This window comes from Arachis stenosperma, chromosome 7 (assembly GCF_014773155.1).
Source record: "Arachis stenosperma cultivar V10309 chromosome 7, arast.V10309.gnm1.PFL2, whole genome shotgun sequence".
Taxonomy (NCBI): domain Eukaryota; kingdom Viridiplantae; phylum Streptophyta; class Magnoliopsida; order Fabales; family Fabaceae; genus Arachis; species Arachis stenosperma.
The window spans coordinates 27,311,121-27,383,209 of NC_080383.1; the positions used below are offsets into that span (position 1 = coordinate 27,311,121).

Consider the following 72,089-nt stretch of genomic DNA (forward strand, 5'->3'; position numbering starts at 1 on the left):
GGGTTAGCATATGACCCCAGAGTCCTTTTGGACTGATCACTCCCACTTAGGTCCATAATGGACAAAAGGGAGATGATAATGATTGCAAACAGATAAATTTTGTTTTCTTTTTTTTTTGAATTAAACGAAAAAAAATAAAATAAAACAAAAGAAAATTAGAATAAAAATTCGAAAATCAAAAAGAAAATAAGATCAAAGCAAATTGAGAACTGAATCAATTAAGTAATTAAAAAGATTTTGAAAATAGCAATTAAAAAGATATGATTGAAAAAATTTTTATGAAAAAGATTTGATTTTTGAAAAGAGGAAAGAGAAAAACACAAAAAGACACCAAACTTAAAATTTTTAGAAAATCAAACACTAATTTTTCGAAAATTTTAAGGGAAAAACACAAAGAGGACACCAAACTTAGAACTTTTACGGATCAAAAAGGGACTAAGGACATGCAAAATCGAAAATTAAAAGAAAAGCAAAAGCATGCAATTGACACCAAACTTAGAATATGAAACTAGACTCAACTAAAAGACTCTAAACCAATTAAAAAAAACAAAACAGTCCTAATCTAAGCAACAAGATAAGCCGTCAGTTGTCCAAACTCGAACAATCCCCGGCAACGGCGCCAAAAACTTGGTGCACGAAATTGCAATCACACTTTTGCAATTCCGCACAACTAACCAGCAAGTGCACTGGGTCGTCCAAGTAATACCTTGCGTGAGCAAGGGTCGATCCCACGGGGATTGTCGGCTTGAAGCAAGCTATGGTTATCTTGTAAATCTTAGTCAGGATATCAGAAATGATCAGGATTGATTGTAAAAAGCAAAAGAACATGAAATAAGTACTTGTTATGCAATAATGGAGAATATGTTGAGGTTTTGGAGATGCTCCATCTTCTGAATTTCTGCTTTCCTACTGTCTTCTTCATCAAACACGCAAGACTCCTTCCATGGCAAGCTGTATGTAGGGTTTCACCGTTGTCAGTGGCTACCTCCCATCCTCTCAGTGAAAACGTTCCTATGCTCTGTCACAGCATGGCTAATCATCTGTCGGTTCTCGGTCAGGCCGAAATAGAATCCATTGATTCTTTTGCATCTGTCACTAACGCCCCGCCTGCTAGGAGTTTGAAGCACGTCACAGTCATTCAATCATTGAATCCTACTCAGAATACCACAGACAAGGTTTAGACCTTCCGGATTCTCTTGAATGCCGCCATCAATTCTAGCTTATACCACGAAGATTCTGATTAAGGAATCCAAGAGATATCTACTCAATCTAAGGTAGAACGGAGGTGGTTGTCAGGCACACGTTCATAGTTGAGAATATGATGAGTGTCACGGATCATCACATTCATCCGGGTTAAGAACAAGTGATATCTTAGAATGGAAGCAAGCATGATTGAATAAGAAACAGTAGTAATTGCATTAATCCATCAAGACACAGCAGAGCTCCTCACCCCAACCATGGGGTTTAGAGACTCATACTGTGGAAAGTATACAAAGAAACGTGTAAAGTGTCATGAGGTCCAGATACAATGTCAAAAGATCCTATTAATAGTAAACTAGTAACCTAAGGTTTACAGAAATGAGTAAATGACAGAAAAATCTACTTCCGGGCCCACTTGGTGTGTGCTTGGGCTGAGCATTGAAGCTTTCAAGTGTAGAGACCTTTTCTGGAGTTAAACGCCAGCTTTCATGCCAGTTTGGGCGTTTAACTCCAAGTTTTATGCCAGTTCCAGCGTTAAACGCTGGAATTTCTGAGGCTGATTTGCCACGCCGGTTTGGGCCATCAAATCTTGAGCAAAGTATGGACTATCATATATTGCTGGAAAGCCCAGGATGTCTACTTTCCAACGCCGTTGAGAGCGCGCCAATTGGGCTTCTGTAGCTCCAGAAAATCCACTTCGAGTGCAGGGAGGTCAGAATCCAACAGCATCTGCAGTCCTTTTCAGTCTCTGAATCAGATTTTTGCTCAGGACCCTCAATTTCAGCCAGAAAATACCTGAAATCACAGAAAAACACACAAACTCATAGTAAAGTCCAGAAAAGTGAATTTTAGCTAAAAACTAACAAAAATATACTAAAAACTTAACTAAAACTACTAAAAACATACTAAAAACAATGCCAAAAAGGGTACAAATTATCCGCTCATCAGCCTTCCAAGTGTTTGATGAAATACTTGGATGGATTTTAGTGTAGGTTTTGTTCCTCTTAGCTTAGGTAGAATAATTAGTGACCCTTGAGTTATCTAGTTCCTTTGTTGATTAATAATTAAAAGTTGCTAATTGATTTGAATACCTCTAAAGCTAGTCTTTCCTTTAGGAGTTGATTAGGATTTGAGGAATCAAATTGATTCATCCACTTGACTTTCCTCCATGGTTAGAGGTTAACTAAGTGGGAGTAATGGACAATTTGTTATCACAATTGAGGAGGATAACTAGGATAGGACTTCTAGTACTCATATCTTGCCAAGAACTTTATTAGTTGTTAGTTTATTTTCTTTGCCATTTATATATCTTGCCCAAAATCTTAAAAACCCCAAATATAACTCATAACCAATAACAAGAACACTACCCTGTAAGTCCTTTGAGAGACGACCCGAGGTTTAAATACTTCGGTTATTAATTTTAGGGGTTCGCACTTAGTGACAACCAAATTTTTGTATGAAAGGATTTGTGTTGGTTTAGAAATTATACTTGCAACGAGATTTCATTTGTGAAATTCTAAATCGTCAAAAATTCAATCATCAAAATGGCGCCGTTGCCGGGGATTTTCAATGGTGTTATTTTATTGGTTATTGTACATATGTGAATATTGTGAATAGGTTTATCTTTTGTTTGTTTCTTAATTTTTGTTAGTTCTATTTTGTTCTCTCACTATGAATTCTCACTTTGGCTTTGAGTTTGGTTCTAATTGTGTTGTAGGAAATGTGCACTTCAATGATAACATGTACCAAGGATGGAACCAACAAAGATGGGAGGAGTCTCAAGAAATTGATCACTCCTATTGGCAACAACCTCCGGATACTTATAGGTATAATTCCCATCCTAATGCATGTCAATTTAACGGCTATGATGACTCTTTTTGTGACACTCAACAACCACCATCATATGCCTATGAATCTCATCCTCAACATGAACCTCAACCATTCTCACAAGCCTTTTATTACCAAACACCGTCCTATGATCCATATCCACCATATCACCAATCATCCATGCCATACTCTTATGACCATTATGAGCAAGAACCCTTAGAACCACCACAACCCTATCAAGATTACTACCAAGAACCACCTCAATACTCACCATCTACATACCCTTACCAAGAAGAACCACCTTCCTACTATGAACCCTCTCTCCAAAATAATGAACGTTCCTACTCACCCCAAGCCCCAATAGACAATCCTCTCACTTTGTTACTCCAAAGACAAGAAGCCATGAAGCGGGATACACTTGAGTTTGTGACAAATTTGACCAAGGTGGTGCATACTTTAGCCCACCAATGTTTGAAAACTCAAGGTACTTCCGTGACCACATGTGAAAGGTCAAAAGAAGAGCAAAGCATGAAGGAGAAATTGGAAAATCCGGTGGAGAAGGAGGAGTCGAATTTTATGTTGGAACAATTGGAGGAGCCTATGATCAGTGAAGAAAAGGAAGAAGTGGTTGAAGATTTAGGAGATGTTGAAAGTCCAAGGGAATGTAGCACCATGGAGCACTCTTCCAAAAAGCTAGATATTGATGTTGAAGAGGGTGCGCAACCTTTAAGGCATATCGTCGTTGGAGACTTGGAAGATGTTTATCAAAAGATGGATTCAATCATGGATGAATTTCTATTTACAATCAAATCCTCTCCCATTGGATATGGAGTTGAAATTATAGAAGAGTGTGCACAACCTCCCATACCCTTGGTGAATAATAAAGAAGAGAATGAACCGAAAGAGAGATACCAAGGAGAAAAAGTTAGCATGGTGTATATTGAAATTGAAGAATATGAAGGGGTTGATCAAGAGATGGATTTATTCATCAATAAATTCCTATCCAAAATTGAATCACCTCCCATTGGGCAAGAAACCCAAGCTCGTGAAGACAACACCAAGCCAAGTAAAAGGGAAAAGGTTGAAATTGAAGAAATTTGTCAAAAGGTGGAAATACACAAAGGAGAGCACAAGGTAGTAGACCTTGCATTGTCTAAGTGTGGGGAAGTCTCCCTTCCCAAGTCACCATCCAACACAACATTTGAGTGGGTAAAATCTATATCCCTAAGCCTTAATTTCTCACTTGAATATGGTTTGATTGAAACAGATGGTCAACTTAGAGCTCTTTGTGGAATTAAGAGTAAGAATGAGTTGTGTAGCGGTTGGAATTTCGATGTTAAGCTCATCAAGGTCAAGGCTTTAAGGTATAGGGATGATGTTGGGACAAGAATCACTTTGTATGGGTCTAGAAGGAAGCATTGGTGGAGTAAAGAGAATTCTATGTGTCAACCACACTTAAATCGACCACCCGTACGAAAAAATCATGAAACTCAACTCACGGATGGGTGTGAAGATAAGATATGGGATCCCGGTTTGCCATATGACGACCAACTATGGGGACATATATCTTGGGTGGAACTCTACCCAAGCTTGATGAAGATGGTTGGAAATTCTGTCAACCAATTGAGAAGCAAGGACCCTTGGAGATTCAAGAATGAGTACAAGCACAAGCCACCATGACAATGAGCTCCTCAAAATGTCCATCTTAAGGACTTAAAATAAACGTGCTAGGTGGGAGACACCCCACCATGGTAAACTCTTTCCACTCTCTTTTAATTTTTCTTAATAAGTGATTTGAGTTGCCATTGTAGGTAGATGTTTCATATCGATTTGTTTGTACAACTTAATTGTTAGCATAGTCACATGTATGTTGTGTTTAGTAGTAGATGAATAAAACCAAATTGCATTTTTTGTGAATTGTATGTTAGTTGATTGAATAAAGAGTTGTGAGCATTTTAGGGGCAAATTTTTCTGCTTAAAAAAAAAAGGGTGGACGCGCGCGCACGACGTACGCGTACGCGTCCATGAGTGGATGCACCACCATACATTCTCCAGAGAATTGGGCCTCTCTTGGGCAAACCCTATGCCCTGAGCCCAACACAACACATGCGGACGCGCACAACGTGCGTGCGCGCTATTCACAACAGTAAGGGAGTACACGCGGACGCGCACCTGCCGCATCCGCGTCGATCTGCTGCTGCAACTTCTAAGCCAAAATCCAGAGAGTTGCGCTGGTCATGGGCCAACTTTAAGCCCCCAGCCCAACTCCTCTCACGCGGACGCGCATATGCTGCGTACGCGTCCCTAGGCTGGTGGCAGCAGCCCATACATTCTTCAGAGAGCCATGCTAGCGTTGGGCCAACCTTGAGCCCCAGGCCCAACCTTCATCGCGCGAACGCGCACTGCGCGCATACGCGCACATGCATTTATAAGAGACTGCGCGCGCTCACGTATATGCCGCGTGCGCGTCGGTCTGGTAGTGCAACTTCCAGGCCATTTTCCAGAGAGTTAGGCCTATTCTGGGCCAACCTTAAGCTTCCAGCCCAACTCTTCGCATGCGTTTGCGCACCATACGCGCACGCGTCCTTACCTATTTTCATCACCCACGCCTGAGTGCTTAAGGCGCGCACGCGTCAGCTCCTAGATTCGTCAATCCACGCGGACGCGCCCTGTGCGCGCCCGCGTCGATATGAAGATGTGAAAACCTTAGACGTGAGGGATGCTGCTCAGTCGCGCACCCTCTTCTCACTCTCATCTTCTCACTCCCTCAACTCCACCAACCACCATCATCACCGCCGTCGCCACCCAATCCTTCTGCCTTTCTCTCCCTCTCCCACCCACTCACTCTCCCCTCTGCTCTCCTCCACCACCGGCGCTCCTCTGCTGCTCTGCCGCCGTGAGGCTTTCCTCACTCCCTATCATTCTTTCTGCCATCACCACCTTCTAAGGCGGCGACTCTGCTACTGATTCAACCCTCGCTCATCCCAGTTCCATTTCCATTTTGTGCTCTGCCCCCAGGTTCCATGCCTCAGACTCTGTTTTCTTTAATTTTCTTTACTGATTAATCTTAGTTAGTTAGAATGTAGTTGTTGCATGCTAGGTTCGATAGATATAACTGATGTTAGGTTGCTAGGTCTGGATAGAGGATTCTAGGCCTGGTAATTGCTCCGTTTGTGTTCATTCTCCGCTTGGTTACTTGTCTGTGACTGCTGATTTCGAGCTGCCCTATGTTCATACTAGTGTTACATTGCTGCTATGTCACTGCTGCTGTGTCTAGTTAATGTTGCCGAAGTCATGTAATTTCCCTGTTTGTCTGATTTATGATTTCTTGTACTTATTTGTGCTATGTTTGCCATCCGGAAACGTCCAATTTTAAGCCGGAATGCTGCCCAATTTTCGAGAAAACTATTTTTCACTTCTAATCTCTATTGACAAATTGAACTTGGCATATAAATTTTTTAAGATTTACCTGATGCACACCAAGTTCAAATTGGGCCAATTTCCATTTCTATTTGACTCCCGAGATTGGCATTGACATAATGGGATCGAGAATTGTCTAAAACTCTGTGAATTACTCATTACAATTCTTCAATCTCATTCCTTCACAAACATTGGTGTACTCTTATGTGCAACTTCCTATCTTGTTCCAAATTCGATTTCCACTTGTTCATAGTTGCACATTCACTTCCCATTGTTTATAACACCGATTATTGTGAAAGCTAATTTTATTATGTCTATACTCTCATGAGTGTGAACATGATTCATATGCTTAGTCACAACCCTTCCTTCATTAAGTTCTTCTATTATCATACCACTAATTTCTAACTCCACTTTCCTAACTCACTAATTTCTTTAACTGCCGATTCAACTCACACTTACACTTAACTTTCTTTAATCATTCTTTCAAGGTATGATGGGAGATGCTTAATTTGTGAGAGTTGTTTATCTTGTTGAACATTAAATTCTCAGTTTATGTTTCCACTTATGCTTATTTGCATACTAAGTTTTCAATTCACATCATGATTGCTTGTCATTCATCTTACATCTTGAAGTTGCTATTAATTGCTATGTGCTACATGCTTAATTGCTATCATATTTGTCTTTTTCAGGATGTCAGACAAAAAAAAGGGAAAGCATCATCTTCCAAAAAGAGGAAGAAAACACCGGACCCCACTTTTGCCTCACTTCTAGCCTATGCTCAAAACCCTCTGAACGAAATAGAGAAAGCAAACCAAATGTTGCCAGCTTTGGACGGGGTCAAATTCCCCAATTTGTACTGTGAACTCAGATTCCCCAGTTACAATTCAAAGAATCTGAATATTGAGAAGAAGCTGGTTATTCCCTCAGACTTGACGGACACTATCCACCAGCGTATTGACCGGATGGGTTTAGCTTTTCTGGATAGGGAGTTGAGCTGGGTGAACCGGTCTTGGGTGCAGGAGTTCTATTGCAATTTCTTCCGTCCCACCCTTGATTCGGTACGTGTCAGAGGGATTGAGGTGCCTATCACAGAGCAGGCCATTGAGGATGCCCTTACTTGCCGGCCTAAGACTAGTGATATTGATGCATTCTTACAGGTCGAGATAGATCTTCATTGCATGACCTTTGATTTTGAGGCATTGAGAGCAGTGGTAGCCACTCCGGATGCTCCTTGGGTTATGGATGCTGATAACAAGGCACCCAAGGGGATGCACTCTAGTTTTCTGAGCCAAGAGGCCAAGACTTGGCAGCAGATCTTTGCTCATTACGTCATGCCTACGACTCACTTCATAGAGATCCCAGTTGCTATGTTGATCTTGATCAGCTGTGTGATGGAGGGGAAAGAGGTTTATTACCCCCAGCTGATCAGGCGGTTCATGTGGAGAGCCCACATCCGAGGTATCTTTCCTTTCCCAGTCATGGTTACTCAGATGATTCAGCGAGCCGGAGTTCCGTGGCACCAGGATAATGTATCACCACCTCCACCGCTCCTTCAGAAGGAGCCGGTTACCATTTCGTGGGGATCCAGGGTGCACGAGAAGCTTGCATCCCGCCGCCGATCTCGAGCCAGAGCAGCAGTTGAGGGAGCTGGACCCTCTTCATCATCAGCCCCTGCAGGAGCATCTACCGCAACCACAACACTTCCTGTGCCACCATCGCCAGCACCCGAGCCGACATACCTACTGGTTCAGCGTCTTTTCCGATATATGGAGCGCAGCAAGCGCCAGATCATGCGTCGCCTTGACCGGCTTGACCAGCTGTTTGTGGCCCAGGGCCTTGAGCTACCCCCTCTACCAGAGTCTTTCGGTTCCGATGAGGAGACCCATGAGGAGGAGCACGCAAATTTACATGCTGAGGAAATTCATGAGAACGTGCCAGTACATGTGGCGATACCACCTCAGACACAAGAGACTCAGCCTCAGCCGTTACCACAGCCAGAGCCAGAGCCTACCGGTGTACCTATCCCTGATCCTCAGGATTAGCATCGAGGACGATGCTTGATCTTAAGTGTAGAGAGGTTGCCGGTGGCACCATTAGAGGACCGGTGAACATTTTAGCTATTTCCAGTTATGCTGCCTAGTTATCTTATTTTGCACTTTTGTATATACTTGTCATTTTGGTTTATTTTGGATACTCTTACTGCGTATTTTAGATTGTAGATGTTTTGGATGTTAGATTTCATACTTTTAGTTGGATTTTTCTTTATACACTTTTGCATATCTTCTTTTTTTTTAGTTTGCCTATCTTTCTTTTTAGTTTGTGGTTGTGATTAGAAACCATGTTTGGAATTGTTAAAACTTAGTCACCCTTTTCGCATAAGAAATTGGTTTTAAGTGAAAAAGGAAAGGGTAAACTAAGGAATTTTTGAATCTTTTCAATCACAACAATGCTTAGTCAAATATTGAGATTTTCCAAGAAACTTAATTATAGGGCACCAACCCAATTGATTGAAAAAATATTTTTGTGTAACTTGCTTGAATTCATACTTTGTGAAGCATGTATTGAGCTAAGAACACAAGCTTGTGAGACTTGAGCCTATTGATGTGGTTACATTTTATAACCACTTATTTTCCATTCTTGTGTGCTATTATTCTCTTTCTAAGATTGTGATCCTTGATTTGCTTGATTCTATATGTCCATTTATTTCTTGTATCCATGCATTTGAATGATTGAGGCCATTACTTCATTAGCCCACTTACCCCAAATAGCCTACCTTTTACTCTCCATTGTTAGCTAATTTTGAGCCTACGCTTAACCAACTTATTCTCATTTTAGCTCATTACAAGCCCAAGGCGGAAAACCAATGAAAGTCCCTTGCTTGGATCTTTGATTAACGTAGCCTAGTGAGAGTGTTTATTATTCAAAGTTGGTAAGGCTTGGGAACATTGGATGGGATAAAAAGGGTAGTACACTTTCATATTTAGGAATTGGGAATATATTCATGTATTGATTAAATGTATAAGACCTTATGCAATTGATGTCCTTGTACAAAGTATAAAAAAGAAAAGAAAAAAAGAGAAAAATAAAATGAAAGAAAAGAAGAAATATAGAAAAAAAAGAGAAGAGAAGAAAAAGAAAGAAGAAAATGAAAAAAAAGCAACCAAAGGGAACAAAATGCCCCAAAGTGAAGTTCAATAAAAGGGAATCAATGCATAAGTGTTACGAATCAAGAAATAAGATGCATGAATATGTAAGAAAAAGTGAAGAATGGGTAGTTAGAGTAGTTTGAATTTGTATAGATTATTATATAGTTAGGTGGAAAAGTCTATGCTAATCCAAGATCTAAACTTTAGTCCACTTAACCATAAATGATCCTACCTTGACCCTAGCCCCATTACAACCTAAATGAAAGACCTCATGATGAATGTATGCATGCATTGAATAGGTGTTGATTGTTAGGAGAAAATCAAATTTTGGAAAGCATGATTAGAAGAGAATTGAGTGAATTAACCCTTAAACACTCGAGTGAATAGAGCGGATACACATCCGGTGAGGGTTCAAAAGTTCAATTACATGTGTTCACCCATATTATCTATATTCTTGCAAGCTTGAATTTCTTTTGATAGTTTCAATACAATTGTGGTTTGGACTTAATTCCTATTGCTCTACTTCTTGTGCTTACACATGTTTCCTTGGGAATTGATTTGTTTGAACCAAGCATTTTCATTCACTTTAGGTAGTTGCATTTAGATAGGACTCATGTAGCTTAGTTGCATTTAATAAATGTCATACCCCTTAGTTCCTTCTTATTTTAGCATGAGGACATGCTAAGATTTAAGTGTGGGGAGGTTGATAAACCCCAATTTGACGGTTTATCTTGTATTGGATTTAGAGTATTTTGATGACCTTTTCTCACATTTAACCTATGAATTAGCATGGTTTTGCAATCTCTCCCGTATTTGTGCTTAAAGTGCAAAAACATGCTTTTTAAGCCTTATTTTGATGAATTCTAATTCCTCCTTGGTTCCATAAGATGCCTTGATGTGTTTGCTCGTAATTCCAGGATTGAAATAGGCTAGGCATGGATCAAAGGGAACAAGGAAGGAAGCATACAAGTGGAGAGAAGCATAAAAAGTCAAAGAAGTGAAATCAGCCAAGCACGCGCACGCGCACAAGGCGCTCGCGCGCACTTTGCAGAATCGGCCAGGGACGTGCACGCGTACCGTGCGCACACGCGTTGCAGTCCGCACATGACTTCATTAAAGCAGCATGTGCCTCGCGATCTTGGGGAGTTTCTGAACCAACTTTGGCGCCAAAATGCATTAAAAGGACCAAGGATAGAGGGGGAAGGCATCAATCTATCATTTAGCATCATTAGTTTTAGTTTAGAGTTAGTTTTAGAGAGAGAAGCTCTCACTTCTCTCTAGAATTAGGATTAGGTTTAGGTTAATCTCTCTTCTTAGATCTAGGTTTAATTCATGCTTTAACTCACTTCTCTTCTATCAATTCTTACTCTTCTCATCTTCCCTTTCTAGTTATGTGCTTTAATAATTGCAATTCTTCACTTTGTTTTGGATAGATTGTTATTCCTTTGTTTTCTTTCAATAATGCAATTTGAGGTAATTCATGATAATTGTGATTTCCTTGATTGTTGTTGTTAATTCTTTGTATTCAATTGTTGTTAGAATTCATACTTGTTATGATTTAGTATACTTTTCTTTTGTGCCTTCCAAGTGTTTGATGAAATGCTTGGTTGAATTTTAGTGTAGGTTTTGTTCCTCTTGGCCTAGGTAGAGTAATTAGTAACCCTTGAGTTATCTAATTCCTTTGTTGATTGATAATTAAAAGTTGCTAATTGATTTGAATACCTCTAAAGCTAGTCTTTCCTTTAGGAGTTGATTAGGATTTTAGGAATCAAATTGATTCATCTACTTGACTTTTCTCCATGGTTAGAGGTTAACTAAGTGGGAGTAATGGACAATTTGTTATCACAATTGAGGAGGATAACTAGGATAGGACTTCTAGTACTCATATCTTGCCAAGAGCTTTATTAGTTGTTAGTTTATTTTCTTTGCCATTTATATATCTTGTCCAAAATCTTAAAAACCCCAAATATAACTCACAACCAATAACAAGAACACTACCCTGCAAGTCCTTTGAGAGACGACCCGAGGTTTAAATACTTCGGTTATTAATTTTAGGGGTTTGTACTTAGTGACAACCAAATTTTTGTATGAAAGGATTTGTGTTGGATTAGAAACTATACTTGCAACGAGATTTCATTTGTGAAATTCTAAACCGTCAAAAATCCAATCATCACACCTCCTCCCTCAAGTTGACAACTTTCTTAGGATCGACAGGGCTGGTAGCGAAGGCAGAGGCAGATGATGCTGTCAACGCAGAGGTGTGGAGGTCGTTGGCAAAGAACGATCCCAACCCAAAGATGTAATTCTTTTAGGGCTCAAAGACGGTCTCGTGCCAAACCCTATCAGGATCTACTACTGAGGCATCAAAGTCGGGGTCATCCCTACTAAGTGGCTGAGATTGCTGGGTTGTGGCCTCTAATCTCTGCATGTAGTCCTCTTGTGTAACACACATTGTGATTATGATGATAGTTAATTGACTTTAAACCGACTAAATTTCAAAGTTAAAATTAATTGAAACTCACATAATGAGCCGCACACCACTCATCAGCAAATCTGTCCTTGTTGGTCTTCAACGTATGGGTATACTTGAAGGAGGCTAGTGTCGCCTCGCAATCCAACGACTTAGATTACACATATTGAAACCAACTAATAAAATAAATCAAGTAACAATTAATTCAAGTAATAATTAACAAAAATTGGCAAATAAACTACATACCAGCCTGCTCTTTGTCTTCATGAAAGTCACCGATCCATCGATATACTTCGACGACCTTAGCGAAGTCCTGTTAGTTCTGTTCGTCAGACGGCGACGCTTGAACCTTTCATTAGTACTAAAATGGATGTCCAGTTCCTTCATAAGATATGAATGGAGTTAAATTGTGAGGTGGTCGCACCCTTGGCGAGCGTCCTGTATCATTTGTTGAAGTCGCTTAGCTATTTGGTGGTCGTAGATCTTCCTGATTTCTTATCCCATATAAATTTCTCCTGTACAAAGTAATTCAACAACATTAGTTAGTCGAAATAAAATACAACTAATTCAACAACATTGGGTTCTTACTGCCCACTTCTAAAACCATCACCCTCTAGTCTCAACAGAGATCTTCGTGTAGCTCGACCATGGGTTATCATACATGGACTTTATCACATTGAAGATCTCCTGTGTAGATGCATTGTTGTTTGGTGAAACCTATCAATGAAAAACTTAAGATTAGCAAATACATAAAAACACATAAAACCTAAAAAATTCAAAATAAATTGCGAATAAAACATTAAAATAGTATGTACTCACGCCTGCATGCCGTCAGGCCAAACCCTCATCCATATAACGGGCGGTGGTGGTGAGCATTTGGATGAGACACATTAGAGGAATCACACACCGCGAGCTCTGTCGCTAGAGCTGTAGGAGGTGGAAGGGGCATAGCAAAAGGAGCCACGTAGTTTAGGTTTGGGACTATGATAAACTCCTGGTCTGCAGGACCTGCCTGTGACGTCACAGGGGTCGACGGGGTAGCCGGGGTAGAGGGCAATGATCGAGCAGTCCCTAGGGATCTGGTGGAAACCTTCCCTCTACCACGATCACGAGACCCACTCGTTCTACCTCTGCTACCTGTCGTCACGTCTGCAAAAAAAATATATTATTAACACTAATCAGCATATATACAACACAAATCCTTCAATATTTATATTATTTCAAAAAACATTTGTCATAACCTCTCCTAAAATTGGATATATATCCACATTTATGGTTCTCACAAATCCAACCATCCTTAATCCGCAACATCAGTTAAAACTCAATTAAATTTACAACATTTTCAGTTGTATATTAACTTGTTTATATATTAAAAAGGCAACATTTTTGTTTGAGTTATCTTCAGAAATTTCAGCAAATAATTGTTATACATGTTCATCCAATCATCATGAGGTTTACTTTGCAATAATAACTTCATAATATATTACTTCATATTTATTTATAATAGTTTCATCATTCCTATGCATTCATATAGATTAACATAATAAATACTCAATTAGAACTAATCTTTTACGTTCTCATTAATTCATAGAAGTTATTACATTGCATAAATTGTAAGACATAAGTACTAACACAGACAACATATGATTTAGATACAATGTAAAATTAATACAATTTATATAATATTAATTTTATATCTTCAAATATCATAAGCAAGTAAATTAAACTTAATAACTGAAATAATATTTCATATAATCACCTAGAAAATGTTAATTATTAATTATTTAAGCTTTAATAAAGGGTCTATCTTCAATGGCCTAAACCCATCCAATGCTAAACATGAAGTCTCCATCCTAATTAATATTCTATTCTTCTAAGGCATGAAATTAGCATATGATAACCAATGATAACCAATTTCACTTACTAATTACAAATTAACATATAACTAAATCTTAAATTAACTTAAACAAAGAAAAAGAGTAACTATAAAACCTGAACTTTGAACAGAGGAAGAAGAACGCAGGAGAGAGAGACGCAATGGCAGTGACAGCCACTACTGGTGGAATGCCGCAGCGGTGCTGGGCGGCGATGGCGAGACACGAACAGAGAGGGAGAGAAAGAGTCATGGCTGATGGAGGGGAGAAAAGTCGGCGACAAGAGGCACTGGCGGCGATGGGGCTGACGGGGCGGCGGGAGAGGAGAGTGTTAGAGTGAGTGGGAAAAGAGAGGTTAGAGAGAGAGAGAGAGAGAGATTTCAAAATAAAGGGAGAGAGCGAGGGTTCGCGCTTCGAATTTTATGGCTCATTACCGTGGGATTTATCAGCGGATAAATCTGACGGTAATGCATTGCGGGTCACCAAAACACAGCATTCCACTAATTGGGTTTACTGGCGGAAAAACTTGCCGGTAAAACCTACGCTATATTCGTGCCTATTTTTTTCATTTTTCCTCTAATTATTACTGACGAATTTACCATCGGAAACAAAAATTCGCCGGTAATTATTTGACCCGACGAATTCCACACCAAAATTGTCAATAAATTTGTTGATAAAATCAATAGTATTCAGTGTTTTTTCAGTAGTGTAGTGAGAGGCTTAATATGATTCGTTTTCATAAAAAAAAAGTCATGATTATTTTAAGTAACAATATACCTTTTAAAATAATGTAAAATTCTGATAATCCGCGTGTATATACATTACTTATATTTGTTTCTTTCATTTTTATTTATATAAACATTTTTTTCTTACTATTAATTGAAGCTAAATAATCCTTTTGTAATAATTATTTTTAAAGATGGGTTTATGAAAAGCTAGAAGTGATGTGTATGGGAATATAACCAAATCCAGCAGATAGGTCCTCCCTTGATATAGACAAATATTCTTCTCCAAGCATCATTGTCTTTTGAAAAACCAGAGGGGCCAGCAATCTTTTTAATTGTTCTTAATTATATATACATCAATCAAAGGCATGCATTTTTGTGTATAAAAAAATGCACTTTTTTATAAATTGCATATATTTTGATGACATACTTTAGCTACATATGATATATATTAATCATATTTTTAGCCAGTTAATATGTATATATTTTGCAAACATATTTATATATATACATATAAAATTATTTTATATTTACCGTGTCTTAAAATTAAATTCTTATCATTATAAAAAATATTTTATGGGTTATAAACGGCAGTCTTGAGCATTTCTCATTGTCATTGTGTATATCTAAAAGTCCAGACAATTTACGGGCCAATCAAGGATAATCATATTCGTACATCTCTCGCTCCACATGTGATGGCTTCAAATCACGGGGTAAACAATGAGGTTGGGTAACATGGTTTGAACTTTGAGCCAGTGGCGGAACTTACAAAATTTTAAAGGGGCAAAAATTTAACATAACAATTTAATAATAATATTTATATTAAAATAAAATTATAAATTTAATTATTTTTTAAATTTATTACTAATAAAATAATAAATAAATAATTTTACAGATAAAAAATATAATATAATTTATAATAATATTTTTTGAGTCTTTATTAATTTAAAATTTTTAATAATTGAATTAGAATTAAATTTTTTAATAATTTATAATATTTATTAAATTTTTTTATCAATTTATACAAATACAATAATATCAATACTTGTTGAATATTTTAATATATTTTATCATATAAAAAATTAAATAAAATAAAAATAAAATATAAAATAATATTAAATTAAATAAATAAAAAATATCTAATTTTTTATATTTAAACTCAATGGTAGAAAAAGTGTTGATTGTTGAATAAAGAGTTGTGAAATACAAATAGAGAAACTATTTTTTTGATTTGATTTGATTGTTAGATAATTTTTTTTATTATTAATTTGTGAAAGCCAACAAAGGCTCGCTCCAGTTCAGGTTAAATTTAACATATTTTTAATGTTTAAAACTAAAAACTATTATGCAATAAATATAAGAGATGAGAATTGAAGTTAAGAGTTTTAAGTCATAGTAAAATATTTGAGCCAATAAACTATTTTTTATTTTTTAAAAAAGTACTACTAATTTTTTTTATAAAAAGTTTGAGAGGACCATGACCTTCATTTTCTCAACTAAGCTCCGTCCCTACCTAATAAATAAATAAAATAAAACTTAATTATTTTATTCTTGTAACTTTACTAAAATTTTAATTATATTTTACTATTTTAAAATTTATAACTAAATATTTATATTACGTAAAAAAATTTAATTAAGTTCTTATTAAGCTATATATCTTACAAATAAATTTTGTAATAATTTTAAAATATTTGTTTTCTAAAATGTTTCATAATTTATCCAATATCAAATACAAACAAAAAATGACTACTTTAAGAATAGATATTTTATATTTTTAACAAAAAATAAGGGTAAAAAACCATATTAAGCCAAATGAGTGAAAAAATAACGTAAATACGCCAAAGTGAAAATCGTTTCAGCAATAAGCCAAATTATATTTTTATATAATTCGAACCAGGCTGGTTCGAATTTCATTTCTACATAATTCGAACCAGCTTGGTTCGAATTATACACAAACACATGCACACACGTATTGGTTCGAATTACACACAAACACACGCACACACATAATTCGAACCAGCTTGGTTCGAATTACACATTAATAATTTATTTAAAAAAATTTATTAAAAAAATTAATAATTTAAAAATTAAAAAATATATATTTTTATTTCATACGTTAAAAAAAGCTAACAAAATATTTAATTACGAGACTTCTTTAAAATATTAATGAGCTATCAATTCGAATTCCATACAATACTTTTCTGTCCATTTTTAATAGTTCATGAATATTTTTTAATAAATTTTTTTAAATTATAGTACAAAAATATTTTATCCTATGCAAAAAAAATAAAAAAGATTGCTTAAAAATGTTAGGAGTACTATAAAATTTGTAATGTTATAATACTTAGGTAAATACATGCATGTACTCAAATTTTAAATAAAATACTCTACATAGTCAGTAATAATTTAGAAATGAAAGAAAATATTTATTCCATACAAAATAATTAAAAAATATATTTTATTCTATACAAAATAATTTTAAAAAAATGGCTTAAAAGATGTTATGAGTACTATAAAAGTTTGTAATATTCTAGTGATTTAGGTAAATACATGATAAAAATATTTTTTTTTAATTTCTAAATTATTAGTGACTATGTGGAGTATTTCTTTAATGTCTTAAGTCACTAGGACATTACAAATTTTTATAGTACTTCTAACATCTTTTAAGCCATTTTTTAAATTATTTTGCATAGAATAAAATATTTTTTTATGATATAATTTAAATAAATTTATTAAAAAATATTCATGATAATTTTTTAATAAAATTATTTAAATTATATGCTGAGATATTACATTATTCGAATACGCATAGGGAAGTTCGAATTACTCTGATTCAAATGATATGGTGAGCAATTCGAATTCTATACAATACTCTTCTGCCCATTCTTGATAGCTCATGAATATTTTTAATAAATTTATTTAAATTATATCATAAAAAATATTTTATTCTATGCAAAATAATTTAAAAAATGGCTTAAAAGATGTTAGAAGTACTATAAAAATTTGTAATGTCCTAGTGACTTAAGACATTAAAGAAATACTCCACATAGTCACTAATAATTTAGAAATTAAAGAAAAAATATTTTATCATGTATTTACCTAAATCACTAGAATATTACAAACTTTTATAGTACTCATAACATCTTTTAAGCCATTTTTTAAAATTATTTTGTATAGAATAAAATATATTTTTTAATTATTTTGTATGGAATAAATATTTTCTTTCATTTCTAAATTATTACTGACTATGTAGAGTATTTTATTTAAAATTTGAGTACATGCATGTATTTACCTAAGTTATTATAACATTACAAATTTTTATAGTACTCCTAACATTTTTTAAGCAATCTTTTTTTATTTTTTTGCATAGGATAAAATATTTTTTGTACTATAATTTAAAAAAATTTATTAAAAAATATTCATGAACTATTAAAAATGGACAGAAAAGTATTGTATGGAATTCGAATTGATAGCTCATTAATATTTTAAAGAAGTCTCGTAATTAAATATTTTGTTAGCTTTTTTTAACGTATGAAATAAAAATATATATTTTTTAATTTTTAAATTATTAATTTTTTTAATAAATTTTTTAAATAAATTATTAATGTGTAATTCGAACCAAGCTGGTTCGAATTATGTGTGTGCGTGTGTTTGTGTGTAATTCGAACCAAGCTGGTTCGAATTACGTGTGTGCATGTGTTTGTGTATAATTCGAACCAAGCTGGTTCGAATTATGTAGAAATGAAATTCGAACTAGCCTGGTTCGAATTATATAAAAATATGATTTGGCTTATTGCTGAAACGATTTTCACTTTGGCGTATTTACGTTATTTTTTCACTCATTTGGCAATATGGTTTTTTACCCAAAAAATAATTAATTGAAAACTGTTATCTACTACTACAACAACAACAACAACAACAAAAAAGCCTTGTCCCACTAAATGGGGTCGGCTACATAAATCAAACGACGTCATTATGCTCTGTCATGTATCATGTCTACAGAGATACCGTTTACATGTAGATCTCGTTTGACCACCTCATGGATGGTCTTCTTAGGTCTTCCTCTGCCTTTCGCCCTTTGTCCATCTTCCATCTCATCCACCCTCCTGACTGGATGTTCTATCGGTCTTCTTCTCACATGTCCAAACCACCTAAGACGTGATTCAACCATCTTTTCCACAATGAGTGCTACTCCAACTCTCTCCCTTATATCTTCATTCCTTATTTTATCCAAACGCGTATGGCCACTCATCCATCTCAACATCTTCATCTCTGCCACACTCAGCTTATGTTCGTGCTCCCCTTTAGCCGCCCAACACTCCGTACCATACAGCATAGTCGGTCTTATAGCGGTGCGATAGAATTTACCTTTAAGTTTTAAAGGCACTTTTTTGTCGCATATAAAACCAGATGCACTCCGCCATTTTGACCAACCTGCTTAGATCCTATGATTTACATCCTGTTCAATCTCTCCATTATCCTGTATGATGCACCCAAGATACTTAAAACTTTTAACTTTTCCTAGGATGTTTTCTCCAATATTCACCTCTATATTGGGGTTTTTCCTTCTCAGACTGAACTTACATTCCATATATTCCGTCTTGCTACGGCTTATGCGCAGACCATACACTTTTAAAGCTTCTCTCCATAACTCCAACTTCTTATTTAGGTCTTCCCTTAACTCTTCCATAAGGACGATATCATCGGCAAAAAGCATGCACCATAGCACAGGCTCTTGGATGTGCTCTGTGAGTACTTCCAAGACTAATGTGAAAAGGTATAGACTTAAGGATGATCCCTGGTGTAATCCTATACCAATAGGGAATTCCTCCGTCACACCACCTTGAGTCTTCACACTAATTGTGGCTCCATCATACATGTCTTTAATTGCCCGAATATATGCGATCTTTACTCTCCTCTTTTCTAAAACTTTCCATAAGACCTCCCTTGGTACCCTATCATACGCTTTTTCCAAATCAATAAACACCATATGTAGATCCCTTTTATTACTACGATACCTCTCCATCATCCTTCTTAATAGGTATATCACTTCAGTGGTAGATCTTCCTGACATAAATCCAAATTGGTTCTCTGTTACTTGTGTCTCTTTTCTCAACCTCCATTCTATCACCCTTTTCCATAACTTCATAGCATGACTCATAAGCTTAATCCCTCTATAGTTTTCGCAACTTTGTATATCCCCCTTATTCTTGTAGATAAGTACCAAGGTGCTCTTTCTCCGCTCATTAGGCATCTTCTTTGACCTTAAAATCTCATTAAAAAGCTTGGTTAACCAGTTGATGCCTTTTTCTCCAAGACCCTTCCAAACCCCAATTGGGATATTATCAGGTCCTACTGCCCTGCCATTTTTCATCTGCTTTAGAGCCTCTTTTACCTCGAAGTCTCGAATCCTTCGATAGTAGTCAAAGTTTTGATCTTCTTCCCTTGTGCATAATCGACCAAGGCTCGGAAGAGTCTTCTGTCCCTCATTAAATAACTCGTAGAAGTAGCTTTTCCACCTTTCATTAATCTTCTCCTCTTGAGCCAACACCTCTCCATCCTTATCCTTTATGCACTTAACCTGATCCAAATCTCTCGTTCTTCTTTCCCGGCTCTTTGCGATTCTATATATACCTTTTTCTCCTTTTTTCGTGCCCAAAGACTGGTAGAGACCCTCATATGCTCTTGTTTTTACTTCACTTACAACCACTTTTGTCCCTTTCTTAGCCACCTTATATTTTTCCCAGTTATCTGCGTTGCGGCATAAAGACCACTCTTTAAAGCATTCTCTTTTTATCTTTATCTTTTCTTGTATACTCGCATTCCACCACCAGAACTCCTTTTCTTGGTCTTATTCCTTTAGATTCACCAAAACTTTCTTTTACTGTTCTTCTAATAACTTCTGCCATCTTCTTTCACATTTCTTCCACGCTTCCATTCCCAATTATAAAGATTGGCTAATATAAAAATTAATTATAAATATTAAATTATAAAGATTATAAAGATTATAAAGATTAAATAACAATTTTTTAATTATAAAGATTAAATTAAAATTTTGATAAAATTATAAAGATCGATTTGTGTTCAATGGTTTCTTTCCCAAGTGATGAAAGATTATATTGCTAGAAAGTTGTAGCCAATTTCATGAAGAAATTTCAATAAATTAAAGTGGACTATGGTCTATATTATATTGTCTGGATATGGATGAAACCTACACATTCATTGACATCAACCAGATTTTTGCCGGGAGAGAAAAAGAATCTCACAGGGAAACAAGTTCTTCCGTGAAAATTTTAGATGAGGGAGGGGTACGGTATACATAGATTTTATTATTGATTAGGAAGATATATATTTGTTGTTATTTAAACGTTCACTATTAAATTAAGAGCGTTACATCCTTTATTATATGGACAATTTTTTTTTCAAAGTGAAATAGACTTTTATTCATTGAATTGGAATGTTTGGGCTACGATGATCTCATAGTAGGATAAAAAAGGTAATACCATTACAAAATTATATAGAAATACAGTGTAATAAAAAAAACAACTTTAAACTTCAATAGAAAGAGAAAGTAAGTTTTAATGCTTTTTCTCTCTTTAAAGTTCACAGGCTCTTCGAAAGTCAGAAGCACCAAGTGCAGCGGCCGTAATGATTGGCTGCGATGTTGCGAGTTCTCCTTTGAAAGTTAATCTATTACGTGCTTTTCATATCTCCTATAAAAGATATGCAATTGTTATTGTTGCTTATCTTCTATTTTTGGCGTTCTTCGTCTTCTCAATGAGTTCTAACTACCTTGCCAAAAATTCAAATTTGATTGTAGTTCAGGAATTCCAATACCTAAGTTTAGCCATATTATCTATGACTTTTCACACCGAACCAAACAGTGGTTGACAGATTCATTTTCCTCTTCGCAGCGGCGACAAGTTAGTGATACTCTCTGGATTCGTTCATGAATTCTTACATTTAATGGAAGTCTATTGTGCATAGATTTTCAAAGGAGTAACCTAACTTTCGGTTGATATTGTAGGTCTCAAATGATATTCCAGAGTCTTTTCATTGCGAATTAAGTTGGAAGCTGCTCTAGAGGGTGTGGTAGAACTAAAATGCTATTGAGTATCTTGATGCTACTGCATGTATAATTATCGTTCTTCTCTCTTGGCCAGGTTAATAAGTCTCTGTCTCCTTTAATTTTTGTCTGTATTGTGGTCTGAGCAATTTTTGGATTGAATTGTTGAAAAACTAGTTGTTGATTCCATTTTTTCTCTGTGATCATAAGTTGTTCAACCCATAATAGTTGTGAGTCTAAATTAGGTGTACCTATAGTTAACAGGGAAGAGAGATTTTTAATCCATGAGTCCTCCATAATCTTAAATGGAATGCTTCTTCCTATCTTCCATTTGACACCCTTTTCCCAAATTTTGTGACCTTCTAGTAAACTCTGCCAACCCCAAGAGGGGTTGGTTCCAACCTCTGCTCTAAGTAAGGAGGAATATTTGAAGTATTTGCTTCTGTACACTTGATAAATTAACGAATTAGTTGTTGTTAGTAATCTTCATCCTTGTTTCCCAGGTATAGCTAGATTAAAGGCTCGCAAGTCTTTAAACGCAAGGCCCCTTGATTCTTAGGTCTGCAAACAGTGCTCCACTTAATCCAGTGCATTCTTCTCTCTGAATCTCTTTGTCCCCACCAGAATTGCATGATCATATTGTGTAACTCTTCCGCCAATGAATCTAACAACTTAAAGCAACTTAGAGTATATATAAGCACTGTAGTTGCAACTGCTTTAACAAGCACTTCTCTACTACTCACTGACAAAAAAGATCATTTCCAATGTTGAAGCTTACTTGAAACTTTGTCTTTAATGTAGTTGAATGTAGCTTTCTTTGATCTGTGTATCATCGAAGGTAAACCAAGGTACTTGTCTTGCTTTCCTACATTTGGGACTTGAAGTATGGCTGCCAAGTTCTCTCTAGTGTCAGTAGGAGTGTTGCAACTGAAGAAAATCGAAGATTTGTCTTGATTGGTTGCTTGTCCATTGAGTAGAGAGTAAGTATTAAGAATAGACATTAGGTTTTGACAATCCTCCACGGAAGCTCTGCGAAATAGTATATAGTCATCAGCAAAGAATAAGTGAGTAAGCGTTGGGCATCTGCGGTTGAGTCTCGAACCCACAGTATCGTGTCTTTGTTCTCCTCTGTGAAGCAGATGAAAGAGTCCCTTTGCATAAAAAAACAATAGGTAGGGGAAACAGTATCATATTCCCGCAATTATAACACCCTAACTTTTAGCACGTCATGATCGTACAAAAAGTAAGACGTTACTAACCTATTTTTCTTATTTACTATTTAATATTGAGTCTTTAGTTCGATATCGCGTTTTAATTTTTAAGAAAATTCTAGAAAATTTTGTTTTTATTAATTAAAATCATTCATCAAAGAACACAAGTAATAATAATCACATAATTATTAATAATGATAATATTATACAAAAGGATTCAAATGAGACTCGGATACAATTCCTATTCCTCTGTATAAAATAAAATCTTAAATGACAAAGGCGAGGGAATTCTATGAAAGCAACTCAACTCATAAACATAACTCAAATAAAACTAATAATCGCCCGCAACTTCAAACTGAGTCTTCAGACCAATGTCACTGAAAGGGTGGACGATATTGGGGTGAGACAAACCACACGTTCTCAGTAGGAAATGGGAATGCCATAAAAGTAATGATTAAGATGCAAATAATTAACTTTACTTAATAAAACTATTTTTATCAAACCTTTGAAAATACTTTTTAATTTTACTTTAGATAATTAATTACTTTCTTTAAATTTTTGAAGTTAAAGCAAATCTCAATCACAACCTCAGTTTCCAATCACAGAGAAACAATAGCACAAGAAACAGATTAACACACAAACAAATTGCAATAAGACAAATATCACAATCACAGAGAAACAAGATAAGCAAACACAATCAAATGTGTAAGACCCAAGATTTTCAAATAAATCTTATTATGAGTTAATTTGAATTTATTTATTCATTAGAAATTTTATTTTTAGAAATTATTTTATTAAAGCTAATTAAATCAGGTTTTGATAATTAATTAGAATTTTACCTAATTTTATAATTATTGAATTATTTTCTATATTTAAATTACAAAATTAGTAGTTATGGAATGATAAGAATTTTTATGTGATTTAATTCAAATAATTGATATTTCTATGATTTAATACTTCAAGTTTTAGGAATAAAGAAAATAAATCTTATTATCTTATAAATTCAATTAAAGAATTTGATTTCAAATCAATTAGTATTTTAATACAACAAATAATATTTTAGAATAAATTAGATTTCAAATTAACACTCTAAACCCTAATTTGATTAAAATTAACCAAATCCAAATTAATCCCCAAATTTCCAATTTCATACACAAACCCTAACCTTAATTTTACCCTAATCCTTACCCACACTCACCGCCACTCACCGCCACTCACCGCCACTCACCCTATTCCCCCTTTCCCCAAACACATACGCAACAAACAGAGAGAAAGAAAGAAACGGCAAAAAGGAAAGGGAGAAAATGGGAAAGGAAAAGGGAAGAGATGGGAAAACAGAGGAAGAAGAAGAGGAGAGTGGGGGAGGAGCCGTCACCGCCTTGCTGCTGCTTCGCCGCCAATACGCTCTGCCGCGTCACCGCCGAACTCGCCAAACCGCGTCGCCATTAGAGGCCAGAATCGAGAGAAAGTGAGATCCGAGAGAGAGAGGAAGAGAAGGAAGACACGCCGGAGCTGGTGGGCTGTTTGCTGCTCCTCGTTGCGGCTGAAGCCGTCACCGCCGTAGCTGCATCTGCACCGTCGTGCTTCTTGGTTGATGTTGAGCAGAGCCATGAGAAAGAGAAGGTTCGCGGATGAGAGATGCGCGAGGAAGGAGGGACCTTCGCCGTCACTGTCCTATCTCAACCTAGTGCCACCTCGTCACATGCAACGCCGTCAAACTCTGTTCACCGCCATCGACGTTGATATGAGGAGAGGGAGAACGATGAAGAGGAGCTGACGGGAGAGACAGCGTGCACGAAGAAGAGGGAGAGAGATCTGAGACCGAGCTGGTTCCGTCACCGTCGTCTGCCACCGTCACGGCTGAACTGGTGTGCCTTGTGCTTTCTCCTGTGTTTATGCCAGAGCTTCTGCCATCGATGTCAGAGTTCTATGGCTGCTGGAACCACCGCCGAGGCTACTGCTGCTTGGCTCATCCGGTTCTTCTTAGCTACGGTAAGTAGTTTCATTTTGAAAAGCTCTTTAGTCACTACTCTGTTATCTTACGCTAAGGTTTTGCGGTGTTATTTGTTATAAGTTTGAGTTTCGGTTATTATATGTTGTGAATAGAGGAGTTGTGGCTACCACGAAAATGGTTAGGGACTGAGGTTACGGTTGCTGCTGATCACAGGTCGAGAGGAAAGGTTTTCTTTGATGCGTTTGGTTTGTGGGTTTCGACTTTCCGAGGTACGGCCGTTTTCATTAAACTCATTTTTATTCTTAAGAATTGTTATAAATTGATATTAAAGCGAATGAATATTTTTTGTGATTATGGAGTCTTACAAATTGAACTGAGTTGCCTTGAATGAATATGATTGCTTACTTGACTGTGACTATTTCTGAATATTGAGTTGGTATTAAGATAGTGAATGAAAGATTAATTTGAAAATCTGATTCGAATGTGTATCAAGTATAATTTGAGAATTGCAAAATGATTTGAAGTTAGAATTAGTTTGATTTTGGAAAATGATTTGAGATTTGTGAATGACTTGGGTTTGAGAATGAATTGGAAAGAGTTTGAGAAAATGTTAGTTGACTTTGTTGGAAACGAATTGAAAGCTGGAAAAGATTATAATATTGGAAGTGCGCTTGATTGGTTGAAAAACGAATTTAAATTGAAAATGGTTTGATATATTGAAGTTGATCTGATTTTGAAATTGAGTTGAAAGTAATTTGAGAAATGGTTTTGTTGGGACCTAGAAAGGGTGGCAGAGTCCGAGTTTTAGAGGAGATGCTGCCGAAATTTTATAAAATTGGAAGTTTCGTTCGAAGTAATTATTTAAAAAGATTTGGATTTTAAAAATTATATGTTTTAAGATTGATCTATTTAGTAAAGAAAGGATTATGTTTTGAGTTGAGATTGTTGATGAACGGAATGGAAAGAAGGATGATAAGGATTGATTTTGAAATATGATTTTTGAATGAATTTGGAAATGAGATTTGGATTGACATATGATGATGTTATTGAGAATGACTTAGATATTGATGAATGTCGAATGAATTATTCAAAGGGCTTATGAAATTGAATTCTCTGAGATACGAGTTTTCCTGGGCAGACGCAGTGACTTGCCACCACTTGCTCCAGGTTGAGACTCGATACTCTGTTGACCTTACGACGTAAGGATGACCGAGCACTTATAAATTCCCAGGAATGGTACTCCTATTGAGAAATTTGATATATATATATATATATATATATATATATATATATATATGTATGTATGAGAAAAAGCTATGCATAGACTCATGGGGATGCGCATCGGGGGACAGTCCAATGGTTTAGCAAACCGAACTTGTCGGGTTAGCTGTATAACCGACAGATGAGCTCATTAGCCATAGGACAGGTATGCATCATATGCATTTGTATCTTTGCTTGGGTTTGAATTTGTTTTGGTTTGCCTAATTGTTAAACTGTTCTTAACTGCTACCTGAACTATTTGCTGTAACTGCTACCTAAACCTATGCTTTCCTTGTCTGTTTTGCCTGTGTTTCACCTGGTGTGCAACTTTTTTAGAATGAGCTTTGGTGCTGAATTGATGTTTGTGTTGATTAATTGCATGGTTAGTTTCTGATTAAGATTTTCTTATAAGAAAAGAAAGGTTTTGGTTTTCTGAAAGATTAAATATTGTTTCTTTGAAAGGGTTTTGAATAATTAGCTGTTGGGTTTTAAAAAGAGTCATAAGGCTATGATAATCAATAAGCTTGAAAACAGTTTTCTTATTAAATATCTTCTTATGACAATTCTGAAATTCCGTGGTGAAATCGTGTAGTTAGGTTCTCACCCCCTACAGCTTTACCTTTTCAGGAATCGGATGAAGGAGCATAATGAAGAGTTATACCACATTATTGTATTAATTAGAAAATTTTTCTTCCCTCATCTTTGTTATTACAATTTTGTAAGAGGGATAGGAGTTGTATGTTTAATTTGTATATAACATTATAAGCTATTATGTAAGAAGTATTATATATGAATCTATGCTTGTTTGTTTTTTTTAGATAAAGTATCTTATTTCCGGTTTTCAAAGAAATCAGCGATGCAGTTTCGAACCAAAGGCTCCTATTTTATTACTAAGTATATCAAATTGTCGTAATACTTCTTGCTATCAGATTAGCGCAGCCGGAAGCATGACATTCTGATAGTGAGGGTGTTTGATGAGCGGATAATTTATATGCTTTTTGGCATTGTTTTTAGGTAGTTTTTAGTATGTTTTAGTTACTTTTTAGTATATTTTTGTTAGTTTTTATGCAAAATTCACATTTCTGGACTTTACTATGAGTTTGTGTGTTTTTCTGTGATTTTAGGTATTTTCTGGCTGAAATTAAGGGATCTGAGCAAAAATCTGATTCAGAGGTTGAGAAAGGACTGTAGATGCTGTTGGATTCTGACCTCCCTGCACTCGAAGTGAATTTTATGGAGCTAAAAAACCCAATTGGCGCGCTCTCAATTGCGTTAGAAATTAGACATCTTGGGCTTTCCAGCAATGTATAATAGTTCACACTTTTCTTGAGACTTGATGGCCCAAACTAGCGTCCAAACGCCCACCAGAGACACTTTTCTGGCATAAAACACCAGAACTGGCACTAAAGCTGGTGTTAAACGCCCAAACTGGCACCCAAGCTGGCGTTTAACTCCAAAGATGACCTATGCACGTAAAAGCTTCAGAGTTCAGCCCAAACACACACCAAGTGGGCCCTGGAAGTGGATTTCTGCACTATCTACTCATTTTCTGTAAACCCTAGTAACTAGTTTAGTATAAATAGCACTTTTTATTATTCTACTGGGGTCTTCTCCCCCTGTTTTTGAATTCTTATGCCATTTGGGAGGCTGACCATTCAGCCAAGCCTAGACCTTTTGTTCTTATGTATTTTCAACGGTGGAGTTTCTACACCTCATAGATTAAGGTGAGGAGCTCTGCTGTTCCTCATGAATTAATGCAAGTACTATTATTTTCCTTCAAATCATGCCTACTTCTTCTCCAAGATATACTCTTGTACTTAATTCAGTTAAGTTAGATTGAAGGGGTAACCCGTGACAATCACCCACTATATTCAGTACCTGCTTAGCCAAGATCCGCGTGTTTGACAACCACAAGCGGTCTATATGATGTTCAACGTAGTCATTAGATGCCAGCTGGAGTATATTCTCTTGGGTCTCTGATTCATGCGTTTGACTAGCATCTCCTGACAATAGAGCATTCAAATCAGTGAGATTAGAACCTTCGTGGTATAGGCTAGAAACAATTGGCAGCATTCCTGAGATCCGGAAAGTCTAAACCTTGTCTGTGGTATTCTGAGTAGGATCTGGGAGGGGATAACTGTGACGAGCTTTAAACTCACGACTGTTGGGTGCAGTGACAGTGCGCAAAAGGATCAATGGATCTTATTCCGACACAAGTGAGAACCGACAGATGATTAGCCCTGCGGTGAGAACCGTAGCCGGACCATTTTCACTGAGAGGACGGATGGTAGCTATTGACAATGGTGATCCACCAACTTACAGCTTGCCATGGAAGGGAGTACGCATGATTGGATGGAAGCAATAGGGAAGCAGAGGTTCAGATGCAACAAAGTATCTCCAAACACTTATCTGAAATTCCCAGCAATGAATTATATAAGTATCTCTATTTTTTTATGTTTTATTTATCTGTTAATTATCAAAACCTCATAACCATTTGAATCCGCCTGACTGAGATTTATAAGATGATAATAGCTTGCATCAAGCCATCAGTCTCCGTGGGATCGACCCTTACTCACGTAAGGTATTACTTGGACGACCCAGTGCACTTGCTGGTTAGTTGTCTGGAGTTTTGAAAAGTGAGATCACAATTTTGTGCACCAAGTTTTGGCGCCATTTATGGGGATTGTTCGAGTTTGGGCAATTGACGGTTCATATTGTTGCTTAGATTGGGTAATTTTATTTTATATTTAAGCTTTTTATTTTTATTTTTGAAAAATACAAAAAAATTAATAAAATCATAAAAAACCAAAAATATTTTGTGTTTCTTATTTGAGTCTAGGGTCAAATCTTAAGTTTGGTATCAATTGCATTTTTTTATTTTCTTAAGTTTTCGAAAAAAAATTATGCATTGTGTTCTTCTGTGATCTTCAAGTTGTTCTTGATGATTTCCATTGTTCAATCTCATGATTTTCTTGTTTTGTGTTTTATGTTATTTTTCATATGCATTTTTGAATTCATAGTGTCTAAACATTCAAAATTTCTAAGTTTGGTGTCTTGCATGTCTTTCTTTTCTTAAAATTTTTTCAAAAATATGTTCTTGATATTCATCATGATCTTCAAAGTGTTCTTGATGTTCATCTTGACATTCAAAGTGTTCTTGCATGCATTATTGGTTTGATCTTAAATTCTTATGTTTTTAGTCATTTTATGTTTTTCTCTCTCCTCATTAAAAAGTTCAAAAAAATAAAAAATATATATCTTTTCAAGTAAATAATAGAGAGAAATGAAGATTCATAAGATAAAGCAGAAGAATCACAGAGAAAAAGAGCTCACTGGCGTTAAAATGCCAGTAAAGAGGCACTTTGGGCGTTAAACGCCAGAATGGCTACCATTCTGGGCATTTAACGCCAGTAAAGCTATCATTCTAGGTGTTAAACGCCAGAATGGGCAGCATTCTAGGCGTTTAACGCCAGAAATGGGAGCATTCTGGGCGTTGAGAAAAATTTCCAGTAAAGAAGGATTCCTGGCGTTTAACACCAGCCAGGGTACCTGGCTGGGCATTAAACGCCCAAAGAGGCAGCTAAGTGGGCGTTAAACGCCAGAATGGATAGCATTCTGGGCGTTTAACGCCAGGATGACACAAGGGAGGTAATTTTGTTTCCAATTCAATTTTTTTTTAAAATTTTTCATGTTTGAATTCATAATTTTAAAATCTTATCTTTTTCATATCACATTTTCAAAAACCCTTGCTAACAATTAATGTTTTGATTCGAAAAAATTGTAAGTTTGTTACTTTCTTGTTAAGAAAGGATCAATCTTTAAATTCTAGAATCATATCTTTTAGTTTCTTGTTAGTCAAGTCATCAATTTCAAAAATCAAATCTTTTTAACTTCTTGTTCAATCATATCTTTCAAATCATATCTTTTTCAATCAAATCTTTTTTGTCAATCATATCTTTTTAAATTTTAATTTCAAAATCTTTTTCTAACTTCTTATCTTTTCAAAATTATTTTCAAATCTTTTTCAACTAATTACTATTTCTTATCTTTTTCAAAACTACCTAATCACTTCCCCACTTCCAATTTTCGAAAATCACTAACCACTTTTTCAAAAATCTTTTTAATTAACTATTTGTTTTAGTTTTAATTTTCGAATACTCTCTCTCTCTCATCTCTTTCTATTTTATTTGCTAACACTTCTCTTCTACTTATAATTTGAACTCTCTCTCCCTCTGTGTTCAAAATCTTCTCATTCTCTCTACCTCATTCCTCTATTCTTCTTTTCCTCTAATACATCAAGGAATCTCTATACTGTCACATAGAGGATTCCACTACTCCCTTTGTTCTCTTCTTTTTCATATGAGCGAAAACAGGGATAAAAATATTCTTGTTGAAGCTGATGCTGAACCTGAAAGGACTCTGAAGAAGAAGTTAAGAGAAGCTAAAGCACAACACTCCGGAGAGGATCTTACAGAGAATTTTGAAAAAGAAGCAGATATGGCAGCTGAACCCAACAACAATGCTAGAAATGCAAGGAAGATGCTTGGTGACTATGCTGCACTAACTTCCAACTTCTATGGAAGAAGCATCTCAATTCCTGCCATTGGAGCAAACAACTTTGAGCTTAAGCCTCAATTAGTTTCTCTAATGCAGCAGAATTGTAAGTTTCATGGACTTCCATCGGAAGATCCTCATCAATTTTTAGCTGAATTCTTACAGATCTGTGATATTGTTAAGACCAATGGGGTTGATCCCGAGGTCTACAGACTTATAGTTTTCTCCTTTGCTGTAAGAGACAGAGCCAGAACATGGTTAAACTCATAACCTAGAGAAAGCCTGAACTCTTGGGACAAGTTGGTAAATGCTTTCTTGACCAAATTCTTTCCACCTCAAAAGATGAGCAAGCTTAGAGTGAAAGTCCAAACCTTCAAACAGAAGGAAGGTGAATCCCTCTATGAAGCTTGGAAAAGATACAAGCAATTAACCAAAAGGTGTCCTTCTGACATGCTTCCAGAATGGAGCATCATATGTATATTCTATGATGGTCTGTCTAAATTGTCCAAGATGTCATTGGACCATTCTGCTGGTGGATCTCTTCATCTGAAAATCCCTGCAGAAGCCCAGGAACTTATTGAGATGGTTGCAAATAACCAGTTCATGTACACTTTTGAAAGAAATCTTGTGAATAATGGGATGACTCAAAAGAAAGGAGTTCTTGAGATTGATACTCTGAATGCCATATTGGCTCAGAACAAAATATTGACTCAGCAAGTCAATATGATTTCTCAGAATCTGACTGGATTGCAAGCTACATCCGGTAGTGCTAAAGAAGCCTCCTCTGAAGGAGAAGCTTATGACCCTGAGAATCCTGCAATGGAAGAGGTGAATTACATGGGAGAATCCTATGGAAACACCTATAATCCTTCATGGAGGAATTATCCAAATTTCTCATGAAAGGATCAACAGAAGCCTCAACAAGGCTTCAACAACAATAATGGTGGGAGAAATAGGTTTTGCAATAGCAAACCTTTTCCACCATCTTCTCAGCAGCAGACAGAGAATTCTGAGCAGAGCCTCTCTGGCTTAGCAAACATAGTCTCTGATCTATCTAAGACCACTCTCAGTTTCATGAATAAAACAAGGTCCTCCATCAAAAATTTAGAGACACAAGTGGGTCAGCTGAGTAAAAGAGTTATTGAAACTCCTCCTAGTACTCTCCCAAGCAATACATAAGAGAATCCCAAAAGAGAGTGCAAGGCCATAACTATAACCAAAATGGCCGAACCTGGAGAGAGTGAAAAGGTAGTGATTCCTAGTGAGGAAGACCTCAAGGGACGTCCATTGGCCAATAAGGAGTTCTCTATTGAGGAATCAAAGGAATCTGAGACTCATACAGAGACCATAGAGATTCCACTGACCTTACTATTGCCATTCATGAGCTCTGATGAATATTCTTCCTCTGAAGAGGGTGAAGACATTGTTGAAGAGCAAGTTACTCATTATCTGGGAGTAATCATGAAGCTGAATGCCAAGTTATTTGGTAATGAGACTTGAGAGGATGAACCTCCATTGCTCATCAACGAACTGAATACATAGATTCAGCAGACATTGCCTCAAAAGAAATCGGATCCCGAAAAGTTCTTAATACCTTACACCATAGGCACCATGACCTTTGAAAAGGCTCTGTGTGACCTGGGGTCAGGTATCAACCTCATGCCACTCTCTGTAATAGAAAAACTAGGGATCTTTGAGGTACAAGCTGCAAGAATCTCACTAGAGATGGCAGACAAATCAATGAAACAGGCTTATGGACTTGTAGAGGATGTCTTAGTGAAGGTTAAAGGCCTTTACGTCCCCGCTGACTTCATAATCCTAGACACTGGGAGGGATGAGGATGAATCCATCATCCTTGGAAGACCCTTCAAGCCACATCAAGGGCTGTGATTTATGTAGACAGAGGAGAGTTAATCCTTCAATTGAATGAGGACTACCTTGTGTTCAAGACTTAAAGATCTTCTTCTGTAGACATGGAGAAGAAGCATGAAAAGCTTCTCTCAATACAGAGTCAGATAGAGCCCCCACACTCAACTTTTAAGTTTGGTGTTGGGAGGCCACAATCATGCTCTGAGCATCTGTGAAGCTCTGTAAGAGCTTCCTGTCAAGTTATTGACATTAAAGAAGCGCTTATTGGGAGACAACCCAATTTTATTTATCTATATTAATTACTTTCTGATTTTTATTTTCTAGTGTTCGTCTATGTCTTCTTTAGGTTGATGATCATGTGAAGTTACAAAAACAGTTACAGAATTAAAGCAGCAATAAAAAACAGCATAAAAAAATAGCACACCTTGGAGGACGAGTTTACTGGCGTTTAAACGCCAGTAAGGCTAGCAAATTTGGCGTTTAACGCCCAGTCTGGCACCATTATAGGCATTAAATGCCAAAAATGGCACATAGACTGGCGTTTAACGCCAGAAAAGGGTGTCTGGTGTCTGGCTGGCATTAAATGCCAGTAAGGGTAGCAGAATGGGCATTTAACACCAGAACTGGCAGCTAGACTGGCGTTTAACACCAGAAATGGGCAACAGCCTAGAGTTTAACGCCAAAAATGCCACACAGAGGGCGTTTAAATGCCAGAAAGCTACAGGGATAAGAAATCCTTGACACCTCAGGATCTATAGACCCCACAGAATTCCTACCTACCCCAACTCATTCTCACTTCTCTTCACACCTTTCCATAAAACCCTTCCCCAAACACCATTCACCTATCAAATCCTACCCTCTTCCCCATAACCTCTTCACTACTCACATCCATCCACTATTTCCCATCATACAAACCACCTACCCCCACCCACTCAAATTCAAAGCATTTTCCTCCCAAACCCAACCCCTATCACACGAATTCCCTCTCCCCCTTACCCTATATATACCCCTCCTTAGTCATTCATTTTTACACATCACAAACACTCCAAACTCCCCTTGGCCGAACCACTCCTCCACCTCCATCTCCTCCATCTCTTCTTCTTCTACTCCTTTGTTTCTTCTTTTGTTCGAGGACGAGCAAACCTTTTAAGTTTGGTGTGGAAAAAGTATTGCTTTTTGTTTTTTTTTTCATAACCATTAATGACACCTAAGGCCAGAGAAACCTCTAGAAAGAGGAAAAGGAAGGCAATTACTTCCACCTCTGAGTCATGGGAGATAGAGAGATTCATCTCAAAGGTCCATCAAGACTACTTCTATGAAGTTGTGGCCAAGAAGAAGGTGATCCCCGAGGTCTCCTTCAAGCTCAAAAAGAGCGAATATTTGGAGATTTGACAAGAGATTCGGAGAAGAGGTTGGGAAGCTCTCACCAACCCTATCCAATAAGTTGGAATCTTAATGGTTCAAGAGTTCTATGCTAATGCATGGATCACTAAGAACCATGATCAAAGTATGAATCCGAACCCAAAGAATTGGCTCCCAATGGTTCGGGGGAAATACTTAGATTTCAGTCCAGAAAATGTGAGGTTGGCATTCAACTTGCCAATGATGCAAGGAGATCTTCATCCTTTCACAAGAAGGGTCAACTTTGATCAAAGGTTGGACCAAGTCCTCACAGACATCTGTGTAGAAGGAGCCCAATGGAAGAGAGACCCCAAAGGCAAGTCGGTTCAACTGAGAATGCTTGACCTTAAACCCATGGCTAGAGGATGGTTACAGTTCATCCAACACTCTATCATTCCTACTAGCAACCGATCCGAAGTAACTGTGGATCGGGCTATCATGATCCATAGCATCATGATTGGAGAGGAAGTGGAAGTTCATGAGATCATACCTCTAGAACTATACAAGGTGGCTGACAAGCCCTCCACTTTGGCAAGGTTAGCCTTTCCTCATCTCATATGTCACCTATGCAATTTAACCGGAATTGTCATAGAGGAAGACATCCTCATTGAAGAGGATAAGCCCATCACTAAAAAGAGGATGGAGCAAACAAAAGAGCCCACTCATAGAGCTCAACAAGAGCACGAGGAAGTCCCTCATCAAGAAATCCCTGAGATGCTTCAAGGGATGCACTTTCCTCCTCACAACTATTGGGAGCAACTCAACACCTCTTTAGGAGATCTGAGTTCCAACATGGAGCAACTAAGTATGGAGCACTAAGAGCACTCCATTATCCTCCATGAAATTAGAGAGGACCAGAGAGCCATGAGGGAGGAGCAACAAAGGCAAGGAAGAGATATTGAGGAGCTAAAGCACTCTATAGGATCTTCAAGAGAAAGAACTAACCGCCATCACTAAGGTGGACCCGTTCTTTAATTTCCTTGTTATTTATTTTTCTGTTTTTCATTTCTTATGCCTTATGTTTTGTCTATGTTTGTGTCTTTATTACATCATCATTAGTGTCTAGTGTCTATGCCTTGAAGCTATGAATGTCCGATGAATCCTTCACCTTTCTTAAATAAAAAATGTTTCTAATTGCAAAAGAACAAGAAGTACATGAATTTCGAATTCTATCTTGAAATTAGTTTAATTATTTTGATGTGGTGGCAATACTTTTTGTTTTCTGAATGAATGCTTGAACAGTGCATATTTTTTTATAGTGAACTTTATGAATGTTAAAATTATTGGCTCTTGAAAGAATAATGAAAAAAGAGAAATGTTATTGATAATCTAAAAAATCATAAAATTGATTCTTGAAGCAAGAAAAAGCAGTGAAAAATACAAAGTTTGCGGAAAAAAAGTGGCAAAAAAAAAGAAAGAAAAAGAAAAAGTAAGCAGAAAAAGCCAATAGCCCTTTAAACTAAAAGGCAAGGGTAAAGAGGATTCAAGGCTTTGAGCATCAGTGGATAGGAGGGCCCAAAGGAATAAAATCCTGGCCTAAGCAGCTAAATCAAGCTGTTCCTGACCATGTGCTTGTGTCATGAAGGTTCAAGTGAAAAGCTTGAGACTGAGTGGTTAAAGTCGTGATCCAAGGCAAAAGAGTGTGCTTAAGAACTCTGGACACCTCTAACTGGGGACTCTAGCAAAGCTGAGTCACAATCTGAAAAGATTCACCCAATTATGTGTCTGTGGCATTTATGTGTCCGGTGGTAATACTGGAAAACAAGATGCTTAGGGTCACGGCCAAGACTCATAAGTAGATGTGTTCAACAATCAACATACTGAACAAGGAGAATCAATAACACTATCTTAATTCTGAGTTCCTATAGATGTCAATCTTTCTGAATTTCAAAGGATAAAGTGAGATGCCAAAACTGTTCAGAAACAAAAAGCTACAAGTCCCGCTCATCTAATTAGAACTAAGCTTCATTGATATTTTGGGATTTATTGTATATTCTCTTCTTTTTATCCTATTTTGTTTTTAGTTACTTGGGGACAAGCAACAATTTGAGTTCGGTGTTGTAATGAACAGATAATTTATACGCTTTTTGACATTATTTTTAGGTAGTTTCTAGTATGTTTTAGTTACTTTTTAGTATATTTTTGTTAGTTTTTATGCAAAATTCACATTTTTGGACTTTACTATGAGTTTGTGTGTTTTTCTGTGATTTCAAGTATTTTCTGGCTGAAATTGAGGGACCTGAGCAAAAATCTGATTCAGAGGCTGAGAAAGGATTGCAGATGCTGTTGGATTCTGACCTCCCTGCACTCGAAGTGGATTTTCTGGAGTTACAAAACCCAATTGGCACGCTCTCAATTGAGTTGGAAAGTAGACATCTTGGGCTTTCCAGCAATGTATAATAGTCCATACTTTTTTCGAGACTAGATGGCCCAAACTAGCGTCCAAACGCCCACCAGAGACCCTTTTCTGGCGTAAAACACAAGAACTAGCACTAAAGCTGGTGTTAAATGCCCAAACTGGTACCCAAGCTGGCGTTTAACTCCAAGGATGGCCTATGCACGTGAAAGCTTCAGATCTCAACCCAAACACACACCAAGTGGTCTCCGGAAGTGGATTTCTGCACTATCTACTGATTTTCTGTAAACCCTAGTAACTAGTTTAATATAAATAGCACTTTTTACTATTGTACTGGGGTCTTCTCCCCCTATTTTCGAATTCTTATGCCATTTGGAAGGCTGGCCATTCGGCCTTGCCTAGACCTTTTGTTCTTATGTATTTTCAACGGTGGAGTTTCTACACCTCATAGATTAAGGTGAGGAGCTCTGTTGTTCCTCACGAATTAATGCAAGTACTATTGTTTTCCTTCAATTCACGTCTAATTCTTCTCCAAGATATACTCTTGTACTTAATTCAGTTAAGTCAGACTGAAGGGGTGACCCGTGACAATCACCCACTATCTTTAGTACCCGCTTAGCCAAGATCCGCGTGTCTGACAACCACAAGCGGTCTACATGATGTTCAACGTAGTTATTGGATGCCAGCTGGAGTATATTCTCTTGGGTCTCTGATCCATGCGTTTGACTAGCATCTCCTGACAACAGAGCATTCAAATCAGTGAGCTTAGAACCTTCGTGGTATAGGCTAGAAACAATTAGCAGCATTCCTGAGATCTGGAAAGTCCAAACCTTGTCTGTGGTATTCTGAGTAGGATCTAGGAGGGGATGACTGTGACGAGCTTCAAACTCGCGACTGTTGGGTGCAGTGACAGTGCGCAAAAGGATCAATGGATCTTATTCCGACACAAGTGAGAACCGACAGATGATTAGCCTTGCGGTGAGAACCGTAGCCGGATCATTTTCACTGAGATGACGGATGGTAGCCATTGACAATGGTGATTCACCAACTTACAGCTTGCCATGGAAGGGAGTGCGCATGATTGGATGGAAGCAATAGGGAAGCAGAGGTTCAGAAGCAACAAAGCATCTCCAAACGCTTATCTGAAATTTCCACCAATGAATTACATAAGTATCTCTATTTTATTTTATGTTTTATTTATCTGTTAATTATCAAAATCTCATAACCATTTGAATCTACCTGACTGAGATTTACAAGATGACCATAGCCTGATTCAAGCCATCAATCTTCGTAGGATCGACCCTTACTCACGTAAGGTATTACTTGGACGACCCAGTGCACTTCCAGGTTAGTTGTGTGGAGTTGTGAAAAGTGTGATCACAATTTCGTGCACCAGTATTACAAAATGCAAAAACACAAATAAGGATGATGCATGTCTAGTCCTATACAGGCCATGAGCTCATGTGTCGGTTTGTTGCCCGATTCCCGACACTGGTCCTGAGATAAGCGTCTCGTACCGCCGTCCTTATCTCAGGCAACGTCCCCTCCATGAGCGTTACGTATCGCTGTCCTCATGGGGGAAACTACCTCTCGGTCTCCAGTGAGCATTACGCAATGCTATCCTCACTGAGCTGTAACCTTCCTTTCGGTCTCCGGTGAGGGTTACGTATCACCGTCCTCACTGAGCCGTCCTTATAGTGTCAAGTGAGCGTTAAGTATATCCGTTCCTACTAGACACTTGGCACTAAGGCCCAAACAGCATTCAATTTCACTTCAAACTTTGATGTCTACTCTACTGTAGTAGAGATCCCTTTAATTATCTCTCTTTTCTTTACTTTTCGTTCTTCTTCCTAACAAATCGAAAGCAAATCATAACTTGAAACAAAATCTATTCTAAAAAAACTGAATGTAAAAATTTATACTTTCTTAATAAATCTAGCTGAAAACAAGACTTTCTGTAATAAATCGAAATCACATAATTTTCAGTAATTAAAACGTTTTCTTTGAAGCTAAGCCACTTTCTACTTTAATAAAATTCAGACCTTTTAAATCTTGTATTATTGAGTCAAACCAATCATTATTAATAAATCAAATCTATAATTTCTCCAAATAAGCTTATAAATCGGATTTTTAAAATGAAATCAGTTTTCGTGTAGTTTTGCAAAAAAAATTGGACAGTATCTCCCCTTAAAATTGGACTTCACCACCCATGCGGTCTCCCTCACATTCATAACTTCCCAAACCAAACTCAAATCCAACACCATTCTACAATTATCAATACGATAATTTCTTCAATAATTAACTCATCATATTTCAATTTAACAAGTAACACTAATTTGATCACCTTTCACAACCACAACTCAACCAATTCATCACAATCACACAAAGTCAGGATTTCATCAACTCCATCAAAATCCGAAAACCAACATCAATCACAACCTCAAACCAAAATTAATCTTATCCATTAAGCACTTATAATAACAAAAACCAATCACATTCTCAGCCATGACCTAAACTTAATAAACTAATTATAACACCAAAACTTCATCTGAAGACCAAACAAATCATAATTTTACAATCTCAAACCAAGCTTATTCCTATCAATTAGTCACCTACAATATTTTTAAATTATTCGTAGTTACTCATTAAACTTCATTGGCATTCATAGATTAAAATAATTAATTTTCAAATAAATCCCCTACCTCGAATAATCGAAACCCATGAACCAAACGCATCGAGAAACCCTTTTCTCTCGGCCCGCAATCAACGGTAGCTGCAACCTCAGCTCCAAACCGCATATGCAGTGACAACAGCAACTCTAATCACAACATATAATAACCGAAACTCAATCTTATAATAATTTATACCGCAAAACCTCAGTGTAAGTTAACAGAATAGTGACCAAAGGGATTTCAAGAACGAAAATTCTTACCGCAACTAAGAAGAAACAATGAACCAAAAATCAGCTTCTCAAGCGGTGGTCCCGGCAGCCATGATGCCGTTCCCAGTATCCAGAGATGTGGTGACACGATTTGAATAGAACCAGGAGGAGTGACAGCAACCCCAAGCGGTTCTGGTGTACTCTAGCAGCACATATTTCCTCCGGTGATGGCCCGACAGTGGCGATGGCGACAAGAGCTTCGACGACGGCAGCTGTGTCTCGGCAACGAAGGAAATAGCCCATTCCTTCCTTGGTCTTCCTTCCTCCACGCGTCTGTCCCTGATACGCATCCTTAGCAGCATCTCTGATGGGAGATACGGCAGCGGATCTGTAGACGACGATAACGACGCGGTGGCTGCAGCGATGTTCAAGCTTTAGTGGTGAGGAAGACGATAGTGCGGACCTATGGCGATGGCGACGAGGCTCAAGCTCTCCCTCTCTTCTTGTGCGCAACGATGACAGTAGCTTGGTGGAACGGTGGTGACCGCTCCACGGCGGTGACCTGGGTGCGATGAGGTGCGGTGGCGATGCGGGTTCCTCACCGGCGCCGCTGCTTCTCCTATTCTCCCTCTCTCTCGGATCCCTCTCTCTATATCCCCTTCCCCTTCTCTTCTCGTTTCTGTCTTTCTCTCTCTCCCTTTACGTTTCTTTCTTTCTTCCTCTGCTTTTGTTTCTTGAAACAATTGGATTTTGGTTTAGGGAAGGGGATAGCGGTGAGGCGGTGGGAGTTTTAGGATTTTCTGGAAGTGTTTTGAAATTAGGTTTAGGATTAGGGTAGTTGAGATAATTTTAATAAAAATTAGGGATAGTAGAGTAAACTAAAAATTGATTTTAATCCAACACTAATATTTTTGAAAATACTTATTAATTATCAATTTACAAATTTATTTTCAAATAAATATTCTAATTCAATAAGTAGAGTTAATTAAATTAATTTCCTTTAAATCATAAAATAAAATTCAAAATCTAATTATTTAAATTAAAGCAGATAAAACTCATTATTTTTCAATCGCTAAAATTTTTAATCAATAATAAGAAAGTACTCAATTAATATAAAAATCTCTGAAAATATATTCTTGAATAAATTAAATAAATCATAAATAGTTTAATTTTCAAAATCTAGGGTCTCACATCTTACCATACTTATAAAAAATTTTGTCCTCGAAAATCAACTTAATACTCAAAACGTCACAAAATCTTGGCATTTTACTTTTAGACATCTTATGGAAAGATAAAAATTTTCAGCATATAGACACATATATAGTTTCGAATACCAAGATATTCACATACCTTAAAATATTTATAGGGAAAACATATGGTACAAAGCAAAAGATACAAGATAGGCTCGATGTAAAAAGGTTACAAGGGAAGCTGGTATTAAAACGATGGGTATATCGTCTGCACCCCAAACTCATACTAACTTCAGAGCTTCAACTTCCCAAACTTCAACTCCTGACGTTTATTCATCATTCTAAAATGTACTTTAACAAATAAACTTTTTGTGAATTTCTCAACCTTATCAAACACTTCGCAACCCAATACTGGTAAAAAATCTAACTTCCTCAAACTTCTTCACGGGACTTAAAACCCCAAAACATTATGTGACGTTGCATGCTTACAAGCTCCACCTTTCGTGTTCACGAACACATCCTAAAGAACTAATGCACCACTTGCTATGTGTAACGGTCACACGAGACACCAAAACAAATCTCAAGTCACTCAAAAGATACAATACCTCAGAAAAGGACAAGCAACTTGGACAAGGTTCACAAGAATTTCAACGATTTACTTTGATGCATTAACTAAATCTAAAAATTACATCAAAGAATGTACGAGTCAAGAAGATGAGTTTAAACAACACAAGGATAAAATGAGAAACCATATGAACAGGGAACAAAGTTGGAGAATAATCAGTTAACTCTTCAAGAAAGAAATCTCGAATAAGAACCTCCAGGCAAACCATGAAAGAACAGATACGTAACCAAGTAACATCAAGAAATTAACTTCTAACGTTCCTAAAACCTACGATTCGCGTTACCTATTACTTCTATTTTGCCTATGATAACATGTTAACCTTTTTGTATACATAAACCATTAACATTAAGTTGGCCATACTTATCATTAATAGATATGCAATGGTAAGCTAATAGCGTTAATCAATAGACAGTCATGTGCTTAAAGCTCTAATTCTTGTTATTCGAACAAGACCTACTACATGACAGACACTCAGAGTATGCAATGAAGCATAGTCAGTCCATTCCCAAGGCTCTAATAAGGATGAACCGCTCTGATACCATAATGTAACACCCTAGCTTTTAGCACGTCATGATCGTACAAAAAGTAAGGCGTTACTAATCTGTTTTCCTTATTTACTATTTAATATTGAGCCTTTAGTTCGATATCGTATTTTAATTTTTAAGAAAATTCTAGAAATTTTTTTTAATTAATTAAAATCATTCATCAAAGAACACAAGTAATAATAATAGTCACATAATTATTAATAACGATAAATATTATACAAAAGGATTCAAATGAGATTCGGATACAATTCCTATCCCTCTGTATAAAATAAAATCTTAAATGACAAAGGCGAGGGAATTCTATGAAAGCAACTCAACTCATAAACTTAACTCAAATAAGACTAATAATCGCCTGTAGCTTCAAACTAAGTCTTCGGACCTGTATCACTGAAAGGGTGGAAGATTTTGGGGTGAGAACAAACCACAATTTCTCAGTAGGGAATGGGAATGCCGTAAAAGTAATGATTAAGATGCAAATAATTAACTTTACTTAATAATTATCAAAACTTTGAAAATACTTTTTAATTTTATTTTAGATAATTAGTTACTTTCTTTAAATTTCCGAAGTTAAAGCAAATCTCAATCACAACCTCAGTTCCCAATCCCAAAGAAACAATAGCACAAGAAACAGATCAACACACAAACAAATTGCAATAAGACAAACAGCACAATCACAGAGAAACAAGATAAGAAAACACAATCAAATGCAAATGCACAAATAAAGATGATGCATGTCTAGTCCTATAAAAGCCATGAGCTCATCGGTTTGTTGCCCGATTCCCGACACTGGTCCTAAGATAAGCATCTCGTACCGCCGTCCTTATCTCAGCCAACGTTCCCTCTATGAGCGTTACGTATCACCGTCCTCATAGGGGAAACAATAGCACAAGAAATAGATCAACACAGAAACAAATTGCAATAAGACAAACAACACAATCTCAGATAAACAAGATAAGCAAACACAATCAAATGCAAATGCATAAATAAGGATGATGCATGTCTAGTCCTATATAGGTCATGAGCTCATCGGTTTGTTGCCCGATTCCTAACACTGGTCCTGAGATAAGCGTCTCATACTGCCGTCCTTATCTCAGCCAACGTCCCCTCCATGAGCGTTACGTATCGTCGTCCTCATGGGGGAAACTACCTTTCGGTCTTCAGTGAGCGTTACGAATCGCCGTCCTCACTAAGTCGTAACCTTCTTTTTAGTCTCCAGTGAGCGTTACGTATCGCTGTCCCTACTAGACACTTGGCACTAAGGCCCAAATAGCATTCAATTTCTCTTCAAACTTTGCTATCTACTCTACTGTGGTAGACCCCTTTAATTATCTCTTCTTATTAATAAATCGAACTCAAATCATAACTTGAAACAAAATCTATTCTAAAAAAATTGAATGTAAAACTTTATACTTTCTTAATAAATCAAGCTAAAAATAAGACTTTCTGTAATAAATCGAAATCAAATAATTTTCAGTAATTAAAACGTTTTCTTTGAAGCTAAGCCACTTTCTACTTTAATAAAATTTAGATCTTTCAAATCTTGTATTATTGAGTCAAACCAATCATTATTAATAAATCAGATCAATAATTTCTCAAAATAAGCTTATAAATCAGATTTTTAAAATGAAATCACTTTTCGTGTATTTTTACAAAAAAAATTGGACAGTATCTCCCCTTAAAATTGGACTTCACCACCCATGCGGGCTCCCTCACATTCATAACTTCCCAAACCAAACCCAAATCCAACACCATTCTACAATTATCAATACGATAATTTCTTCAATAATTAACTCATCATATTTTAATTTAACAAGTAACACTAATTTAATCACCTTTCACAACCACAACTCAACCAATTCATCACAATCACACAAAGTTAGGATTTCATCAACTCTATCAAAATCAGAAAACCAACATCAATCACAACCTCAAACCAAAGTTAATCTTATCAATTAATCACTCATAATAACAAAAACCAATCACATTCTCAGCCATGACCTAAACTCAATAAATTAATTATAACACCAAACTTCATCTCAATACCAAATAAATCACAATTTTACAATCTCAAACTAAGCTTATTCCTATCAATTAGTCATCTACAACATTTTTAAATTATTCGTAGTTACTCATTAAACTTCATTGGCATTCATAGATTAAAACAATTAATTTTAAAATAAATCCCCTACCTCAAATAATCGAAACCCATGAACCAAACGCATCGAAAACCCTTTTCTCTCGGCCAGCAATCAACGGCAGTCGCAACCTCAGCTCCAAACCGCTTATGCAGCAACTACAGCAACTCTTATCACAACATATAATAACCAAAACTCAATCTTATAACAATTTATGCCGCAAAACCTCAGCGTAAGTTAACAGAATAGTGACCAAAGGGATTTCAAGAACGAAAACATTTACCGCAACTAAGAAGAAACACTGAACCGAAAATCAGCATCTCAAGCGGTGGTCCCGGCAGCCATGATGTTGTTCCCAGCATCCAGAGATGCGGTGACGCAATTCGAACAGAACCAGGAGGAGTGACAGCAACCCTAAACGGTTCTGGTGAGCTCCAGCAGCACAGACTTCCTCCGGTGATGACCCAACAGTCGCGACGACAACAAGAGCTTTGACGGCGACAGCTATGGCTCGGCAACGAAGGGAACAGCTATTTCCTTCCTCGGTCTTCCTTCCTCCACGCGTCTGTCCCTCATGCGTATCCTCAGCGACATCTCTGATGGGAGATACGACGGCGGATCTGAAGACGACGACGACACAGTGGCTGCAGTGATGTTTGAGCTTTTGTGGTGAGGACGACGACGGCGCGGACCCATGGCGGCGACGACGAGGCTCAGGCTCTCCCTCTCTTCTTGTGCGCGATGATGACAGCAGCTTGGTGGAACGGTGGTGATGGCTCCACGGCGGTGACCTGGGTGCGATGAGGTGCGGTGGCGATGCGGGTTCCTCGCCGGCGTCGCTGCTTCTTCGATTCTCCCTCTCTCTCGGATCCTTCTCTCTATTTCCCCTTCCCCCATCTCTTCCCGTTTCTCTCTTTCTCTCTCTCCCTTTACGTTTCTTTCTTTCTTCCTTTGCTTTTGTTTCCTAAAGCAATTGGGTTTAGGTTTAGAGAAGGGATGGCGGTGAAAATACTTATTTATTATCAATTTATAAATTTATTTTCAAATAAATATTCTAACTCAATAACTAGAGATAATTAAATTAATTTCTTTTAAATCATAAAATAAAATTCAAAATCTAATTATTTAAATTAAAGCAGATAAAACTCTCATTATTTTTCAATCGCTAAAATTTTTAATCAATAATAAGAAGGTACTCAATTAATATGAAAATCTCTGAAAATATATTCTTGAATAAATTAAATAAATCATAAATAGTTTAATTTTCAAAATCTAGGGACTTGTAGCAATCCTCTACATGGTCTAAAATAACCATGAGGTTATCCTCCAGAATAATAGAGTATGAGACTGTCGTCACATATTCTTTTAGCCACTCCATTCACTTCTTGCTAAAACCTATTTTCTCCATAATAGCCCAGACAAAGCTCCATTCTACTCTGTCATATGCCTTGTTCATGTCTAACTTGAGAGCAAACTCCTATTCTCCAAATCTCTTATTCTTCAAGAAATACATAAATTCATGAGCAATGAAAACGTTATCACTTATAAGCCTTCCCTTGATAAAAACGATTTGATTAATACTGATCACTTTGTCGATAACAATTTGTAGCTTGTGCACTATTATCTTTAAAATAATTTTGAAAAAAACACTACTGATACTAATAAGTTTGACTTGTTTCATAGAATTAGTATTAGCTACTTTTGGAATTAAACAAATGTATGATTACAAGCACATAGCATTTGTCTCCCAGAAAAAAAACTAGCAATAGCCTTGATAACATCGATTTTAATTACCTCCCAAAAGTATTGGTAGAACTTAGCAATGAAACCATCGATTTTAAGATGGATTTGTTGTTCTGATTGCTATTATAAGACTTTTTGCTTTTTTGTTCTAATTTATTCTTAATTTAGTTAATGTGATTATTGTTGATTTTTTTTATTATTGTTATTATAAAGTTTTTTATTATTGTTATTAGTATTGATTGGTGATTATGTTTTAATTTTAGAGTTTAGTTAGTACTTGTTATATTTTTCCAACAAAATTTTATCGTATGAAATAATTGTTGGAGATTTGGAGATTCTCTTATGCTGGCATTCAAAAAGGTAATATATTTTGAACTTATATTTTGTAACTAATATTGTGTAATATTAATTATAAATTGATCTATTTACTTTTTTGAAAATTGTAAAACTAGAAAAGAGATACAAGATGCATGAAATTATGATTCATAGAAAGATTTAAGTTCAACGTTAGTTACCAACTTCTTCATGACAACTACGAATGGAACTAGGTCGAGCTGCTCGATGGGAGCTCGTGGCTCGACTCAACTTGGCTCTTTTTATTAAACAGGCTAAATTTGTGCTTTTTATAAAGCCTATTAGTTAAAAAAGTCAGAGCATAGGCTTTAAAAAAAGCCTACGAAACTCGTTAAGCTGACTCGTCAAAATATTTTTTTATAAAACTAAGTTATTCTTAGTTTAGATTTCAACTATTTAATTATATTAAATATAAAACAAAACTAAAAGGAATAGTCAATACTAATTAAGATCATAGTTTTTTTTCAAAGAAAAAGTTTATGAATTATAAGTATAGTTATGATACGAAATTAAGGATTGTTATATAACTGAATTTTTTTTATAAATCATGAGAATCTATTTAATGTTAATTTAGATTTTTAAGTTTATTATTTTTTTATTTCTAATTCACGAAATAGACTTTTTAAATAGGCTCATGGGCTTGTCAGGTTTTAAACAGGCTGAACTTAAGCCTAAAATAAAGCCTATGAGAGTTAATAGGCCTAGGCTTGGACCGTCTATTTACTACATGGGTTAACAGAGGCGAAGTTTGAACCCTTTTTAGGAAGGGGCTAACATGGAAAATACAACTAAATAGAAAGCAAAAAAATAAAATTAGAGAGGGGCCAAATTATAAAATTAGAGAATTTTAGTAAAATTTATTTATTTGGGAGGGGCCATTGCCCCCTTCATGTATACTAAGCTTCGCCCCTGTGGGTCAAGCTCATCAAAACTAAAACGCGACTCGACTCGATCCATTTTCACTCTTAAATTAACAATGAACAAGTAAGTTTTTATTTTCTTTTATAAATTATTATTAAATATCCAGTTTTTATCTGGTATAATTGTCGGTCGAATGTGTATAGACTTTATCAAGTTTAAAATCAGATTAGGGTCTAAAAAATAGGTCCAATGCATATCTAAGGTGGGATTTGGGTTATGACAAATTCGATTTCACCCGACTCATGTACACCCCCTAATTCACATTAATAAAATAAGTAGAGTTTAAAATTATGCAGATGTCCTAAACTAGAAATGATTACATACCCTATCTTAAACACATCCATATAAATCGAGTCTACATATATGATTTATGGACCATGTGATAGAACTTTATCAAAATCTCCCTACATGAAAAAAAGGTATTGCACCAAATATTATCCCAAAATATTCAGTAGCACCACAGTTATCAATGATAGTGGATACCCATCATATAAAAGATGAGACACAAGAGTAGTTACTGAGATAAAGGGAGTCCATATAGATAATCGGAATGTGGTTCTATACAATGCATATCTGCTGATGTCTTATCAAGCGCATGTTAATGTAGAGTACTGCAACAAGTCAAATGCTATCAAATATTTGTTCAAGTACATGAATAAAGGTCCAGACAGGGTAGCAGTTGGAGTTTCAAAGAAAGCTTCTAGTGGAGAGGATGCACACGTTATTGATGAGATCAAACACTTTTATGATTGTAGGTATTTGTCTGCATGTGAGGTTATGTGGAGAACTTTGACTTATGATATTCATCAGAGGTGGCTTTCAGTGATGACATTAACCTTTCATTTTCCTGGAGAGCGAAATATCATCTTTAACGATGATGACGATCTTGAGGAAATCATGGAAGAAGAGGAAGAGAAATGTACAATGTTCTTAGCATGGATGGATGCCAACAAAGAATTTGAAGCAGGTCAAACTTTGACGTATGCTGAGTTTCCAAATCAATTTGTTTATGATAGAGAAGCAAAGGAATGACATCTACGCAAACGAGAAAATTCTATTGGGAGGTTAAATTATGTTCCACCGGGTACATGTGATATCTACTATATGAGAATTTTGTTAACTGTTCAGAAAGATTGTACAACATATGAGTCTATTAGGACAATTAATGGGATTATTCTAACTTCTAAGATGCTTGCTATTCCATGGGACTACTGTGTAACGATAGGGAATTCATTGTAGTTATTAATGAGGTAGCTGAACTTACATCTGGTCATCAATTGAGAAAACTATTTGTGATGCTACTAATATCTAATAGCGTTAGCAGTATAATTTGCAATGACCATCAACAAGAGTCAGGGTTAATCATTATCGCATGTAGGACTTACCAAAATTAGTGTTCAACCATGGACAACTTTATGTTGCTTTGTCAAGAGTTAAGAGTCGCAGTGGCCTCAAGGTTCTAATTCTGGACAAAGACGGCAATCCAAAGTCATTAACAACAAATGTCATGTTCAAAGAATTTTTTATTAACATTTAGGTAAGAAAAATAGTATTTTCATTTTAATAACATTTTATGATTACACTTTTGTATAAATATTTACTATAGATATAACTAATTTATCTATAACTCTACTTTCAGACTTGAAATGAAATATGTAACAGGGAGCACAACATCATATGCTAATTACTTTTCTAATGAGGTTAGTTAAATACTAAGTTGTCGATAAATTTTTATTAGCCTTTTGATATAAAGTTTAGTATAAAATTGACAAGCTACTATTACAGTTATATATATATATATATATATATATATATATATATATATATATATATATATATATATATATATATAATTCTTATTTTTTCAAGTCTCTTTTTTTATGGTTTAAGAATATTATAGACTTTAAACTATTCTGTTTGCATTTTATTTTGAATAAAGATAAAACAACATATTCAGTAAGTTTATTATATAATGACGATAATAATGTTATATCAAACTCGAGAAATTTATAACTATAGAATATTATTTTTGATTTACCATGTCAAATTAAAATGTAAACATATACATCACACCGGTTTAACACTAGTAGTAAAATAATTGAGACAATGAGACTAGTTAAATTATTACACTTCAGTGTGTAATAACAATTACTTTGCATTTGTTTGGTTCAATAAAAATGAAGAACAAGAAGGGTGAAAGAGATGTAAAGATTATTTAGATGCTCATAAAACATTTACCTATTCTCATGTCCTGAGAACACTTATTTTTAATTAAAGAGTGCTAGTTATTTATCTTGGAAACTTAATGAACAACTTATTTATTGCTACCATTTCTTCTAAAAACATCAATTGTATCTCCAATTAGTACACTCGTTAAAGGGTTGAACATTCCATTCTCAACTGTTCTTGTGTTAGTTTACTAAACATGCTAAATTATTTAATTAAAAAAATATAATCCTCCATAAAAAAATATCCATAATAATATAAAATTAATATCAAAATATCAGAGATTAACTCTAATATTTTTTTATAATTAAATACTCCAAGAACACTTAAACAATAATAAGAGGTTTACACACATGACATAAAATGTAACAGATCAATCGGAACAAAAATAATAACAAATTTATCTTCATCCTATTCAATTTATTAAGCAAAGGAGGCAAGCAGCAGCATTTGTATATGTATACCTGACAATTAAACAAAAAATTAAATAAATTCTAAACCCACAAACAAAAAATTCATCAATAATTACACAAACAATTGAATAAACAGAGATACAAACCCAGAAGATTAACAATTTCAAAATAGTTTAAAAAACTGAATAAACCCTAAACTCCAAATATTGAAAAAAATTAAAAGAAACTAATAAGAGAAAGGGACTTACTACAAAAGGTGGCGACGATGGAAGAATACCGTGACGAGACACCGATGACGAAACTGCGGGAGGCAGCAATGATGAGCGGCGAAGATGCTACTGGAAGCGGCGACGACGCTGCTAATGGTGTTGATGACAGTGACTGAGTGATAGGACTAGCAATGAGAGTGAGTGAGGGCGGTAGTTATCGGCGAAACAACAGCGAATGGTGGCGATGGAGGGGCTGACGGTGAGAGAAAAAGAGAAAGGGGAGAGAAGTGAGGTTGGTGATGTTGCAGAAATGGAGGGGAAGACTTTGTAAATTCGAATTTAGGGTCAATTTTACCGACAGAAAAATCCACTAGTTTCCCACAGCCTATGACCAAAACGGCGCGTTTCATTTAATTACCTTACCATTGGATTTTCTTCCCTAAATCCAACGGTAATGATCGCGTCAAATTTTATTTTTTCCCCCTCTACTTATTACTGGCGAATTTATCATCGAAAAATTAAATCCGATGGTAATTTTTTTACTCGATGAATTTATTACTAAATTTTTTGGTAAACCCGTTGCTTACCTACGACGCTAAAATCGATGATAAATCCGATGATATTCAACGTTTTCTTGTAATGGACACTGGACTGCTCGGACTGCTTGAGGCGTACTTGAGAGCGGTGATGACTGACTGATGTGCTACTGCAAAAAGCAGAAGATCACCGATTAGAATGGAGGCTAATGAACAAAACTTTAGAACGGTCGAAACTCCAGCTCTCACTTTCCAAGAGCATGGAAGAGGATGATGGACAAAGACTTAGAACAAAAAAAATTAGGGAAGGAGGCGCATTGTGTGAGTGCACATACATCACTTCAGCTCGGTTTGGTTTTTATTGAGCCAACCAAAAAATAAACCAAATTGGTCGATTTAAATGAAGGGAAAAAAAACCATTTTTTAAGTTTTTAGTTTGATTGTTATCAATTTTGGTTTAATTTTACAATATCTTTTTGTTCGATTTGATAATTTACACCCGTTTTCAATCCTAATTTTTTAATTTCAATCTCAGAAAATAAACACAGCTTTAAGAATATTTATCCACTACTTAATATCAACTAAATTTCAAACCCGAATATAATGAATAATGATTCACGAGGCAAATGAATTTCTCTTGTCCTTTGTGCCAAGGCTTTGACCACACATATTATGAGTTCGTTATGACAAACTTCTTCATAATTTTGTAGGCCTTTTTTCATGCCAACCCATGTTGGGAAAAAATAAGCATTTCTGGCAGCCCCATTTAAGCCCTCTTTTGCGCTATAATTGTGTTACCTCGTCTTTGGCAATTCAAGTGTAATCTTTTTTCACTATGCGTGAATCTCCTCTTTTGGTACGTGTTAAGTGTTGAATCATATGTACGAATATTTGTTCCTCATCTTCATGGCTACAGAGTGTGGCCATATTTTAAAGTTGAAAATGTGGAGTTATTTGAACTAGTTTAACTTTAAATAGTATGCCATACAATAATTCATTATTGAGGACCCTGCGAGTAGGTGTTTTCTATCATTGTTCCAAGAACAAATGGTGGACCTCACGTCCACTACCATATACTCATGATTTAGATTTATTGGAATTTGTCTTTTCTAAAATATAATGTAATTTTGAAATTGGACAAATTGCACTTATCTTTAAAGCAAGCTAGGTTTCGTAAAATTCAAGAGAGTGAACCTACCATCTTCCATTTATTTATGATGAGAACATATATCAATCTGTTGTGAGATTTAGATGATAATACATTTGATATTTCTCCATTATATCTTGTGTTAATTATTTGAGTTAATATTCAATTTCGTCTCTGAATTTGCACGTAAGCTTTAATTTAGCTCTTGAAATTTTAATTGTCTCTATTTAATTCCCTAAACTTTGTTAGCGTGTCTCACATTAGTCCTTGGAATAATTTTCAGTACAAAAACGTTAATAGAGCATTGATATGAACAGTCATATGTCATGCTTAAACCTGTAAAATGATGTACTTTTGGTTTTGGCATTCAAATAGTCCAAAAACGTTGTCATATCACTTATTTTATTAGATAAAGTTTCAATAAATACCAATTACAATGTTGTTTTTAGGTTATTTGAGTGTTAAAACTAAAACGACATCATTTTACAAAGTCTAGCGTAAAATTTGATTGTGCACGACAACATTCCATTAATGTTTATATGTTAAAAAAATTTTTAAGGACTAATATGAGTCATATTTGTAAAGTTTGGAAGCTAAATTAAGGCAATTGAAACTTTAAAAACTAAATTAAGATTCACATTCAAATTTAGGACCAAATTAAGTATTATCTCTTGTAAGATTAAACACTTGTAAACATAATGTTAACTATCGTTACAATAAAACTCACTTTCAATGATAAATTTTTAGTGGCAACAATATGAGTAATACTAGATAGACAAAATATTATAGATAATAAATCAAAATACATGATCAATAACGTTTGTACTTATAAAAAAGTGTGAATCACTCTCCAAACTTAGTTGACACAATTAATTTCTTTTTATAACTATTTTCTCTTTTTTAATTACACTACAAGTCAATTCTAAATTTAATATGAATTAAATCTCAAAAAATACTCTTTCATTATTATTACATTTATAATTCTATAATTTTTTTCTTAAATAAAAATTTTAAATTTTAATATTTATAATCCTAAAAAAATTTCAAATTACCTCAACATATTTTATAAAAAATAAAAACATCTTATATTTGATTAGTCTCTATTTATTAAAAACGTCTAAAAGTATTAGTTTTTAACCTACAAAATAAGATCATAAATAATAAATTAATACCAATTCATTAATTATAGAGATTATGTGTTTAAAATTATAGATGTTATACATATAAAATTATAGATATTAAATTAAAAAATGTAACAACTTCTACTATACAACTCATATTTTACATATAGACTATTAAAAAATAAAAAATAGAAAATAAAATATAAACAAAAATTAAAAAATAAATTTTTAAAAGTAATTATTAACTCATTATATTAGAATCAGTAAATAAGCATACATATGAATATTAAATAAAAATATTAAAATAATTAAAATTATGATTTATTAGTGCACATATGAGATAATAATTTAAAAAATACAATAAAACATATAGTTTAAAATTTGATAATATTAATTGTAAAAATTTATTAATTATAGACATCATATGTATGAAATTACGAATGCTATGATTATAAAATTATGAATGTTATTAATATGAAATTATGGATGTTATGAGTAAATTTGTCAATTGAATAAATTAATTTAAGTATTTAATATTTTTTTAAATCTAATTATAATAAAATTTGAAAACATTTGTGTAAAAAATCAAAATAAATTATTATTCCACTTTAAAAAAACTTGAAATAAATATTACATAAATAAGACAATAAATTAGTGATTACAAAAAAAATAATTAAAATTAATGACAATTCAATTTTAGATTACTACAATCCCTATGATATTACGTAGGTGTAGTGAAACAATAAGAAAAAATAAATAAATTAGTGGTTACAAAGAAATATCAATTAACATTAATGACATTCAAAATATATTATTATATATGATTAGTATTTAATGTAATAGTATATATAGAAATCAAATTATAGAAAGTCTCATTAATATATGATATATTACATCCTAATAGTTTGAGATATAATATGATAATTTGAGTGATAAGAGAGTGAGATAAAAAAAAATCAAAATGTAAAGAAGTTATATAAATGAGGTTAAATTAAAAAAAAAGAGTAATTACCTAAATCAGTCCCCAAGAATTTTAAAAGCGGACATTTTAGTCCCAAAAAAAAAATTAATACACAAATCAGTCCCCATGGTTTTTCTCCGTCAAACATATCAGTCCCCAGACTATTTTCTGGCGTGACTCATTAATGGAAATTGCTGAGTTGGCACGTTAAATTTCACACATAGCAGTTAAGTGTCCATGGATGCAAAGAAGACAAAATAGTCTCTAAAGTTCTTTGAAAAAACGGTGTCGTATTAATACTCCTCCTTTCTCATTCTTTATCATTGAAGGTCGTCCTCATGAAACCCTAGTTCGTCATCTGCAGAAATCAACATATCCATGTTCAGTTTTGATGATTCCAAGTAGAGGAAGTTCATCTTCTTCGAATCATCGTGGAGGGAGACACAGTAGCTCCAGTGGTACTAGTCTTGTACATGGTGATGTGAGCAGGTTGAGGAATGTTGAAATCACGAAGGGGCAACACCCAAAATGTTTATGCAGTTTGTATGCAATAATCTCCATTTCAAGAACTCATGAAAATCCGAGTAGGTTATTTTTTGGATGTCCACTATATAAGGTAAATAATTGTTAGTATTCTAGTTAGTTAAAATAAAAATTTTTTTGTGTTGAATAATCTGTTTCTGGTATGGGCAGGAGAAACTCCCTCATTGCAAATTCTTTGCATGGGTTGGCCAGATTTTTTACATCAGCTTTAATGATGGTGTTGCGGAGGTCATGTCTGGTGCAAAGTTAGTTGATAATATACCACCCGTATGTGAGATTGATGATAATGGTTTGGGACAAAAACTGATAGAGTTGTAGAGTAGATATATTAGAGGTTCGTCAAAATATAGCCCCAAAAATTGACTCCAAAAGAAGAGGTTTCAATTTAGTGTCTGTTTTTATGGTTCTAGCATTGTTAGTTTTGGCCTTGGCAGTGGTAATTGTTTCCTTGTAAGAGATTTAGAGTTAGATGTATATTATGTGTAAGCTTGCTTTTAGTTAAATATTTAAATGGCATTTTGGTGAAATTGCAAGCACATTTGTAATTTTTTTTTTGGATTGAATGGTAGTAAATTAAAGCAAGTTTTTGCGATATGTATGCTTATTAAAATCAAGAGAAACCAATTAGTTGATGCTATTAGAATAAGAGGGCAATAATTTCACGTTGAAGTGAGATATTAGTAAGGACGAAGGAACGGTGTTAGTTCAACGAAATACGCAATTACAAACATCACGAAAAAAATAAATGGAAACAACATAACATACCATTGTTTCCAATACTAAGTAAATTGCTGTAGATTATATATTTTGGAACTTAGCATACAAGTCTTCAAGAAAACTATTCATGTCATAGTAGCAAGCTAACAAGATACTAGAAAGTGTCAAAACACAAATTCTTCATGCATACAGTAGCATGAAATATAATGACAACCAAATTGAGAGTTTTCAACACAACAATCTCTCATCCAAAACTAATATAATAATAGCAAAGTAGATAATTAAAACACCAAAACACAGTTTAGACTAAGACACTAAAAAGCCTAATGTTATGTTTTCAGCATACAATACTGGTCACTTTTTTCTCGGATGATTGAAACCAGGATTTGGAATAAATTGAAACATCCTTGATGCAGTACCCTTGCTGGTAGCTGCCATTGTTTCATATGAGATCCCTCCAGTTGTTGTAGGTGGTGGAGTGCTCGACTGAATAGGGGGTGGTTGATATGGCCTAATGATAGGTTGCTTGACTCTAGCACTAGGTGGAATTGATTCTTGAAAATTGGTAGGACCTTATGGTGATGGTGGTGTCATAGTTATCTTCATATAACAAGTAACAACTCATTAGATTATAAACCTACTTATCCTTGTATCAATTTGTGAAGATTTTCCAGATACGCCTCACACAATTTCAGTGATGAACATGAGGCATAACTTTCTTTAATGCAGGCAATAGACCCTAAGTCAAACAATGCAATTAAACAATAAAATTATCTAATCAACATATTAGATCACTAAACTGCTCAAAAAATTCCTGCATGGTAACTTGTTTTATTTTTTCAACCCTTTATATTATTATATCATATTTTAGAACCAGTATGTTAAATCAAGTTAATATGCAGATGCAGAATTCACGTTATTCATAGTTTTGAGCACATGCTTCTTTGATTATTCTTTCTATTTCCATTCAATAATATATGCAACTTGAATATTTATATGTAACATATTTTATTCATAATTCCCATTGGCCAATCTTATAATATGAGAAAATAATTGCAGAAGTGCATGTATCTCTAGAAACTGTAAAATTTCGGATTTTAAAAAGTTATTAATAAATTATTTATGAGCTATTGTATTTATTTTAAGATTTTATTTTTAGATATTTTTATATATAAGTTGAGTAAATTATTATTTATTATATAGAGTTTTTATAATTGAAAAAAAATAGTGAATATTTTATATGCCTTAATTTTAATATTTAGATTTTTGACCTTATTTTATAAATAAAGGAGAATTAATTTATTTATCTCTAATTTTTATTAAATTAGTATTCGAATGAAAAATAATTTACAACTTGTAATTGGAAGGTATGTTAAAGATAGAAATTTTATACTTAATTTGGTTTTTTATTATTATTTTATCTTCCTAATTATTTTATAAAATTACACTACTAATCCTATTTTTTAATAAAAATACCTAAACTACCCCCAAACCCTAATACTACACTCATCTCTCTCACCCAATCCCACACCCACGGCTCACACACTCAGCACACACCTCACTCTTCCTCACCAACACACACAAACACTGTTGTGAGTGGAAATAAGAAAGAAAATAAGAAAGAAAGGGAAGAGGGGGAAACAGAATCGGGGAAAGGGGGAAAAGAGAGGAAGCGTTGAGGGGGTAAGGGAGAAGAAAGAGAGCTGCCGCCCCCACCGATCCGCCGAATCCGCCACGCCTCACTGCCCAGCTTGCCGTCGCGCCAGCCACCCACGCCGGAGGAGAGAGGGATCGACAGAGAGAGAATGAACTGACTATGCTTCAATTGCATACTATGAGAGTCTGTCATGTAGTAGGTCTTGTTTGGATAACGAGAATTAGAGATTTATGCACATGACGGTCTATTGATTAATGCCATTAGTCTTGCATTGCTTAATTTCTGGTATTAAGTTTGGCCGGCTTAACACTAGTAAATTATGTATATGGAAGCACTTATGGGTTATCATAGACAATATACAAGTTATAGACAATGCGAATCGCGGGTTTTGGAAACGTTAGAAATTAATTCACAAGGTTACTCGACTATGTGTCTAGTTTTCTGCTGAAGCCATGTGACGTGTTCTTTCATGGTTTATCTTGAATTTCTTGTTTGCTATTTTCTTTTGGAAAGTAGTTTGATTGTCCCAACCCTCCTCCTCTGTTCATATGCTTTCTCCTTTGATTCCAACCGCATATGTCTGTCTAATGTCCTTGGTGTGTGTGCCTTCCTTTGTTTAAACCCTTTTCTTGATCCATATATTCTTTGATACAACTTTGGTCTTGTTGATGCAGTGTATTTCTTTAAGCTCCTATTCCAAGTTCTTTCTAAAGAAATTGTGATTTAACTTTTCTCTTACTTGACTATATCTACAACTATAATTCTTAAAGCCTTTATAAAATCATTTTTGATTCGGTATAACCTCCTCTAAATAGAACTTTGAAAATTCTTTATGCAGTTTAGAAACTATTTACCTCCTCTAAATAGAACTTTGAATTCTTTTGAAGAAGTTTCAAATTAAAATTTTCTTGCTTGATTGTAACTGAAAGCCATTTATTAAAATTTTAATAAGATTGTTTTGACTTAGCGTACACTTCTTTACGAAAAATTCTAAAAACCTTATCGCGCATACGCAGAACCCTACTTTTGATAAAAGTGTGTTTACAGAAATTTTTACCTCAGATCTTTCTTTTCTAAATAAAGTTTGACTTCTTCTATCTTTGTTATAACCTTTACACACGTTTGATTGAATATGAGCTTTGAGAAAATTTTGAACAAACTTTTGATTTTCTTCCGAGTTTTATGCATACTTTCGGTTAAGTTATGCACCTAACTACCTTTTTAAATATTTGAGGAAATAATTTGCTTTTAGTCAAACTAGTGTTCATTTTGTTTTAAAACTCTACATAATCTATTTCAACATAAAATTTGCATTAAAGTGATGCCACATTCATACTCTTGTTATTCTTTTGCAAAATGTTGGTTACGCCTTTTCTTTGAGAATGTGAAATGGGTTTTAAAAAAGTTTTCATTCTTTATGAGCAATGCGTTCGAAGATATTCTTGATCCTAACTCAAGTCTTACAAATTGTCTTAAGTTTAAGGCATTCTTCTTCTATAAACTTCACACTTCTTTGATTCAACTTGATTTTGTTCAAATTACAACACTACTTTTCTTTTTATTATTCCCATCGGATTTCATTGATTCGGGAATCATTCTTGAGATTGCCAAACTAATTTTCTTTCTGGCACTTTTCATTCCTTGTGCATCCCTGATTACTTGTGATCTCAAAAATCTTTTTAAGTCTTTGCAGATATTATCCTTGTCGCTTGTCCTTTTTCAAGGTCTTGTATTCTTTTGAATAAATTCGAGAATCGCTTTAGTTTTTAGAGTCACGTATGACCTTTAGCCATAGCAAGCAAAATGTTAGTCTTTTTAGAATGCTGTTCGTGAACGTGAAAATGAGGAGTGGTAAGTGTGCAACATCCTGAGGAGTTGTGGGAGTTTTGTTCCTTATGAAAGTTGGCAGATGTTAGGCTTATGACGGGTTATAGCGTTGTGAAATGACTGATAGAGTTGGAAAGTTGAAGTTTTGAAGTTGGTACGAGGTCGGTGCATAGGCGTCATTTTATTTGTTTACATCAACCTATTTTCAAACTTTTGCCACCTAGATATCCCCTTTGTTTTCGCAAACACCTAACTAGAACACTTGCACCCTCTTATGCTTCAAGTTTTGGTAAAATTGTAGCCCCATGTGACATCTTTGCTTTAAACCATCTTGTAACTTTTGCTTTAGACCACACTTTTTCCTTACACCTAAATTTTTACGAGATTTTCGGTATTCGAAAAATTATATACATATATATGCCAAGACCTTTGTTTTCTAAAGTATACGAAAGTAAAGTATTCAAAACTATTTTAGTATTTTGTGTATTAAGTGGGGTAGAATGTAAAACTCCGAATTTTAAAAAGTTATTAATAAATTATTTATGAGCTATTGTATTTATTTTAAGATTTCATTTTTAGAGATTTTTATATATAAGTTGAGTAAATTATTATTTATTATATAGAGTTCTTATAATTGAAAAAAATAGTGAATATTTTATATGCCTTAATTTTAATATTTAGATTTTTGACCTTATTTTATAAATAAAGGAGAACTAATTTATTTATCTAATTTTTATTAAATTAGTATTCGAATGAAAAATAATTTACAACTTATAATTAGAAGGTATATTAAAGATAGAAATTTTATACTTAATTTGATTTTTTTATTATTATTTTATCTTCTTAATTATTTTATGAAATTACACTACTAACCCTATTTTTAATAAAAATACCTAAACTACCCCCAAATCCTAACACTATACTCATCTCTCTCACCCAATCCCCCACCCACACTCACACACTCAGCACACACCTCACTCTTCCTCACCAACACACAGAGACACGGTTGTGAGTGGAAACAAGAAAGAAAAGAAGAAAGAAAGGGAAGAGGGGGAAACATAATCGGGGAAAGAGGGAAAACAGAGGAAGCGTCGAGGGGGTAAGGGAGAAGAAAGAGAGCTGCCACCTCCACCGATCCGCTGAATCCGCCACGCCTCGCTGCCCAGCTTGCCGTCGCACCAGCCACTGACGCCGGAGGAGAGAGGGATCGACAGGAAAGAGACGCAAAGAGGGAGAAGGATTCGCGCCGCTGTAGCCAACCATGCCGTCATCGCCGAGGGAAGCCAGCGCCACCGTCGCGTCACCGTCGCCACCGTCCGTCGCACCACCACCAAGCTGCGTCACTGTCGAGAACAGAGACGCGAAGGAGAGGAGGTCGCGGGTCACTGTCCTCGAAGCTTTCGTTGTCACCGTGCAAATCCGCCGCCATCGCCGTCATCGCGGGCTACTGCTACTGCGCGTGTGATCGTCGCCGCCTCTGGGTCCGTCACCGTCGAGCAGAGCCGCCGGGGAGAACCGTAGCCGTTGTCGAAGCTCTAGTCGCCGTCAGAAGCTACTACCGACACCGATCTACACGCGCCGTCACCGTTGGGATCCTCTGCTGCCGTTCGGGTCACTGGGAACGTGGTTGTGATCACCGAAACCACCATCAGAGTTACCACTTTTTTAGTTCAACCGTCCTTCCTTGTTTGGGTAAGCGTTTTGTTCCGGAACCTTTGAAATAGTACTTCCGTTTTAAGTTGTTTAGGGATATGAGATTTTGGTGTCATAGGATCGAGTTATGGGTCTTGCATGCTGGGTTCTAAGATGGTTGCATGCGACATCAAGCTGCTGCATCGTCATCGGAGTTGCTACTGCTCTGTTCTCTAGCTTATTCGTGAGTATAGTAAGTTGTTTCTCGTCCCGAACCTCTATGAATTCTACTCTGTTATATGTTTCTAAGGTCCTTACAACGTTAATGCTTTAGGTTTGAGTTTGGTTCTTACGTGCCGTGTTTAAAGTTGCTGTGGTTGAGGTTGTGTTGTTGCGGGCTGTGAGAAAAAGAGTTTTGTTCGCGTGGTTAAGTCGTATTCGAGGTAGGGGCCTTTTCAAAGAACTTAATTTTATGATTTGGAGTTGTTATAAATGGATATTAATGTGATAAATGTATTTTTGGTGGTTGTATAAGCCTTATGTATTGCTGGGCTATTTTGTGATGAACGTATTTATGGTTGGATTGGATTGTTGTTTGATTTGGTTATATGGTTGGTTGCTGAAATATTTCATTACAATTTTGGAAAACGAGTTTGGTTCATTGAAAATGGATTGAGTTTGGATTTGATTTCTTGAATTATGAGAAGGATATGAATTTTCGAAATTAGTCTAATTTTAAACTGATTTGGTTTTGAACTCGTGGAAGGGGTTGTATACTAGTTTGGTTGGGACCCGAAATGGGTGGCAAAGTCCAAGTTTTAGGGAAGATGCTGCCGAAATTTTATAAAATTCAAGATTTTGTTTTAAAATATGATTTAGAAAAGGATTGGATTCGAGAGGTTCTATTGTTTGGTTCTTGATTTATTAAGAAATAGGTGATTCAAGTTTAATCTTTTAAGGAAAGCTTATGTTTTAAGTTTGATTTAAACATGAGGGGACCTATGTTTTGCGATTTGGTCAAAGAAGTATCTTTGGAGGAGTTTTAGCGGATTTTAAAGGAAATTGAACTTTGATTACTTAATTTTGCATTGCTTTTGAAGTATTCTTTAAATCTTAACTAAAAAAATCCGAGCCTTAGGGAAAGTTTCCGATTTCAGAATAAAAAGAAATTGAGTCTTTGGACTTAAATAATGTTGGTTTTGAAACTGGTTCGAAACTTTTGGCCTACATGCCTTGGTTTTGGTTTTAAGTCTCCATTTTAAATGATTTCAGTTTGAGTAATTATGATTCCGAGGATGTCTAAAGAGTTTAAGAAGTGAGGCATGTTATTCTTCCCTAGAGTCTTGTGTCTTCTCAAAGAAAGTTCCATTTTAAGGTGATGATTGAAAGTCTCTTGGAAGTTTTGTAAAATGTTATATTAAGTGACTAAGATATGAAAGAGAATTGATTTTGAGGAAAAAGTTTATTTATGAGTTTGAAGAGATTTGAGAAATAGAAAGTGACTTAAGGCTTTGATGAATGATTAAATAATGATTATGATTATGAAATGGCTTATGAATAATGATATCTGAGATACGAGTTTTCCTGGGTAAGAACCGTGGCTTGCCACCATGTGTTCCAGGTTGAATCTCGATACTCTGTTGACCCTACGTCGTAAGGGTGACCGGGCACGTATAAATTCCCGGGTATGGATAGCCCCCAGTGAGTGATTTGAATGATGTATGAATGTAAAATCTATGCATAGACTCATGGGGATGCGCGACGGGGGACAGTCTAAGGTTTTCAGACTTGTCGGGTTGGCTGGCTAACCAACAGATGAGCTCATTAGCCATAGGACAGGCATGCATCATATGCATTTATATGACATTGTATGGGTGTGCATATTGTATTTGGTTTATCTATGTGAATAGTTATGTTTAATTGCTAATTGCTCTACTTGATATAACTGCTTGATTTGTGTTTGAGCCTTGATTACTTGTGTTTGTGACTGAAAATTGGTTGGATTGTGATAAATTGGTTGTTGATTGAGTTGCTTGGGCCTAGGGCCGTGGTTGATTATGAGATGAGCTGAAAACTGTGTTGGGTTTGTGCTTTTGGTTTAGAAAAGTATGAAAAACTAAACTGGTTCAGCATAGACTTAATGAACCTATGCGCGGAACAGTTTGGTCATTCATGCTGTCTAGGAAAAACTTTTAAAAAAGGCTTTTAGATTTCTGAGAAATTAACAGCTTTTCCTATTAAAAAGGATTTTGTATTTTGAAGATTAAATCTTTGGTTTTGAAAAGAAGCATAAGGCAGTTATTAATCACTGTACTTTAAAAACGATTTTATTTTCGTATTTTATTATAGCAATTCTGTAACCCTATAGTGAGAACCCTTTTGAGGACGATGTTCTCACTCCCCTACAGGTTTTTCTCTTTTCAGGATATGGACGACGAAGTTTCAAAAGAGTTATATTCGTTTTCTGTTTATTCGACATTATTTTGTATTATCTTAGTTTTTATTTTTCCCTCGCCTTTATCTCTAGTAATTTTCGCAAGAGGGATAGGAGTTTCGATGTGTGAAGTTTATATATATATATATATATATATATATATATATATATATATATATATATATATATATATATCTTTTGTAAGTATTGTGGTTTGTTTTGTAAATGTGGTTGTATGTTGTCAGATAAGAAGTCTCTTGAGCAGTTATACGGTTTAAAATTTTAAACAGGCTCATATTTTAGTATTAAATATTTTAAAAGTCGTCGTAATACCCGAGCTATCAAAGTGGCGCAGCCAGAAGCGTGACATTTTGATAGTTAAGATGTTACAGAAACCAAGTTAAATGAATGCGTTACTAATAAAGTAAGTAAAAGTATAATCCTGATGTTCATATACTTAGTTCTTTTTAAACCAATATTATTGGACAATCAGGTTAAGACTTAGAAATGGTTTAACTTTTTGACGTCTCCCTTCAAAATTTAAATAAGCCATCAGAACACAATCCCTATTAAAGTAACTCAATTAATAATTCTCATTCATCAACAATTCTATCTACAATACTGCATAAATCAATCATTTAAAGAATTAAAGCAATTCAACTAATAATTTGATATTAGCTACAGTTGTGCTTAAAGTAAAGCAATTATCAAATATGAAGTAGTTATTTGAAAACTTAAAGTAACTCAATTAATAATTCTCATTCAGCAATAATTGTACTTGAAATAATACATAAATAAGCCATTTGAAAAATTAAAGTAATTTAAATAATAATTCAGTATTAGCCACAATTGTACTTAAAGTAATGTAATTATTTAGTATAAATCAATCATTTTAATACTTAAAGTAACAACAAGAATAAGATTTAACTAACAAGAATAATATACCTTTTGTTGGTCTGAAATAAAATTCCACCCATGAATATATTGATCTCCAAGATCTTCTTGCAATAAAGTAAGGAACCACTTTCAGCTTTCTTTAGTTTCACAATCCACAATAGCAGACGCAACCACATAGAAGTGATTGTTTGCATCTTGACCCACAGTCGACAATAGTTGATCCCCAAAGTAACCCTTCAAGAAACATCCATCAAACCCGATTAGTTTTCTACACCCAGCTTTGAATCCCCTTCTACAAGTCTCTAAACAAATATATAACTTGCTGAATAATGGAGGTGACTAGGGAATTGGTGTCACATCCAAAATTGTATGGCTTCCTGGGTTACTCCTCAACAGCTCGGCCAGGTATTCTCTTAACTTACTGTACTGTGCCCTCTCATTGCCAATCAAACGCTTTCTAGCTTCTTTTAGAGCCCTATATACTATTGATGAGCGGATAATTTGTACGCTTTTTGGCATTGTTTTTAGTATGTTTTTAGTATATTTTAGTTAGTTTTTAGTATATTTTCATTAGTTTTTAATTAAAATTCACTTTTCTGGACTTTACTATGAGTTTGTGTGTTTTTATGTGATTTCAGGTATTTTCTGGCTGAAATTGAGGGACCTGAGCAAAAATCTGATTCAGAGACTGAAATGGACTGCAGATGCTGTTGGATTCTGACCTCCCTGCACTCGAAGTGGATTTTCTGGAGCTACAGAAGCCCAATTGGCGCGCTCTCCATGGCGTTAGAAAGTAGACATCCTGGGCTTTCCATCAATGTATAATAGTCCATACTTTGCCCGAGATTTGATGGCCCAAACCGGCGTTCCAAATCAGCTCAAGAATGCCCGGCGTTAAACGCCGGAACTGGCACAAGAATGGGAGTTAAACGCCCAAACTGGCACAAAAGCTGGCGTTTAACTCCAAGAAAAGTCTCTACACAAAAATGCTTCAATGCTCAGCCCAAGCACACACCAAGTGGGCCTAGAAGTGGATTTTTATGTCATTTACTCATCTTTGTAAACCTTAGGCTACTAGTTCTTTATAAATAGGACCTTTTACTATTGTATTTTTATCTTGGTTCTTCTGGTTCCCTCTCTGGGGGCCGAAGCCAATGATCACTTTTGTTCTTATGTATTTTCAACGGTGAAGTTTCTACACACCATAGATTAAGGTGTGGAGCTCTGCTGTACCTCGAGTATTAATGCAATTACTATTGTTCTTCTATTCAATTCAGCTTGTTCTTATTCCAAGATATTCATTCGCACTCAAGAACTTGATGAATGTGATGATTATGTGACGCTCATCATCATTCTCACTTATGAACTCGTGCCTGACAACCACTCCCGTTCTACAAGCAAACAAGGCTTGAATGTTTATCTCTTGGATTCTTTAATCGGAATCTTCGTGGTATAAGCTAGAATTGATGGCGGCATTCAAGAGAATCCGGAAGGTCTAAACCTTGTCTGTGGTATTCTGAGTAGGATTCAATGATTGAATGACTGTGACGAGCTTCAAACTCCTGAAGGCTGGGCGTTAGTGACAGACGCAAAAGAATCACTGGATTCTATTCCAACCTGATTGAGAACCGACAGATGATTAGCCGTGCCGTGACAGGGTGCGTTGAACATTTTCACTGAGAGGACGGGACTGTAGCCACTGACAACGGTGATGCCCAACATACAGCTTGCCATGGAAAGGAGTAAGAAGGATTGGATGAAGACAGTAGGAAAGCAGGGAGATGGAAGGGACAAAGCATCTCCATTCGCTTATCTGAAATTCTCACCAATGAATTACATAAGTATCTCTATCTTTATCTTTATGTTTTATTCATATATCATCCATAACCATTTGAATCTGCCAGACTAAGATTTACAAGGTGACCATAGCTTGCTTCATACCAACAATCTCCGTGGGATCGACCCTTACTCGCGTAAGGTTTATTACTTGGACGACCCAGTGCACTTGCTGGTTAGTTGTGCGAAGTTGTGTTTATGCCATGGTATTGAGCACCAAGTTTTTGGATTCATTACCGGGGATTATTTGAGTTGTGAAAAGTAGTAATCACAATTTCGTGCACCAAGTTTTTGGCGCCGTTGCCGGGGATTGTTTCGAGTATGGACAACTGACAGTTCATCTTGTTGCTTAGATTAGGTATTTTTCTTCAGAGTTCTTAAAAATGAATTCTAGTGTTTCAAGGTGATGTTCTTATCATCACCAAAGCTGATTGATTCTCATCAATTTAGCTCTTGAATGCAATGTCCTGCTGAAGCTTGGCTAGCCATGTCTAATTTCTTTAGACTAAAGCTTTAGACTAACATTGCATGATTCCTGGAATTCTCATTAAGAATTTTGATATCTTTATTTTCTTTTCCACTTAATTTTCGAAAAAAAATCCAAAAAAATTACAAAATCATAAAAAAACCAAAAATATTGTATGTTTCTTGTTGAGTCTAGTGTCTCATGTTAAGTTTGGTGTCAATTGCACGTTTCTATTCTTCTTGCATTTTTCGAATTCTTGCATGTGTCTTCATTAATCTTCAAGTTGTTCTTGATGATTTCCTTGCTCTGATCTTTAAATTCTCTTGTCTTGAGTATTTTTGTGTTTCTCATACACATTCTCATTTTGTTAGTGTCAATAGTATACAAACTTCTAAGTTTGGTGTCTTGCATGCATTGTTTATTTGATTTTAGTTGCAATTTGATTATTCCTCATTATTAAAAATCCAAAAAATATTTTAATTTGTGTCTTTTCAAGTCAATAATACAGAGAATTGAAGATTCAGAACATACAGCAGAGGAATTACACAGAAAAAGCTGGGCGTTCAAAACGCCCAGTGAAGAAGGCAAACTGGCGTTTAAACGCCAGCCAGGGTGCCTGGCTGGGCGTTTAACGCCCAAAAGGGTAGTGTTTTGGGCGTTAAACGCCAGAATGTGCACCATTCTGGGCGTTTAATGCCAGGATGGCACAAGAGGGAAGATTTTGTTTTCAATTCAAATTTTTTCAGGTTTTCAAAATTTTTCAAAATCAAATCTTTTTCAAATCAAATCTTTTTCAAAATCAATTTCTTTCCATTTTCAAAAATACTTGCTATCAATTAATGATTTGATTCAACATTTCAAGTATGTTGCCTTTTCTGTTGAGAAAGGTTTAATGTTTGAATCATATCTTTTCTTGTTAGCCAAGTCATTAATTTTTAAAATTAAATCTTTTTTAAATTGTTTTTCAAATCATATCTTCTCAATCACATCTTTTTAAAACCATAACTTTTCAATCATATCTTTTTGATTTCTAATTTCAAAATCTTTTTCAAAAATCACTTGATTTCTTTTTCACTCTTGGTTTTTGAAAATCAATTACTATTTTTTCAAAATGTTTTTAAAATCTTTGACTTTATTTTCAAAAATTTCTTCCCCTCTTCTCACATCCTTCTATTTATGGACTAACACTATTCCTCAAGGAACAATTCGAACTCCATCTTTCTTGATAAGTTTGAATTCTCTACTTCCTCCTTCTATTTTTCTTTTCCTCTGACACCTCAAGGAATCTTTGCACTGTGACATAGAGGATTCCATATTTTCTTGTTCTCTTCTCTTTCATATGAGCAGGAGCAAAGACAAAATCATTCTTGTTGAGACTGACCCTGAACCTCAAAGGACCTTGAAGCGAAAGCTAAGAGAAGCCAAGGCACAACTCTCTGTAGAGGACCTAACAAAAATCTTCAAAGAAGAAGAACCCATGGCAGCCAAAAATAACAACAATGCCAACAATGCAAGGAAGGTGCTGGGTGACTTCACTGCACCTACTCCCAACTTCTATGGGAGAAGCATCTCTATCCCTGCCATTGGAGCAAACAACTTTGAGCTTAAGCCTCAATTAGTTTCTCTAATGCAACAGAATTGCAAGTTCTATGGACTTCCATTGGAAGATCCTCATCAGTTTTTAGCTGAGTTCTTCCAAATCTGTGACACTGTCAAGACTAATAGGGTTGACCCTGAGGTCTACAGACTTATGCTATTCCCTTTTGCTATAAGAGACAGAGCTAGGATATAGTTGGATTCACAACCTAAAGAAAGCCTGAACTCTTGGGAAAAGCTAGTCAATGCCTTCTTGGCAAAGTTCTTTCCACCTCAAAAATTGAGTAAGCTTAGAGTGGAAGTCCAAACCTTCAGACAGAAGGAAGGTGAATCCCTCTATGAAGCTTGGGAAAGATACAAACAATTGATCAGAAAGTGTCCCTCTGACATGCTTTCTGAATGGAGCATCATAGGTATTTTCTATGATGGTCTGTCTGAACTGTCCAAGATGTCTTTGGATAGCTCTGCTGGAGGATCTCTTCATCTGAAGAAGACGCCTACAGAAGCTCAAGAACTAATTGAAATGGTTGCAAATAACCAATTCATGTACACTTCTGAAAGAAATCCTGTGAACAATGGGATAAATCAGAAGAAAGGAGTTCTTGAGATTGATACTCTGAATGCCATATTGGCTCAGAACAAGATATTGACTCAGCAAGTCAATTTGATTTCTCAAAGTCTGTCTGGAATGCAAGCTACACCAGGCAGTACTAAGGATGCTTCATCTGAAGAAGAAGCTTATGATCCTGAGAACCCTTCAATGGAAGAGGTGAATTACATGGGAGAACCCTATGGAAATACCTATAATTATTCTAGGAGAAATCATCCAAATCTCTCATGGAAGGATCAACAGAGACCTCAACAAGGTTTCAACAACAATAATGGTGGAAGAAACAGGTTTAGCAATGGCAAGCCTTTTCCATCATCTTCTCAGCAACAGACAGAGAATTCTAAGCAGAACCACTCTGACTTAGCAACCATGGTCTCTGAACTATTCAAAACCACTCAAAGTTTCATGACTGAAACAAGGTCCTCCGTTAGAAATTTGGAGGCACAACTGGGACAGCTGAGCAAGAAAATTACTGAACTCCCTCCTAGTACTCTTCCAAGCAATACAGAAGAGAATCCAAAAGGAGAATGTAAGGCCATCAACATGGCCGAACTTAGAGAGGAGGGAGAGGCAGTAAACGCCACTGAGGAAGACCTCAATGGACGTCCACTGGCCTCCAATGAGTTCCCTAATGAGGAACCATGGGAATCTGAGGCTCAAAATAAGACCATAGAGATTCCATTGGATTTACTTATGCCATTCATGAGCTCTGATGAGTATTCTTCCTCTGAAGAAGATGAATATGTCACTAAAGAGCATGTTGCTAAATACCTTGGAGCAATCATGAAGCTAAATGACAAGTTATTTGGTAATGAGACTTGGGAGGATGAACCCCCTTTGCTCACCAAAGAACTGGATGACTTGTCTAGGCAGAGATTACCTCAAAAGAGATAGGATCCTGGAAAGTTTTCAATACCTTGTACCATAGGTACCATGACCTTCAAGAAGGCTCCGTGTGACTTAAGGTCAAGTGTAAACCTCATGCCTCTCTCTGTAATGGAGAAGCTAGGGATTTTTGATGGTACAAGCTGCAAGAATCTCACTAGAGATGGCAGACAATTCAAAGAAACAAGCTTATGGACTTGTAGAGGATGTTCTGGTAAAGATTGAAGACCATTACATCCCTGCTGATTTCATTGTCCTAGAGACTGGGAAGTGCATGGATGAATCCATCATCCTTGGCAGACCCTTCCTAGCCACAGCAAAGGCTGCGATTGATGTGGATAGAGGTGAATTGATCATTCAAGTGAATAAAGAATCCTTTGTGTTTAAGGCTCAAGGATATCTCTCTGTCACCATGGAGAGGAAGCATGAAGAGCTTCTCTCAAAACAGAGTCAAACAGAGCCCCCACAGTCAAACTCTAAGTTTGGTGTTGGGAGGCCACAACCAAATTCTAAGTTTGGTGTTGAACCTCCACATTCAAACTCTAAGTTTGGTGTTGGGAGGTTCCAACATTGCTCTGAGTATCTGTGAGGCTCCATGAGAGCCCACTGTCAAGCTACTGACATTAAAGAAGCGCTTGTTGGGAGGCAACCCAATGTTATATTTTATCTATTTTCCTTTGTTATTTTATGTTTTCTATAGGTTGATGATCATGAGAAGTCACAAAATCAATTGAAAAAGCAAAAACAGAAAGAAAAACAGCACACCCTGGAGGAAGACCTTGCTGGCGTTTAAACGCCAGTAAGGGCAGCAAATGGGCGTTTAACGCCCAGTCTGGCACCATTCTGGGCGTTTAACGCCAGAAAGGGGCACCAGACTGGCGTTAAACGCCAGGAAAGGGCAAGAAGCTGGCGTTAAACGCCAGAAATGGGCACCAGCCCGGCGTTTAACGCCAGAATTGGCACAGAAGAGCATTTTTTCTCGTCAATTGGTGCAGGGATGAATTTTCCTTGATACCTCAGGATCTGTAGACCCCACAGGATCCCCACCTACCTCACCATTCAAATTTAAATCATTTTCACACACCCTAAACACTACTTCTCTCCCTTTGGCCAAACCACAAAGCCACATCCATCTCCTCTATTTCTTCTTCTTCTACTCTCTTCTTTCTTCTTTTGCTCGAGGACGAGCAAACCTTTTAAGTTTGGTGTGGTAAAAGCATTGCTTTTTATTTTTCCATAACCATTTATGGCATCCAAGGCCGGAGAAATCTCTTGAAAGAGGAAAGGGAAGGCAAAAGCTTTCACCTCCGAGTCATGGGAGATGGAGAGATTCATCTCAAGGGTGCATCAAGACCACTTCTATGAAGTTGTGGCCTTGAAGAAGGTGATCCCCGAGGTCCCTTTCAAACTCAAAAAGAGTGAATATCCGGAGATCCGACATGAGATTCGAAGAAGAGGTTGGGAAGTTCTTACCAACCCCATTCAATAAGTCAGAATCTTAATGGTTCAAGAGTTCTATGCCAATGCATGGATCACCAAGAACCATGATCAAAGTGTGAACCCGGACCCAAAGAATTAGCTTACAATGGTTCGGGGGAAATACTTAGATTTTAGTCTGGAAAATATAAGGTTGGCATTCAACTTGCCCATGATGCAAGGAGATGAACACCCTTACACTAGAAGGGTCAACTTTGATCAAAGGTTGGACCAAGTCCTCATAGACATCTGTGAAGAGGGCGCCCAATGGAAGAGAGATTCAAGAGGGAAGCCGGTTCAACTGAGAAGGCATGACCTCAAGCCCGTGGCTAGGGGATGGTTGGAGTTTATCCAACGCTCAATCATTCCCACTAGCAACCGGTCCGAAGTTACTCTAGATCGGGCCATCATGATTCATAGCATCATGATTGGAGAAGAAGTAGAAGTTCATGAGGTTATAGCCCAAGAACTTTATAAGGTGGCGGACAAGTCTTCTACCTTGGCAAGGTTAGCCTTTCCTCATCTCATTTGTCACCTCTGTTATTCAGTTGGAGTTGACATAGAGGGAGACATCCCCATTGATGAGGACAAGCCCATCACTAAGAAAAAGATGGAGCAAACAAGAGATCCCACTCATCATGAAATCCCTGAGATGCCTCAAGGGATGCACTTTCCTCCACAAAACTATTGGGATCAAATCAACACCTCCCTAGGAGAATTGAGTTCCAACATGGGACAACTAAGGGTGGAGCACCAAGAACATTCCATCCTCCTCCATAAAATTAAAGAAGATCAAAGAATCATGAGAGAGGAGCAACAAAGGCAAGGAAGAGACATTGAGGAGCTCAAGCACTCCATAAGATCTTCAAGAGGAAGAACAAGCCGCCATCACTAAGGTGGACCCGTTCTTTAATTTCCTTGTTCTTTATTTTTCTTGTTTTTCGAATTTTAATGCTTATGTTTATCCATGTTTGTGCCTTATGATCATTAGTGTCTTAGTGTCTATGCCTTAAAGTTATGAATGTCCTATGAATCCATCACCTTTCTTAAATGAAAAATGTTCTTAATTGAAAAAGAGAAGAATTGCATGAATTTTAGATTTTATAACAGATTAATTATTTTGATGTGGTGGCAATACTTTTATTTTCTGAATGTATGCTTAAACAGTGCATATGTCTTTTGAATTTGTTGTTCATGAATATTGGCTCTTGAAAGAATGATGAAAAAGGAGACATGTTACTGAGGATCTGAAAAAATCATAAAAATGATTCTTGAAGCAAGAAAAAGCAGTGAATACAAAAAAGCAAAAAGAAGCAAAAAAAAAGAAAAAAAAAGGGGGAAAAGGTAGAAAAAGAAAGAAATAAAGTTGTGATCCAAGGCAAAAAGAGTGTGCTTAAGAACCCTGGACACCTCTAATTGGGGGCTCTAGCAAAGCTGAGTCACAATCTGAAAAGGTTCACCCAATTATGTGTCTGTGGCATGTATGTATCCGGTGGTAATACTGGAAGACAGAGTGCTTTGGGCCACGGCCAAGACTCATAAAGTAGCTGTGTTCAAGAATCATCATACTTAACTAGGAGAATCAATAACACTATCTGGATTCTGAGTTCTTATAGAAGCCAATCATTCTGAATTTCAAAGGATAAAGTGAGATGCCAAAACTATTCAGAGGCAAAAAGCTAAAAGCCCCGCTCATCTAGTTAATACTGATCTTCATAGATATTTTTGGAATTCATTGCATATTCTCTTCTCTTTATCTTATTTGATTTTCAGTTTCTTGGGGACAAGCAACAATTTAAGTTTGGTGTTGTGATGAGCGGATAATTTGTACGCTTTTTGGCATTGTTTTTAGTATGTTTTAGTTAGTTTTTAGTATATTTTCATTAGTTTTTAATTAAAATTCACTTTTTTGGACTTTACTATGAGTTTGTGTGTTTTTCTGTGATTTCAGGTATTTTCTGGCTGAAATTGAGGGACCTGAGCAAAAATCTGATTCAGAGACTGAAATGGACTGCAGATGCTGTTGGATTCTGACCTCCCTGCACTCGAAGTAGATTTTCTGGAGCTACAGAAGCCCAATTGGTACGCTCTCAACGGCGTTGGAAGGTAGACATCCTGGGCTTTCCAGCAATGTATAATAGTCCATACTTTGCTCGAGATTTGATGGCCCAAA

At 35.8% G+C, this 72,089-nt stretch overlaps 1 long non-coding RNA gene and 1 other non-coding gene across 2 annotated transcripts; one reads left to right on the top strand and one right to left on the bottom strand.

Annotated features, from left to right (window-relative positions):
• The first annotated feature begins 21,352 nt into the window (after positions 1–21,352).
• LOC130942141 (uncharacterized) lies at positions 21,353–26,905 on the top strand. Its single transcript, XR_009070822.1, has 3 exons — positions 21,353–21,585; positions 21,690–21,825; positions 26,781–26,905. It is a non-coding gene; the product is annotated as an uncharacterized LOC130942141 (long non-coding RNA).
• A 4,150-nt stretch (positions 26,906–31,055) lies between these two features.
• LOC130942352 (small nucleolar RNA R71) lies at positions 31,056–31,163 on the bottom strand. Its single transcript, XR_009070925.1, has one exon. It is a non-coding gene; the product is annotated as a small nucleolar RNA R71 (small nucleolar RNA).
• Between the last annotated feature and the right edge of the window lie 40,926 nt (positions 31,164–72,089).